General features: G+C 38.1%; 2 protein-coding genes across 2 annotated transcripts; one reads left to right on the top strand and one right to left on the bottom strand.

Annotated features, from left to right (window-relative positions):
- The first annotated feature begins 22,417 nt into the window (after positions 1-22,417).
- Positions 22,418-47,525, top strand: LOC114650833 (sodium/potassium-transporting ATPase subunit alpha-1). Its single transcript, XM_028800721.2, has 23 exons — positions 22,418-22,614; positions 31,264-31,368; positions 31,455-31,514; positions 33,229-33,432; positions 33,521-33,634; positions 34,868-35,002; positions 35,427-35,544; positions 36,949-37,217; positions 37,459-37,657; positions 37,743-37,852; positions 39,234-39,368; positions 40,478-40,670; positions 41,283-41,458; positions 41,536-41,672; positions 41,990-42,140; positions 42,277-42,445; positions 42,527-42,681; positions 42,823-42,946; positions 45,229-45,374; positions 45,470-45,600; positions 45,707-45,808; positions 46,366-46,457; positions 47,261-47,525. The coding sequence occupies exons 1-23, from the start codon at positions 22,603-22,605 to the stop codon at positions 47,287-47,289; spliced, it is 3,066 nt and encodes a 1,021-aa protein (XP_028656554.1). The 5' UTR covers positions 22,418-22,602; the 3' UTR covers positions 47,290-47,525.
- Positions 47,526-49,658: 2,133 nt separating this feature from the next.
- On the bottom strand, positions 49,659-50,356 carry LOC114651250 (claudin-4-like). The gene has a single exon (XM_028801194.2). The coding sequence runs from the start codon at positions 50,354-50,356 to the stop codon at positions 49,733-49,735; it is 624 nt and encodes a 207-aa protein (XP_028657027.1). The 3' UTR covers positions 49,659-49,732.
- Positions 50,357-72,089: the final 21,733 nt, after the last annotated feature.

A 72,089-nucleotide genomic window follows, 5' to 3' on the forward strand; every position in this document is an offset into this window, starting at 1 on the left:
AAAAAAAAAAGATATACTGGCGCATTATTCCGGGTACTTCCTGCTTGCCACTTTCAATCCTACTACAATCTTGAGATCAATTATGTGGTATCAAGAATAAACATTTAAGAATTTCCCATCTTGGGGGGGTTGTCATGGTGGTACAATGATTAGAGCTGTTGTCTCATAAATTCACATACATAGGTTTGAATTCCACACCTACCTGCTGCTTGTGTGCTGTTTGTTTGTTCCCCCAATGCCTGTATGGCTCTTTTTCCCAGTACTTCCATTTTCATTCACATTCCAAAGATATGGCTGCTAATTTTATTGAGGACTGAAAATTGGTTCCATTTGGGTGTGTGCATGAATGGGCCATGCAGTGGACTGGTATATTGTCCACATTTGGTTGCTGTCTTTTTTCTGACACTGTAAGGAAAATCAGTGGCCCACTGCAATACAGAATTAGATTACATGGGTTTAAATATGTTATATTATGTACTGTTATGTATTTTCTAGCAATCCATGCAATCCGATGCTTGGTTATTTTTTTGTTCTTAGTTTGACATTGATTTGACATTGATTTTTTTATCACAGTACTAAAAAAGCATTGATGCAAACAGCTAACATTTAATTACATCTCCTTTAAATTAGTGGAGGCACTATCAAACCCTAGGAGGATGCCAAGCCAGGTACTTATGTGTCACAGTACTGAATATTCCCAGGTTGTGTATATTTTAACTTCAAGTTAGAAAATATAATGTAATTAAGTAATTAAAGCATTTTTTATTTGAAAAAAAGCTTAACATAAACTGTTCCTAATTTACAATTTAAAATTTTTTAATCAAGTGTGTAGATAGGAATGCAGAAGTAAAAACAAACATCTCTGACATATGTGCAACATCAGCATAAATCAGGTTAAATGTTCAGTCACGTTTCTGAGCAGGCTGTTTTGAAACTGTCCTCATTAGAACAAGAGCATTATGGGAAACATCTAAGTTCTAATTACTTTCAGAGTTGAAAGAACTGCTGCTTTTAAATGAGAACACTAAAGTCCATATGAAATACATGATAATCATTATTTGTTATGAATGATTTGCATTTCTGGTTCTTTTTATGAATTACTATTTTAATCAGAATCATCTATTCAGTAGAAAAACAAATAAAACTTTAGCCTAATTTCAACATCTGGTATGCATTATGAACATTCAGATGGAGTAAATAAATAAAATCAAATACCATCATTTGAACAATAGCTTGCTCTTTTGTCTTCTGCTTGTAAATCAAGTCTAAATTACAAAAATATTATTCAATTATCTTTATTTACTGAACCAGACACTTCTTAGTTTTGTTCAGAATGACAGAAATTGCAGCAAAGATTTCTGAAAGGGGTCAAAATTCTTTGATTTGATTTTATTAGCATCATTGTGCTTTCACTTATGTGACTTAAAAATTTTGAACTCAATTCTAATTCCTAATGCTCTTTGACAAGACCAGTTTAGGCTAACAACTTAAGCCCTCCTGCATACCCTTTCAAAAAAACTTAGTTCTAAGTTTAAAGTAAAAGAAATTCTCCATACATCTACAGTACTTGAACTCCTAACAAGATGTGATTGATATTTTTTTTTCTATTTTTTCATTTGTGTGAAAATTTCATAGTTACCTGTTTTACTTTTGTGTTTCTTCACCACACATTGTGACATATCTTGAATTTCCACAGCTTGAACTCTAAATGTAAATATTATTTCCATCTAGTTGATTCTGATTATACATACAAAATAGCCATGTGGTGCTGCACTGAGAGGCACTCTGATCAATGTTATATATTTGGTGAAAATACACACAATATTTGCATTAATGTATCCTTCAAATGAAAACACTGCAAGGAAGAAGTAAAAGAACTAGAAGGCTGGAATACGGATTAGGATGAGACACCATGCATGTGTGATGCAGATTGGCAACAGCCTTACATGAGCCTTATAGCCTTACAGCATGCATGAAAGTTCTGCGCATGGCTGCTACAGCTGTGAAAACTCACATTGGCCTCTCAAAAAATCATGATGGGCTGCTGGGAAAAAAAAATGTTAATCTAAGCTGGCTGCATAGCGAATTTCTAGGACAATATTCAGCAAACAAGGTCACCAGTGAACATAAAATATGTGTTGTAGAAAACACTTTGTCAAATTTCACCAATTGACACTATTGATATCTATTGGTCTGGAAAGGGCTACAGAGCTCTTTCCAAGGCTCTGGGCTTCCACTAGACTAAAGTGTGGGACATAGTCTCCAAATGGATAGTACTTGGAAGAGTGGTTAGTCTGCAAGATTACTCTAAGACCATGGCAAAAATGATCCAGAAGGTCCCAAAGGATCCCAAATAATATTCAAGAAACTACAGAATTCCCTGTCCCCAGTAAAGGCTGCTCATGACTCCATAATCAGAAAGACACTGGGCAAAGAAGGGTTTCACTGGTGAGTAGCATGTAGAAACCACTGCTAACCAAGAAAAACATAAATGCTTATCTCTCATTTTCCAGGAAGGACCTGAGTGATCGCCAAATCTTTTAGGGAAATGAGACAAAATTGAATCTTTCTGGATAATAAGTGTACCGTTATGTCTGATGTAAATCAAACACAGCATTCGAGAGTACATAGTGATGGTAGTTTAATGGTGTAGGAATGCTTTGCTGCCTCGGGACCCAGGAGACTTGCCATAATTGAAGGAGCCCTGAACACTACTCTGAATTAGAAAACTCTTTAAGAAGAACAACTGGTCATCCGCATGTGAGTTGAAGATGAAGCATAATCGAGTCATGCAACAAGAAGCAAATGCACATCAGAAAGGTTAAAAATAAAAAAAAAAAGGTTAAAGTTTTGGACTGGCTTAACCAAAACCCAATAGAGATGCTGTTGCGGGACCTGAAACAAACAGTTCTCATTGTCACACATGTGCACTTGGGAGTCAACCGCAGGGACAAGAAAACGCCAATCCCACACCAGGCTCTGGAGCGGTGGGTTGCACTAAACCTCTCTATTTTCTCTCAGCAGACCAAATACGAGAAATCCTTCCTGTCCCAGCCCCAAGGACATCACTTCCTGTCCCAGCCCCGAGGACGCCACTTCCTGGGAACAGACTATAAAAACCCATCATCCTTCAGATCTAATCAGTTCTACTTTGGACTCGAACCTGTACACACTGTACCCAACTAAAAGCCTTTTGCAGCTAGGGAAACTATACGGGTGGCTGCCCCAAACCTTTGTTGTGTGTCCAGTCGTTTATTTTACATCATAAACCCAACATTGTTTCTGAAATAAAGAAGCTCTGAAAGGAAGAGCAAGCTAAAATTCCTTTACATTAATGTAGGAGACTGATAATGAATTATAGGAAGCATTGGTTGTAATAATTGTATCTAAAGTTAGCACAACCAGTTATTAAGCGAAAGGAGCAATTACTTCTTCACACAGTTGCAGCTGGTGTTGGATAGTTTTGCTCATTCAATAAATGGCATGCTGTAGTTTGTCATTATCTATCTATGCATTTCCTCCACGGGTCCATGTCTAATCACAAATTGAGTTAGGCTGGTTCTAGTGCCTTATAGCTTGAGTGAAAAGCTATAACAAACTGCAACTTATTGATCAGGTCTAAAGTGAACAGAACATGAACAGAGTTTTCAGCATCTTTAAAACTAAACAATTCATGGTAAAATTTCAAGCTGTGAAACCTTTGCTTGATGCCTTCATTTAAATGCATTTATAGGACATGACATACTAGAAAATTGAACTTACCGATATCACAGTTAATTTTTAATGTTAGCAGTAGAGAAACCATAATGCTATTGGTCATTACACTTGCATAAATATCTAAGACATGTATAGATTTAGCACAGTTCATGAATGAATTAACATCAATAATTTAAGCTTATTATATTTATTCCATCCATCCATCCATTTTCCAACCCGTTGAATCCGAACACAGGGTCACGGGGGTCTGCTGGAGCCAATCCCAGCCAACACAGGGCACAAGGCAGGAACCAATCCCGGGCAGGGTGCCAACCCACCGCAGTATTATATTTATTATTTTTTTATATTAAATTTTTTTATTTCAAACCAGCACACTACATGAATTTACCAGCAATTTTCAGTCATAGATTTAGTTTATTTACATAATGTTGGACATGTTTTTTAATTAATCTTTAGCCATTACAGTCTGCAACTTATCCCGACAAAATCAAACAAGTTTGATTTTTTCTTAACTTGTATGAGTGGGTTTGTGTACATGCAAGAGATTACAACCAATGAGTGCTCTCCTGGAAGTATAATGCAAAACAAAAACTTGGTGTTTTGGACTACACAAACAGAAGAGAAGCTTGTCTGTCCAATGTCTTTTGTTTGTCATACAATGACAGAATGAAAAAAGAAAATGAAAGGGCTGATACACTTGCCATACGTGAAAAGCATTTGTGTAGGCCATGGCACTGTTAGACAGCAGGTTAACTGGGTATCAGAATGTGGTGAGCTCACAATATATTGGGAGAATTAAACTGTGCTGAAATGTTGTGAGGTAGTTGTGTAATTCACTGTCCCTTGTGATTCCTAGTTTTGTAATCTAATATCCTCAAGGTGATAAAATCCACTTACTTCAGTCGTTAAGTCTGACATACTTTCTGACTAAAAGACATGTGGTGTGCCACTAGCTTAATTGAAACAACTCAGTCAGCTTGATAGTTTTAGGAAAGCAATATAACTTTTCATGGAAATATGGAGATTAGGATAACTGAAGATTTCAAATATTCCCCCTGGGCAACTTTATTCAGTGAACACTACTGCACTTTATTCTAGCTTTGGGAGCTATGGGTACCCCTTTTAGTCAAATATACAAAGCAGAATTTGTGTTTGTGTGTTTGTCCAGCATGCAAATCCACAACACAAAAAATTCAGATTTCCCATTTGGGAAAACCATAGGTTATGTTTCGTTCTGAAATTTTTCCCCTTAGGAAACTTTATTTAGTGACTGCACCTATGCTTTATTAAGGAGGTTGCTTCTTACAGGGGCTTAAGTCAGTAAAATTTTAATTTGGGTCCAACATTTCTACACCTTGGGGAATTTATTTTGTGACTGCACCTGAACTTTATTCCACACTGGAAAGCAGCAGGTACCCCAGCTTGTTAGCATAAAAATCTGAAGCTAAATGTTGATTTTCAATTTTAAAAAGCTTTACTACTGTATTTCGCTACATTTTTGTATCTGTAACAGATTAAACATAACATTGTATTCTCAAACCTGTTTAATCTAAATCAGGATCACAGGGAGCCAAAGCCTTTCTCAGCAGCATCAGGTGCAAACTATGAACTAACCTCCAATAGATCACAAGTGCATCTCAGGGAACATTCAATCACACATCAACACTGACTCATAAGGGAGCAATCTAGAATCATCAATAAACCCAGAGCACCTGGAAGCAAACCCACACAAATGTAAGGAGAACTTGCAAATTACCACACTTAGAGAAACCCAGCACGTAATTTAAATAAAGGACACTGGATTCATGAGGCAGCAGCACTAACTGCCATTGCACAACCATTCTACTTAAGCTTTGATTCTTGTATTTATCTTAAAATAGTATTGTTTTAATTTAAAAAATTGCTTTTTACAGAAAGCATGCAATGTGCACATCAGGAAGGAAGTATGGTTTGTTTCGAAAAAATCTTACTGCTTTCTCTTAGAGTTTGATTCTCAGGCTTCTCAGGCATTGACAGAACATTTATGGATCTGCATGGCATTCAACCCACAAGCCATAAACATTTTGCCACAAGGTGGTATTTACTTATCATGGTGTGAATGCATTTATTCATTCATTTCATCTTGAGCTGACAACTCTTCCACACAATAAACACATCTCAATCATATTTTTTCTTCAGCATTGTTTACATTCTTTACCTTTAAGTTTGAAAATCAATGTAAAAAAATTGACTCAGGTAAAATAATAATAATAATAATTCATTACATTTATATAGCGCTTTTCTCAGTACTCAAAGTGCTATCCACACAGGGAGGAACCGGGAAGTGAACCCACAATCTTCCACAGTCTCCTTACTGCAAAGCAACAGCACTACCACTGCGCCACCTGTGAGGTAGTTGCCTGGAGATGATCTGATATTTTATAGGACAACTTCTGTTTCGTTGAGCCACACTGTCAAACTGTAAATGTTGTCTTTAACTGAAAGCCTTATAATATTGGTTTGGCCCAGTGGTTAAAACTGCTGTCTTACACCTTCCAGGACTTGGGTTTGATATCTGGGTTTGACAATGCCTGTGTGGAGTTTGCATGTTGTCTTTATTCATGCATGAATCCTTTCTAGGGACAACATGGACAGATATATTTATCTTACTTTCAGATCTGTGTACTAGACTTTTAAAGATTAGATAATTTTAGTAACTTTTGTTGTATCAGGTGCCAATGTGGTACAGTGGTTTAATACCACTGCCTTGCATGTCCTGCATACTGTAATTTCATATTGTGAATGGTTGCCTTTTCTGTGTACTTTGCACATTCACCACATGACTGAGTCGATTTTCCTTCCACACTTCGAAGTCATTCAGTACAAGTTAGTTTGACTGGCAATTCTAAAATGAACTATTGTGAGTGGTCCATGCGATGGATTGTCAGTTTGTTAAGAGTTTGTTCTAGCCCAATGCCAGACTCTGTTAGGAGTGGCTCTACCATTTAAAATTATGCAGGTTGGCAGAATGCTATGCATTGTTATTTTCACTATTGGCACACCAGTTTCAGTTAATTCAACTAATATTGCTGGGAAAAGCTATGACCACCCTAAATAAGATGATACAGGTACAGAAGATGGATAGTGTGACAAAAAGGCGCTATATCAACACCTGACCTGACACAGACAGACACGGGAGGCACATGTGTAAAAGAAATAAACTTTTATTTTCTTCACCTGTGGGGCACGTCTCCCCCGTGTCCCACAGGCACAACACAGTCCCACAAAGACCAAAAAGCACAAGCACAAACATCTCCTCTTCACCACCACTCCTCACCGGCAAGCGATGTCTCCCTACTCCCGACTCTGGCTCTTCGATGGTGGCTACTGGCTCCTTTCATAGCCCACCCAGAAGTGGTCCAGGTGTTTGATGACCTATTTCCGACTGTACTTCTAGGTGTGGCAGAGGAACTGCCCACATGGGCTCAGGAACCACTGCAGCACCCCCTGGCGGTACCCCCAGATCCCAACAGGGTTGAAAAGGACTCCATCTCCCACGCAGCCCTGCAGGAATCTGAGGCACCACTGCCACCCGAGGGGCTGCCATCTAGTGTCCTGGGGGAGGTACTGTTCTGACTAGGCTTCCTACCCCAGTGCTTACAGTGAAGAGGTGTCTCGGCTGGACAAGGACCCCAGCTGTCTGTGACACTAGGTATTTGTTCCTGGAATCCTCTGCTTTCATTCGCACATGTAATAAACAAAAAAAGAATGAGATTAACTCTCATAGTTACATTGAATCAAATCAGACAAAGTTTTTTACTGGGTGGGAAACATACAGTTCATGCACATTTTTTAAATGACTAATGCCACACATGCCTATTTCTAAATATACTTTATACCAATAAAATAAAGTTTTTCTGCTCAGAAGAATGTAAAAAATATAATTATACTAGCAGGCAGAGTGGCTTAGTGATCAAGAGTGTGGACTTCAAACCTAGGGGATGTGGATTCCAATCCTGCTACTGACACTTTAGCAAGTCACTTAAACTGCTAGTGGTCCAATTGGAAAATCAAACGAAATATAATCAATTGTATCTCAGATGTTGTAATCTGCCTTAAAAAAAGGCATCAGCCAAATAAATTAATAATAATAATGGTACTTTCAATGGCAGGTGCTCATGCCACCTGTACTACACCTGTCAGTAAATATTAAATTTACAGAGTAGACATCATTCCCATTCCATAGTCAATCGGAAGCAAATGGTCATATTATCATTAAACATATCCATTAAGAAGGAAGCTATTTATATGAAAATATTCCAACACGGCACAGTAGTTGTCTTTGGGATTCCATTTCCTCATAGGACATTCACACACACACACACAAACACACGCACGCACGTGCACACACACATACACACACACCAACATAAAGCTGTTTAAGGGATACAACTTAAAAAACATATATTTGGGTCGTGAAAGTCAAGTCCAGTCAAGTTGGGGAGCATGCACTGGTACAGTGCGTTGCCGCACCCCCTACATGACGAAACAACTCAGGATCCTGGTTGGTAACCCCCCAGGCAGACACGCGGTCCAGTCCCACCCTCCGGAAATAACCCTCTATCTGCCACAGCCAGGTGTTATGTGGACGATCCCTTAGCCTGGTCCAGCCACTCGGGTCCCCAACAATGAGGATCTTACGAGATGGATCACCCTTGGGGAAACGTGCCACATGGCCGTAGTGCTGTAACTGACGCTCCCTCACAATGCAGGTAATGTGCCTCATTCGGGACTCCATGAGCAACCGCTCATTCAACACAAAGTCAAACCAACAGTACCTAAGGATTTTCTGGAGAGACACAGTACCAAAGGAGTCCAGTTGTCGTCTCAGATCACTGGATAGCGTCCATGTCTCACAATCATATAGCAAGACAGGAAGCACCAGGACTCTAAAGACTTGGACCTTCGTCCTTTAGCATAGATATCGGGAGTGCCACACACGTCTTTCCAGTGAGCTCGTGACCCCCCATGTTCTCCCAATCCGTCTACTGATTTCATAGGAAGAGTCACCAGAGACATGAATGTCACTGCCAAGGTAAGTAAACCTCTCGACAAGGTCAACACTCTCTCCGAAGACAGACACACTGCTGATGGCTGTGCCCAAGAGGTCATTAAAGGCCTGGATCTTGGTTTTTATCCAGGACACTCGCAAGCCCAGACACTCAGACTCCTCGCTCAGTCTCTCAAGAGCCCCGATCAAAGCCTCCATTGACTCCGCGAAGATCACAGCATCGTCAGCAAAGTCAAGATCCGTGAATCTTTCTTCATCGACAGATGCCCCACAGCTGCTGGACCCCACGACCTTGCCCAACACCCAGTCCATACAAGCATTGAACAGAGTAGGAGCAAGAACACACCCCTGACGAACCCCAGAATCAACTGGGAAAAACACAGAGGTTCTGACTCCACTCTGCACAGCACTCACAGTACCAGTATACACGCCAGCCATGATATCCAGCAACCTTGAGGGGATCCCGCGAACCCTCAGGATGTCCCACAGAGCAGCTCGATCAACTGAGTCAAACGCTTTACAAAAATCGACAAAGGTTGCAAAGTTACTCTGCCGATATTCGCGTTTGCGCTCCATGAGAACCCTCAGTGCCAGGATGCGGTCAATGGTAGACTTCTTAGGCATAAAACTAGACTGTTCTGGTCGCTGGTAGGTGAGCAAGTGATCACGGATCCTACTGAGGATGACCCTAGCAAGGACCTTACCAGGCACCGAGAGCAGTGTTATCCCCCTGTAGTTGTTGCAATCCAGGCGATCACCCTTCCCTTTCCAGATAGGGATGACAAGTCCTGTTTTCCAGTCAGTTGTGATCATGCCAGTTTCCCAAATGGAAGCAAATATTGTGTGCAATGCCAGGAGGACGGCCTTACCACCAGCCTGGAGAAGTTCACCCCAGATACCACAGATCCCTGCAGCCTTTCCTACCCTCAGCTGGTTCACCACCTGTGCAATCTCAGTGAGATTGGGTGTTTCACAGCTAATTGGAGGATCAGCCTCAAGAACCGTGGACCCAGAAAACCGTGGACCAGCGGGTCGTGAAAGGAAACTAGAATACCCAGAAAAATTCCCTGTGACCCCTTTAGAGAATATGGAAAATTCACAAGAAAAAGTCCAATTGGGAGGTAAAAGCAATAAACACTGTACTACCATGTTACCCCAGAAATAACTTTTTTCCTCTCTTTACAGCTTATTATATTGTCTCTCTGTTTCATGTTTTCTTTCAATTGCATTCTGTTCAATGTTAGATTTAGTTTATATTCTTTTGCTTGGCAAAACACCTGGAACCACTAGCTGGTACAGTGTATTGTCATAACATGCTTGGGCAGGCATTACATATCCAGTTTAAATTAGTATGTAATACAAAAACGCTTTCTAGTGACTTTTTAGATTATAGAGCTTTTCAGACTAATGTCCTAAACAATACTGCATGAATATTTCAATACCAGTATGCTACATGACCTCTGGGGTAGTTTTGCAGCATAGGAAAGTTATTAAAGCTGAACCAGTTGTCAACAATGTAAAAGTACACTTGGCTGCATCAGAAATCAAAGGAAGTTTCCAGCTAGAAAACAGAGAACAGGGCATACTTACTCAGAGGGAGCTTTAACAGGATCTGTGCAGCTTGCAGGAAGAAAATGTGCAAGAAGAGTACATTCAGAATTCAGAAAAAGTTGCTTTTATAAGGTTTTTTATAAATCTTAAAGTCAACAGGTCAACAAGATTTCAGATGGCCTGCATGTGTCTACCTGCTGACCATGTGAAAAATAATCTAAGATTTAAGGTGCTACATACTTTTATATGATTTTTTTGCCTGAAGGGGATGCCACATTCAATCTGGAAGGACAACTAACTGCTTGACACAGGAGCATCTTTCTTTCTTTTTTTGTAAACAAAATTGTGAAGGGTAATGGTGTAACATTTTCACTATCTGTCTCTGTGTTGTTTCCTTTAGATTGGAGGAGGGCTTTTGAGACCAATTCTGAAGTCACTTCTGCCCAGCAGAGTGTGGCTGTGCCCCTTCTGACTTGGACCATGTATAACCAGGGAAGCCACCATGAGTTGCTGTTCATTCTGCATCCTGATTCTGTGGAGGACAGATTGTCTCAGTTAGAAGCATTATAACAGATCCCTGGTCAACTTTGTGCTGATGCAAACTTGCATATCCTCCTTTTCATTTGCTGCATTTCATTATTTAAAGAGTTTTGCTCTTTTGCCATCCCAACACCCTAATGTTCTCTCTACCTTTTCAATTACAGTTAATACACCAACTACCAAAGAACAAAATTACTGGTGAGGAAGGGCAGAATACTTTACTAGCACTTTTGGTTATTTGTCTATTTCATACAGAGATTTGTGAATTCTCATTTGCAAATGTAAGAGTGATCAGGTAATTTCCTGGTTTGAAAGTGCTCACATATTACAGTCCAGGTAAAGGGGATTGGGATCATCAAAGCTGTGTTTATGTTTGCGAATATGTGAACATCGATGTATAAAAGAAAATAAGTTGTTAATAAGTAGTGATAAGCAGTTGTTAAGTGTTAAGTTTGTTCTATTACTACAATTTCACAAATATAATTTTCATACAAAGTGTCAAAATTACAAAAACACATTAGTGAAATAAAAACTGAAATAAATAGCTGAGATGAAGCAAATAAAAACCATGTTCTGCCTGAATATATATTCTACTGTTTGCTTTTCTGATTTCCAAAAGTTGCATAAAGTCTGGTTTCCACTACATTAGTGTCATGCCGTCTGTTTCAATGCTATTTTCACAGATGAATTAACACACCACTACATGTAATTGTGGGAAATACTTCCATTTATAAACATGAAAGCAGTTGCGAAAACACCACACAGGCATGTCTAGTTTGGTTTAACACTTTCGTTTTTATCTCAGGTGTAGAGTAGCTGCCGCACTTTGCAATCCATCCACATTTCAGACAATTTCAAATTGGAAGAATTACAAAACAAACACACTTCTGTACTTGTTTATGGAAACTCTTGAGCTATTCATTAGTTTGTATTTAGCACTACCTGAAACGTTTATAATTAGTTCACTTGTGTTAATATTGGTAGATGTAAGGTAAGGGTTTCAAAACAGTATTGCATTTCTGGCCTTCCAATTTAAAGTTGTAGTTCAGATGTAGGTAGGATTAATAAATTTCATGGAATAATGTTTGCTTCATGACAAATTGCCAGAATTAATTTCCCAGGATTTTGACTTTCATTAGTAAAAGAGTGATTATGAGGATGGTTTAAATTCTTACTGAAAACATGTTGGCGGGACAGCTAAACCTTGATTACTGCATGGTTGGACCACTATGTAGTATTCTGGTAGTTTCCTAGAAATTAAATATTTATTACAGGCTACATTTTACATTTTTAAAATACTTTTTGTACTCTCCATACTCATTCCTCCCTGTTGTTTATTTACATTATTCACATAAGGATGTGATGAGATGAATAAAGGAATAACACAATGTATTTTATGATAGAATACCTCATTGAGTATTTAACCCCGCTCTGCTTAGTGGGTTGGCTCAGATACTCACCCATCTAAAACTACTACACAAGACGTCCTGTTTGTCTCAGTCTCTCTTTCATTAAGACCTGGACTGTCCTACTCCTACCATTCAAGCTGAGAATTTGCCACATCTCTTCTGCCTACTCCATTTTTAGTTGTAAGACAGTGTCCCTTAAACCTTACAGAGGAGTTTCTTCACACTCAATTCTCAGCACTGCATACTGCCTATCAAGAAGAGGTCCTTTTATCTATCACCTATTCACCTTCTTTCAGTATATTGTCCATCTTACCTAGACATATTTTTAGTTTTCTTCATAGGGAAAATTATTTCATGAACACTGTCTACAAGTAGAACATATCAACACCATGTTGAGTCCTGTTGTCTCAACTGGCATGATGTACTGGTTCTCCTGACCTCTGCTTATAACTGTCTCTGCCTTTTATGTCAATATCCTACTTATAATTCACCTGATGTGTCCAGTTTTTAATAGCCATTTTTTGGTTTCTTTCAGGGAAATGAGACACGGGCATTGTGAAAAATAGGGGACCAGTTTCTGTGATTATTAATTGCACTAAAAGTCTGACTAGGATTAGAATTTCTCCTACCTCAAGTAGGACATGAGAACAATTTATCAAGCATCCTAAACCAATTTCCAACTAGGAGTAGAAGTTCACATTTGAGAAAGATTGACTTCACAATTTCATGACACTCCGAGCTGCAAAAAGTTACTCATTAAAGTGTTTTCTAGGAAATCATGATGTCATTTCGTAGTTTTTTGGTGCTAATGCTATGACTTCACAACAAAGATAATAATAATGATGATAATAATAATAACATTAAAAAAATTTAATTTTAAATAGTATTTAAAGTAGTAGAAGAGGAACAAGAACAAGAAGTTAATTGTTGCCACTTCATAACAACATCAAGAGGCATACACACCAAATAAGAGTAAAGCTCAATATAAGGCTTGTTTATTTAGCAATGAAGAATCAACTTCCAACTGTTTTGGTCATGGGAAACACCTTATAAAGTAACAGTCCAGAATCACATCACATGTATCTCTTTCTTTGAGATCTCCTCTTATCTTCTGAGAGGCTCTATTTATCCATTGCTACATGCTCTCCCTATGTTAATATACTCTAAAACACCCATTTAGTTTGATTACCAAATCAAAATTGTGTTGTGACTGAGCATCCTGGGCTTAAAACTTGCACCCAGATGTTGTTCTTGTGGTGTTTTCACATTCGCTTTGTGTCTGTGTGGTTTGTCCTCATTTCAGTTATCCTCCCTCATCTCAAAAGATGTGCAGATTATGTTCATTAGTGATTGGATTCTTATTGTGGGTGTTCATAGGTGGGACTGGTGCCCTTTCCATGTCATATTTGCTGAACTGCATTCAGTGGTGCATGGGTTGGCACTGACCCTTTTAACACTCAATTGGATTTAGCAGGTTTGAGAATATTATTTTATATTTATAAAAACTTAAATTCATTTATGATAATTTATAATGGCATTAAGTTTTACGTGCATACATACATTCTAAACCCCATTTAATCTATTTTAATGTCTCTGTATATTAGAAATAATTTGCAGTTTAACAGTGTTCAACTGTTCTTCTAAATGTGTTTAGTGCAACTCAAGTTTACTATTTACATGGCATTCATCACAACAGACTAGCTCAGAGAACTGCACAGATTTTAAAGTTACAAAATAACAGGTAAATTTAATTAGAACATAACATTGACATCAAAGAGATGTGATAATTTGTGCCTAATGATCATTTGTATGCAAATAGGAAATTGATTAGGTGGATCAAGTCTAGCTCCTTCTTAATAGGGAACAATGTAATTGCTTCAATAATCTCAGCAGGGAAGCCAATTCCACACTTCCTCTCTTTAAAGAAGTGTATCCTTTTTTAGTTTAAAAAAGACTTTACAGTCTCCAAATATGTTCCCTAGTTTTAGTATAAAGACAGTAAAACATAAATAATGATTAAAAAATAATTAAAATAATTAAAAGCCAGGAGGCAACATAGCATTGGAAAACAGGAACCTCCATTCATATATCCAATTATTAATTTTTGTAACTTGATTACTTCTGCTCCATGTTGCAGTAGCTGAAGGTCAGCTTCAGAAGCATTAAGTAGATGGAAGGAAACAGTTCTATGTGAGATGACAGTCCAGTAAGAGGTACTAAAACTCAAGTCTGGATGTACATGTGGAGAGAAAAAAGTCAGTAGTTCTGTTAAAATAAATGAGGAAAGCAAAAATATATTAAATACATGTATAGAATAATGTTTACTGTAAAGACAAAGATGTGTTTAATACAGAAAATATACCAAAAAATCTATAAGCAGCAAGCTAGTACAGCAACGCAGTATTTTCTGAAACAGCTTGTCAAGATGGCCTTTGAATTTGGAGCAACTTTAAAAATATTTCTTAAACCCTCCAGTGCAGACCATATGTTATGTAAATCTCTTAATGAATTTACAAAATAGTATATGCATGATTTAACATGTTCTCTAGCACACTGAAATTGTTGGTCTGCTGTTTGCTGCAATTTGACCCATATGGAGCTATCTATTTAAATATATTTAGAGAAGATCAATGACTTTATTACATGTTATTACTGGGTTATGCTTATGTATCGAAAGAAAGAAAGAAAGAAAGAAAGAAAGAAAGAAAGAAAGAAAGAAAGAAAGAAAGAAAGAAAGAAAGAAAGAAAGAAAGAAAGAAAGAAAGAAAGAAAGGCACACTGTCAAACACACTTATACTAGACCATCTTATGGCTGCCAATTATAATAATATAGATCTTCAAAATGTGGACGGCAAACCAGAGAACTGGAAGGAAAGTCCACCAAAACACAGGGAGAACATGTAAAGACCACAGAAACAATACCTGTAGCCAACATTCAAACCCAACTTTATGAACTGCAGTGGAGCAGCACTACCAAATGCACCACCATGTTCCCAATACTTTCAATTAAAATTATTTCAGTATATGTATTTTGGCTTTATTTATGACTGCGCAGGTTGACATAGCAACATACTCATTCTAAGCCAGTTTGGAATCAGCAGATTGTCTGACATCCACATCTTTGTGAGGTGGGGGAAAGGTAGGTCACATGCAAAAAATCTATGTAGTCACAGGTAAATATGCACATACACATGACAATGTCTAATCAAGAATCTAACTTCAGAAGCTGCAAATAAACAGTGCTAACCATGACACCTTAATATTAACAGAGTTTTGTAATTATATGTCACTTGTTCTTAAGAGCATGATACATGAAAATCAAATGAATACATAAATTTACTCTCTTTTAATGAAGAAGAAAGAGCAACAAGATAACTACAGAATGTGCACCATTGTGTCACAGTGGTAAATGTGATTGCGTAATTACTCTATAATTGTGGGTTCATATCACAGCACACTCTCTGCATATGTGAGGTTTACTCATTCCCCCTTTGTTCATGGGGATTTTCTCCATGTCTTTGAGTTTTAATGCCTCATCCAAAAGATGTTCTAAATTGAGTTAGAGTACCCTGCAATGGATGGGCAACATGTCCGGTGCTGACTCATTTCTCTACCTCAGTGTTACAGGGATACAGTAAGTTAGGAATGTACAGTACATGTAAAAGTAGAAGCATTCTGTACCAGACAAAGCTTTTTTAAAGACCAGAACTAATTGGTTAACTTCATGCATCTCTAAACAGGGAAACTGTTACAATTAATGAAAATCGTTCATCTAGCTTCTGTGTCGTTCTATCTAGGAAAAGGTTGCAGACAATTACAGGCACAGTATAGTGAGAACAAAGGAGTTTATTGTGTTTTGTCAAAGGGAAAGCCCACACTTTTTCTTTCTTTTGGACAGATTATTTTGCTTATTACAATCTGAATTAGGAATATCCCATATAAAACAACACATGTTAATTAGCCTAAAATACCTAACCTATACTAACCTATTTACTGTAAGTTGAAAACCCATCTAAAATACCTTATCAACACACCACAAAATTTTCTGTGCCTGTAATAGTTTTGTAATTAATCTGTAATTAAGGTCTCTTTTCTAAATTATTTCAGCACATCAAAATTAAACCACTTACTCCATTGTTTATATTTTGAAATATATCAAGTAATGATATATCAGTGCTTGATATCCAATGTGTGTATATTACCTGGAAAAACACTTTCTCAGAATGCAGATAGGACATCTTGCCTGAAGAAGGGGCCTGAGTTGCCTCGAAAGCTTGCATATTGTAATCTTTTTAGTTAGCCAATAAAAGGTGTCATTTTGCTTGGCTTTTCTCTACATTCATAATGGCTAACACGGTACAACACCCTAGTCCTCACAGGTGGCGCAGTGGTAGTGCTGCTGCTTTGCAGTAAGGAGACCGTGGAAGATTGTGGGTTCGCTTCCCGGTTCCTCCCTGTGTGGATAGCGCTTTAAGTACTGAGAAAAGCGCTATATAAATGTAATTTATTATTATTATTAGTACTACAGAATGCAGATGAAGATCAGATATGGACCTGACCTGAAGTAGATCTATTTTTGCTTTGTATTAAACTATTGACTTTTGACAATAAAGGTAAAAAATTGTTGCAGTACCCAACCACACAAACTCATATTGGGCCAGATTAGACTTACAAACTGACTTCACATGCACATATATGAGATGTTAAAGGAATTACTTATTTAGGCACAGGAAGAAAATGAAAAATCTAAACAGCTCGTTGTGAGGCAGTAAACTTAACCACTGTGCCATCATACTGCATGTAGGATCTGTATCATGTTTCAAACATAAGAGTTACTGTAAGACTAAATACTATCCATCCTGTGCAAAGAATAACACTATATCTGTGAACATCTGGAATTGCTGCAAGGTGGCAAAGACATGATTTTTAGGTTACCTGAAAACTCCAAATTGGTGCAGTGTGATTGTATGTGTGTCCAAGATTGTTTCCCTCTTTTGTCCCATGGCTGTAGGCTTAGGCACCACCATCCCAAAACAAACATGTTACAAAACGGATGGATAGAAAGATGAACATAAAGTTACAAAAATTGGGGAAAACACAGTATACATCAAATTATAAAATAATATATGAAAACTTTTAAGCAGACAGATACACCATTTACCTTGATTTGGAGTGATTTTGATTAAGGATGAAATTTGCTAATTCTCTCTGCACCACAAGATGGCAGTAAATAGTTCAATAGATAAGGAAGTTTACTACAACTGATTTTTATATATAGTTTATTAGTTTCATTTGCACATTTATTGAAAAGAATGAAATTAAATAGAGCAAACAATTCCTACACATACAAGAGTGCATTGTGACTACTAACTGATAAATGTTAAAAACAATGCAGGCAAGTACAGTAGTATGGCCTTGTGGCTAAGTCATTTTTGTATACTTAGTACCCACTGAGTAAATTAACTAGCTTTGCCGGCCACTGATTTTGCCAACTATATTATGCACTTTCTAGCTGGAAGATGTTTTGTAATTACGCCAGTTAAATAATCACTAACATATTATGAAAAGCACTTGTCTAGTCAATCCAATAGCAATGTATTGACAAAAATTGAATTTTGAGCAGTGGAAAATATCTTAGGTTGGTGTTCATTATAGAAAAGGTTCTGTACAAATAATGATACTTTGTAAAAGTATACAAGGTATTGCATTTACATAAACCACTATAGAGAGGTTTCAGAGAACATAGACGATTAAGGAAAAACAAATCATGTTGCCTTTCTAGAACTATCTAAATGGGTTTTGAAGCTCTATATTGCTGGTGAGGTTGTTTTCTTGCTTATCTCTCTCTTGTTGTATGTCAGACATACACACAAATCTGACCTCTTTCCCTTGACTATAAGTGTTTACATCATATTCTCATCTTGACTCCAGATTCAGTATGCCTTCTGGCTTGAGAAGGCTACAACTTTCAGTCAAACCCTGGAATCGCATCTAACGTTTATTCCCCCTTGTGACTGTATGCCATCTATACCTCAGGAGACTTCAGGGTACCTACTCCTGACAGGCACCACCCGACTGTCTATATATAAAATTGTACTAATTACAAGAATTCATATATTACATAATTATGGAACTTGAAGGTTATGTCTCTCAGTCACCCTTATGTTACCGTCTGCTCTTGTTTACTTGAAAAGTATGGCAATGGAAATACTGATGGCAGTGTCACAGAATTGTTTTACTCTTAGAATCACACCTATTACGTTATATGCCAAGCAACATTTTAAAATGTTGTCACTGGAAGGTTCCTTGAAAAAAAAGTACTTGTAAACCTTACGGGTTCTTGTCAATAAAGCGGCATTCAGGTGTTCTGTGATAACATCCCCAGCCAAAATCATACCCCTGAGCACTAGACTATTTATTTATTAATTTCTTTTTATAGCCTCTGGGAGAAGTACTTTCCATTGCAGTACTGCACTCTTTTGCACGAAAGGCACAGAGTCCCTTGTATGTTTGATGGGAATACAGTGCTCCCATCAGAGCAGACATGAGGGATGTTTGTCCACAAATGTGGGAAAAAATCACAATGCATCTTAAAAAACAGCTGACACATTAATGAAAAACCTGATTCACAAGCTGCAGTTAGGTTGTCATAATAATATTTAATCATAACAATAACCTTTGGAGATTACATTTTGTAGCTTATCCTGCAATATTGTCTACAAGTGTCTATGAACTATTCAGATCTGGCTTCTTTTCTGAAATACAAATTATGAAGAAATCGATTAATTTAAGTAAAACTGTATAGTGTACCCAGAATATTAAAATGAATGCAGGTTTAAAGCTGTTGCCAGTCCCTTTAACAATTGACTTTGTTATGTTAATTAAGGTTATCTTGCCTCAGTACACATTTGAGTGCCATTGAGGTAAAAGAAAGGCCTAACATTTGCATACTTTATCTGAACAGAATCGTCTGGTCACTGCTAATGTACAAACTCAGATCATGAAGAATATCAATTAAAGGATTCCTTAAAAGAGTATTGTATTTAAATGACTTTCTTTGCAAGTTTCAGGTTGGCATTAAATAGGACATGACAATTTTTTTAGAGTCAATGAGATGAATTGTTTAAATACATTACAGATTCATCTTCCTTTAAGAACTATCCATCCATCCATCCATTTTCCAACCTGCTGAATCCAAACACAGGGTCACGGGGGTCTGCTGGAGCCAATCCCAGCCAACACAGGGTACAAGGCAGGAACCAATCCCGGGCAGGGTGCCAACCCACTGCAGCTTTAAGAACTAGAAATACACAAATGATACAAGAATATATTGATACATCCAAATAGTAAACTGATAACATAAGAAATAAAAGATTTAAGAAATGATTTGTTGAAAAATATACCTGCAACTGTTCTGATAAAAACACAACATACAGTACATAAAGTATTACAGGGGGCTGTATAAAGCCCAAACGGACAGAAGTATTGTGTTAATGTAGTTCTACTCACTAATCATGTTGTGGGAGAGTGAAGATGTGTTACATGTTGATTAGCATATGAATTAACTCTATATGTGACAATAATAACCCCACAAACCCTATATAGCCATATACCTATATATACCCCTATCCACATTTAAACATAAAAAGACATCTTGAAACAAAAAATAATAGTCTCTGGCCTAAGCCAAAATGTATTTTTAACATTTGTTTAATTTGTTGGTATGAGTTAAATTTCATCTTGTTTTTTCAATCTTTTACAAATGATCACTGATGCAACATTGCTCCATCTCAAGCACGTTATATTAATACGCAGGCAGTGGTTAAGGCTTTGGACAGCAAACCCTGAGATTGTAGGTTCAAATCCCACCACTGACACTGAGTGACCCTAAGCATGTCTCTTCTCCCGTCTGTGCTCCAATTGGAAAAAGAAAAGAAATATAACCAATTGCATCTCAAATGTTACAAGTCACTTTGGATAAAGGTGTTGGCCAAATAAATATATGTACACAGTGTTTGTGAGGTGTGCTTTAGCCTAAACAGTGCTGATTGTTTTATATTAAACAATTACAATAATAATTTTGAGACATAACAACTAAATGTTGAATCACAATTATATCTAGCTGATATTAAATAAAGTATACTGTGTGTTTCTGAATATATACATAGTTTTAAATAAATTATATTTTACTGATATACAACTAGTGGATTTGGAATCAAAGCTAACTGTCCCTCAGTATGTAGCTGATTTTATTGTATTCACATACCACACTGTATTATTGTGAGGAATTATAATTAAGTACAGTACTTTGCAGTAAAATTCTATATAATGGCTGCCTTTACAATATTAAAATGCATAACAGACCATTCATTTAGTTAAGGAAAAAAATGTGCTTTTGTCTGGGTGATGTTTGCACATTCTCCCTGTGGCTGGTGTTTTTTTTTTTCACCTATTCATCCATTCTTAATTACAGCTTTTTACCTGATGTACCTGGAGTTGGGTTTGATTTGATACTGCAGGAAAGATGCTTGGACATGAATAAAAATTATACAGTTACTGAGAATGTTTCAAAATTAGTGTTAAGTATAATGAAAAACCACTTGTATTTTTGTCCCAGCAGATGTATATATCAGAATGTTTTGTCAAGTAAATAATATTAATCACAGTTCACTGTAACAACTTACTATTTGTCTATCCATAACCATAATAGGTAGTGATTAGATATTGGTAAAAATGTAAGCTTAACTTGAGTTTAAAGATGGTATGTTTTATCGTGAAAAGAAAGTATGTCTATTAAGACACTTTTCAATACCACCTCTACCAAAAAGTCATTTGTATTACTGTCACGATTTACAATGGAGAATGTCGTGGTGTTCACTATAATTTTCCAAAGAGGACTTTGTCTGAGGCTCATTTTGCTGATTGCTGGTTGTAAAGTTAGACATTGTCCCATGCATGAGATTACTGGAGGGGCTCCAGGAATTCCTGGTTAAACAGCAATCTCATATACTGTACCATGGTGCTGAACTGCACGATACATTAACTTTCTCCATTATGTGCGGATGTGTCCACCAAACCAGCGAGATCTAGACCTTTGATCACCATCACGCTCGGCACATTGGCCCCTAATAACTCCCAAATTCTATTTCCTTAATGTACGTTTTCCCTGATCATGGAAATCCTGAAACTTGTAAAGTGGGAAAGTGTTACGTTAAGGACTTTGTATTAAAAGCATAAGGGACATATCTGCCTTTACCCTTTGCTGCCGCGATATGTCATGACCACAATCCCCGCTATCCTGAGCTGGATAAGACGGGTTTCAGAATGTTACATTATGTGTATAATGCATACTATTTTAATAATACGAAATGAATTCGTGAAATGACACTTAATATATTGTCGGAATTGTGTACAGGACTAATCGATCCGGTATAACGATGTGTGACTGCTATTCACTGAAATGGCGTGGCTTCCAGTCCAGGGTTTATTTTGTGCCTAACGATTGTTAATGCAGTTAACGCACTGACTACCTATAATCCTCCGCCCGCACGAAACGAGTTTTGAAAAAGGGTACCAAATTCACTTGTATGGTTAATTTCAGGTTAAAGCTGAGGCACTGCAGATAGGTCAAAGCAGATAATCAGTTAAGGATGCATCCAGTTAAAACGTTATTTCCGCAGCTTCGAAGACCCTTCACTTACAATGCAAAACGTAATTCAAAAGGTCGATACACTATAATATAAATCTATAGGTTTAAATCGATTTTAAACATTATAAGCTGTACTTCATTAAGATATCTAGTATTTGTCTCCCAGGCTGAAACTACGCCAAAAAACAGACGATAAAATGGATGGCTATACCCGTAAAATACAACTGGTATTTATTTTGTGAAGTAAACGTAATGGTAAATATAAGAAAGGAATATTTTACGAATTGGCTATTAATATGATTTAGCCCTGAGATCAGATATTAGAATACTAAACTTCTTCATGTGAATGACAAGAAATACAGTAGCCGCATATCTTGTGCTCTATTTCTTCCTCTCGTTGAAGCTGAGTCCATTAAGTCCAGGACCGCCTCTTTTTTCTGTAACCATGGTGAACGGGAAGACGTCACTGCAAGAGCGCGCTCCCTGTATATAATAACAACTTGCGCCGTCCTTGTACTAGCAGAGGGTCCTGGTGGAGAGTGACACGTGTAGCTCGGAATACGTCTGGGCACACTGAAGGGCTCCCTCTCCCCATTTTATTTATATATATATAATTATTTAATTTATTTAAACTTTCATCGGCCTCCGTTTAATTTAACTAATAAATTCAATCTGAAATTACAAACATGGGAAGAGGGGTGAGTAACGCGTGTATTTTCTCTTTTTAACGTGATGGGGGTGGGCGATTTAGAAACGAATGAGTAACAACTGGATTACTTATGGCAGGTGTTTTTATGTTGCGGTTTTTCATTTTTGGATAGACCGTCATCTTTTATTAATTTAAAAACGCGAACAAGCCTTCAGTGGTAATGCAACTTGTTACATTTACGTGTATTGGCCATATGCTTCACTAATGTAAAATGATCTTTGTGTATTTAGTATTTGTTAAGATGAAAGCAAGACTGGTAAGATATGTTCGTGATAATAATGGAACCTGACGGCGTGTTTGGGGGGGGGGGGGCACTATCGCGCGGAGCCGTAGGGTTTAGTGATGAGGTTCGAACGGAAGAAGAATGGCCTTTTTTCGGTCCCGACGAATTTGGCCCATGGCTGAATTTTCTTAAATCTGTGCGAGAAGCCGGCTAGCTAAGGGAGTTAAAGGTTTCGTTGATGACAACTCGTTGTGTGTAAAATCACACCATGGCGAAAATTCTACTTCAACCCCCCCCTCTTAGCCCCTTAGGTGCGCCTTTTGAGAGGTTAAGGGTGTTGAGGGAGGTGGGACGCAGAGTTTTCTTGACACTCGGAGCTTCTTCCATTTTCAGTGCTTCTGTTTGCAGGCGGTTCCTCGTGCACAATAAATGTCTTACTAGCTTGGTTCCGGGAATTTCCGCAAATGTAGTGGAAATGTGTACTCCTCCCATTGTATCATTTTTGTCTTGCACAGTTACAAAAGAAAAAAAGGAAGGAGGGGTTTTGAAAGTCGCTGACAGCGATGTTAAAAAGGGGGTAAAAGCCACGAAAAACTTGGTTGGCGATTGAGCAAAAAAAACGAATGATCGTCGCCAGAATTACATAGAAATCGATCCATTTGATTACATAAGTATTGTGGCGTTTATATACGCTACAATGTGGCGCCTTTTTTCTTAACTTACGTACCTTGTTGTATAGCGGAAGTGGGTTTTTTTACGTTTTGGCAGCTCGAAGTCACGGGAGACTGGCGTATGCCTTCACCATTTTTGGCAGGGGGCGCCAACTGTGAAAGGCGAACCACGACTGCCAAGTAAGGAAGCGATGTCGGTTCGACGCGTGTCCAGCAGCCTGCCCACCTCTTCCCTGTCCTTTTTTCCGGGGACGATGTGTGTGTAAACCACGATAACTTGCTGTTGTCAATCGTAGTCGCGTTTGGGCTTAACCTTTTAATGAAGAACTCGGAATGTCTTGTCAAAACCGAAGAACAGGCATGCAAACCAGTGTCAGCCCTTCTCTGCTACTGTTTTTTTTGTTTCCCGCCCACGGTTTCTTGTAGTGCCTAGTGAGTTTTATCCCCGATTCTTGAGGTAAATAACAGTTGCCTTACTTACCGTACTACAATAACATCACACCCGAAGGCGACAGTGCACGTGCTTGTAAGACAACAGGACAGGTAGACAAAAAGAAGGCGACAGCTGTGAACCACTGAAAGAGCGTATATACGATTTTCAGTGGGCTTGTCACTTATGTGAAAGGCCTTATGGGATTTGTAGTTCTTGCAAGTTTAAAGGCCGACTAGACTGAAAAGGCTCTTTCGACTGGTGCAAAATACCAGTCTTTAGTACGTTAAGAAGGTGTAGATCTACAGATTTAACTGTTAAGTGGGTGAATTGGTGCTCTATAGGATTGCTTTGAAGGGCTTGTTAAACTTTAACTTTTGGCAAAATTACGCCCCCCACACATACACAAACTCTCGCATTAAGTCCCTCGCTCTGCCCTTTGGCTCGTGTGCTTGAGCTAGCAGGTTGCTTTGAAGGCGTTTTTATCATTGCGAAGTTTGCCCTTTGGATCTGACTGTTAATAATGTTGCTAAGTATGTACCGCGATTGCCATTAAAAAGGTAGCCCCGTCGTTACTTTGCCTCTGTAGAAGGGCAGGGCTTTGGGGTCCTGTTGCTGTTGTTGCCTGGGTATAGATACGAGAATATTGAACACTTTGGCCATTGGTCACATTTTCAAAGTTTCATGCACTATATTTTGTGTTAATTTTTATTTAAATTTTGATTTGGTGCATTTTAACCTTCCCAGAAGATGAGGTCCCTGTCATTTGTTTTGTAAAAAGGTTTTAAGTATAGACCAATCACCCTGCCTATGTAGACATTTAACAATATAAAAGCAGTGAAGTTTTGGTGAATGATGTGCTGAACTTGAGCCATTCACAAGCATTGTATAAGCTTTGCACCAAATGCATGTGTTTTTTTTTTATATATTTGAGGGTAAAGATAGATATGGCAATGTTTGTCGGTTTTTATTGTAAAAACTTGTTTAAGCTATAATCTCCCTCAGCTGAACATTTTGTCATGTATTGGTTTGTGGTTTAACCCCCCCCCCCCCCCATTCCAAAATCTACAGATCTTTAGTATATTATCTTAAAAGTAAAGTGCTATTCAAGCTAGCATAGTACTGTGCTAGCATAGTACTGCATGAGGATGGTATTCATTTAGAGACAAGGGTATATGTTAGGCTCTGTAGTAGATGCCTTATGAACCCCCCCCCCTCACCCCCCAAAATATTTATCTAATTCTGGTTCTCCCTCTAGTTCTTTGCTTGTGTATATGTACTATAGAGTGTGTGGATTTGGTATACCCTTTAAATGGGAACAGACATTAATAGTGGATCAGATTGCACACAGGAATTTCCCCAGGGATGAATTGATGGGTGACACCATCCATAAGCCTCAGTTAAACTTTTGAAATCTTACAAAAAAACCAATACCATTGCCTCCATCAGACCGACCTGTTTACTTGAAAATCATTGTTTTCAACTAGATAATTGTCTGTTAACCATTTAAGTTATGCTCAATGGGTTTTTTTCAGTTTGGAATTGTTTTATACTGTATGCAAGTTGTGTAGAACACACTGCAATGTTTACGTTTTTTTTATCTATTCGATACATGCTAATTAGGCAACATCCACATTCAGTATGTTTGACGATTGCAGAAAATAGTTACTTGTTACTGTCTAATTTTGAAAACTAGGTCACCATTTTACTAATATGTCTGTCTCTGTCTTTCCTCCATTTTTGGTAATTTTACTCATTAACGGCACTAAACTAGACAAGGCTGCACTTTAGGTGAAAGAATAAATTAGAAGCCAACTTTAATCAGGCAGGGGAGTTTTTTCCGGATAGATAGATAGATACTTTAATAATCCCAAGGGGAAATTCACATACTCCAGCAGCCGCATACTGATAAAAAACAACATTAAAGAGTAATAAAAATGCAGGTAAAAACAGACAATAACTTTGAATAATGTTAACGTTTACCCCCCAAAATGAATATTAGGTGCTCAAAATGGTAGTTGTTCTGTAAAACAAAATTGAAAAGATTGAAGAGAAATGTAGAGTATGGATGGGTACATATTCGAGTAATCTAAATTGGTACACAGTCTTGTTAAGAAAAATTGATTCTTTTGTACACAGAGTTCATTTAAAGGTCAAGACTCTGATCTCTTGCACTGGATAATAATCATGTTCTGCCTGGTTTACCAGGCCTTGCCTCCTACTGTATGTTGCAAGACATTGGCTCATGGGCTTTTTTTTTTTTTTTTCCACCTTGTTTGGCTTTACTTTTAGCATTTAAGACCTCATTAACAATGTGCATCTATTTCACAACAGAGTAAAATGATACAGTATGTAAGAATGTTAACATTTAGTTTTTTTTTTTTTTTTTTTTTTATTAACCAGTGTGATTCATTAAGTAAGATTGGAATGATCAGCTGCTTTATTGGCACAAAATGTATTTTTCTTAAATAAAGCCTATATATTGGATGGTTAGAGGCTTTTTATTGGTTTTTGCTGCATTGTAATATAGAGTAAATGTTTGAAAAATGGATATGGTGTAGAATGTTGTATAAAAGGTTGACAGTGTTAAGCAAAGGACACATTTGTTTGAGTCTCACTTGCCCTAGATCAGAGTGTGTAATGCTGCTTTCCATTTACCTCAGAAGTTGGATGCTGGAGCTGGGAATGACATTACATCCAAGCTGAAACCTTCTGGGAAACCAATATGGACAACTTTCAGAATACACACAACTACTGAACAACACATTTTGGCAAATTGAGAAAATGATGTTTTCCCTATAATTAACGATCTCTAGATTTAATTTTTCCTGATCTTCATGTACAATATTGATTTTTTTTTTTTTTTTTTCACGAATCAACAACACCAGCCTTTTAAATCATGCAGTCACAGCATTTAAATCACATGATCGTAATCCGACATTTTCATTGGTAGATGGTCTTTCCTCATTGGTCAGTGGAGTTGCTAAGTTTTTATCTTGCAGTATGTAAAATACTGTGTATGTACTAGCTTCTTCCTCCATCGTTCTCTGACCAGAATTAAGACCTAATTGGCCATCACCACTATCGTATAACATCAGAAAAGACCTAGTAATTCCAAAAACTAAAAAAAGTCGGTTACTAGGTTTTTCCATTGCACGTGAAAAATAGAGGTTGGACACTATGTGACTTATTTAATGAGACGTAAATCGACAGAAGAGCTAATAAACGGTATAATGCTACAGCTTTAACTTTTTGTAACTGCATTTTACAGCCATCTTGGGATTTTGAGGTTGGGGCTGGGAAAGTCTCCCAACTTTCCGAGTAGGAAATTCAGCTTCAAAGTTGAAATGGAATGTGGTAATTTTGTTTATTTAAAAAAAAAAAAAAAAAAATTTTGTTTATTTTGTAAAACTTTCATTTTATCATAGGAAGAATAGATTTGTTGGCCTATAGAGTTGTTGCGTGTCAAAGTTGACAATAGGGTTTAAAGATGAAATGTGGTAGTGAAAAGTGTGGTCACTCCTGTTTTTCAAGCCTGTGTCCAGCACTGACATCCTTTCTCATGGGAGTGTTTTGGCTAACTGATACTGTGGACTACTGTGGACCAATGGTAATAGTATAAGCATCCCATAGTTTTGACACCTTAATGTACCATGCATTAGAAAAGCATGCCAGTCTGCCTTTAGATCTTAAAATTTCTCTAAATATACAAAATATGTCAATTAAAAGAAAATTCCATTTGTGTATTAAATGTTTAAATGGGTGTTGGTCACAGAGGTCAACAAGTAGACAGAAATCTTTATTATTACCTATGAGATCTTCTATCTGTGTGCTGTCCACAAATCACAACCACTAATCTAGTAAGTAGGTTTCACGGAGCTAAAACTTACTTGGTGAAATTTAGGAATTGGTATATGGAAATGAATAACTGTTGTTTAACAGTTAAATGAATAAGGTTTAACAAGGGCATAAACATGCACTTTGGCATACAGGCCTATATTTTCCATCCCAGTTTAGACTTGCTGCAGCAAGGTGAAGTCAAAAGTGCTGCTTATGCTTTTACCCTGTAATATAATATGCTGTTGTGATGCAGGTTTAATTTTTTTTTTATTGGAGAGTTTTAGTAAAAAAAAATTCTAAATCTTTTTTTTTTTTAATTCTTAATTTAAGTGCAGTACTTGGGAATGTGTGAAGGAGTAGTAAATAGCTAGATAGTACAGTGTATAATTAAGTGATGTTAACTTACTGGCCATATGAAAGCTATCAGAATCCAATGGGCTGTTGGGTCTCCCCCTGCCTCAGTAGAGCAGTAACTTTACTTCCAAACTCAGTGTATGGTATATATGTGCATTATTTTCCATGAATGAGCTGTGCTAGATTGAAGCACACGTGTGTGTTTTCAGAGATGTACACAAACATAAGTGCATTTTACATGTGCTCTTTTTTTTTTTTTTTTTTTGTTTGGTGCATTAAAGTAAAATTCTAAGATGCATGCATGTAGGTTTATGCCCCCCCCCCCCATTAATTATGAATGCATCTGCTTGTCATTTTATATTTAAATAAAGTTTGCTAGTGGTAATAAAATGATGTGCAGTGAATGTGTATGTAAATTTGGGTATTCATAGTCACATACATTAATGTAAAAATTTCACTTTATGAAGAATCGCTATCTTAATTGCTTTCATAAGAAGAGAGGGCTCCCTGTAGACTGCACAACATTATCCTTCCAAAATGATTAGCCTTACATGTGATCAGCTTCATCTACAGGAAGGGGTGGTTGATAGAAGTTTTAAACACAAAAATGTACTTGATTATGCTATGACAGAAGTGCTTAGATATAGAAAGGAGAGTATAATATAATTGCACCTCATTTCTCGCACATACCTTTGGGGATTAATTTTAGTAAGCAGGTGTGATTGATGTTCTATGTGACATAACCAAAAAAAGTAATATAAAAAGATACCAGGAAGAAAAATAGAACTAGGTATTTTTAACTTAACCAGAAGTCATTGCAGTTCTTGATTATAATCAATTTTTTTTAACAATTTGAGACTGTCAAGTAGTCTAAATCTGCAACATGACTTATTTCAGTCAAGAGAGTTATGAAAACTTTATATAATATAAACTATATTATAAATGGGAGAATTTTTACCTGCATACTACTTATATGCTGCCATAGTAAAACATCTATTTTAATCTTTCAGAATGTGTTAAAATGCTTCCTGAGTATTGTTTTTGTTCAGTGTGTTGTACTGATTTATTGTTTTCCCAATGTTAATATGCACAATTTTCTTCAGTGTAGTTATAATTTTTGTGCATATTTGTGGAGGGGGGGGGGGTTAATTACTCCCATGATTTTTGCTTCAGAGTATTGCCCTAGATTAAATAATTGGACTTCTACTCATCCAATTAAGAAATGTAGGCCACTTTTCTCCCTCCCACATCTCACAAGGGACTCCAGTGTTTCAGTAAAAGCCATTTTTTAACAACAAACTGCTGAAGAAAATACATAGTGATGGCCAAAAATGTTTTCTTTTTTTCTTTTGTTTTAAGCATTTGTTTTATGGATGGCTTTTTGTGTTCTAAATGTGAGATGTTATCAGTCACATATTGTACTATTTTTTTTTTTTTTTTTTGGTCACATCTGTGTTAATCAAAGTAACAGAAAACTATTCTTTGAAATGAGGCAAGCAACAGTAAGGCACTAAAGCAGCAGGTATTGGTAGTGCAAATGTTCCACCTAATTCCACCAACCCCCACCAAGTGGAAACTGAAGTACCTCTTTTGTCACCTGTTTCCCTTGTATCAAACTACACACAGAATATGCTCCACTTGATGGAGAGTGTAGTAAAGCTGCCCATTTATGGACAACTGCAGATTATTTGCTCTTGACAAGATCAGAAATATTCTTTTAACTATTACCTTTAATTGTGTTCTTTTCAGAGGTGCATATTCCTAGTTTAATTTGCATTTTCTGGTGTAATCATTTTTTTTTTTTTTTTTCTAGCACTAGATTTTGTAATGTCACATAGAGAAAAGCCCAGCAAAATTACACCTTTCATTGGCTAACTAAAAAGATTACAATATGCAAGCTTTCGAGGCAACTCAGGCCCCTTCTTCAGGATGATTACATCTTGCCTGAAGAAGGGGCCTGAGTTCCCTCGAAAGCTTGCATATTGTAATCTTTTTAGTTAGCCAATAAAAAGTGTAATTTTGCTTGGCTTTTCTCTACATTCATAATGGCTAACACGGTACAACACCCTAGTAATGTCACATGTAATAGGAATAGTTCTCATCCCTCCTTTTGAGTGTATATTGGCGGATATTGAATTCTAGATCCATCTTTGACTGAACTGTCACTAAATTTGTTTATTGCAGCATTTACCTTTTATGGTGTTGAGTGATATCTGTGGTGGTGAATTGTTGATGAGTAGAACTTCATTACGGAAGTAATCCTCACTTTCAAGATTGTATTCTTCACATTAGGCTTGCATTATTAAGTTACATTCTCATACCTGTTCCATTTCAGGGCCAGTGTGGACACCACACCTATGCCAGTATCATTGGGCACAAGGCAAGAAAAAATACAAAGCATGTTTCCCATTGTTGGGGCAACTTGAATGTGCATATACATACACACACACACACACACACACACACACGCGCACATACGGATCGGTTTAGAGTCATTATTTAATCAAACCTGCACAATATATGAAATGTATGAGAAAATCCCAATGGGGGAATGTGTGCAGTCCACTCCGAGAACATACAAACATGGGATTCAAACCCAAAAGAGCTGGATCCGTGAAGCAGTAGCTCTAAGTGTGCTACCTTGGCACCTGAGCTTTTGTGTTATGTGGATTAAATTAATACAGCTTGAACAAATGCTTTGTTTGGAAAAATTTATTTTCCTCGGCATATGTGGGTTTTGCTCTATCATGTCTTAGAGACTGCAAATCTCACATGATTTAAAAAAAAAATAAAAAACAAACCCTGCAACACCTTTCAAACAGATAACTAAGAATCACTTAGATTCTTTTTACTAAACAGTACTACGTAAATTAGGAGTGATTTAAGGACTTCTTAAAAATCATGCAGAAATTAACTTAAATGTGTTATATGTAGTTCAGGGAGTTTTACTCTTCGCCTAACCTTTGGCTTTTGTTGTTGTTATCAGCTTTAGTTTAGCTCAGTAAAGTGAGGGAATGGAATTCCTTGGATTGAAGATTTTATTTATTGAAAGTATTATTTTAGAACTGCTGTATCAAAGCATGTATTTTATTAAACCCTGGATTTTTTTTTCCCTCCCAGGATGGGCGTGAAAATTATGAATTGGCTTCCACATCAGAGCAAAGTGGAAAAAAGAAAGGAAAGAAAGAAAAAGATCTTGATGAATTGAAAAAAGAAGTTGCTTTGGTAAGTAACTTTCAGATTACTGTTAATTTGAATATTATGCATTTGGAACTTAAGTATTGTGAATTTGAAATATCTCTACTTTGCAGGATGACCACAAATTAACTTTGGATGAACTACACCGAAAATATGGTACCGACTTGAGTAGGGTGAGTCATTAACAAAGTCCATTGTATGCAATGTATTTTGAAATTTTTAGGTAGCTATTTTAGAATTTAAGCTAATGCAAGGTTGAAAACTTTTAATGGAGCCAGTAGAAGTAGGAGGGTTATCGGTGCTTAAACAATAGTGGAATTTCCCACAGTGCTGCCTTTTTCAAACGGGGAAAAAAAGTGTGTACTGAAGTTGACCTTGCCCTTGTTATGTTAAAAAATAGAATGATAAAAATATAATGCTTTTATTCATTGAATTGGACATCCTGTTATTTATAGCCTTAAAAGCTGGTGGTTAAATTGTAACCGCAGTCTGTCAATGTCTGACCACCACCCCTGCCAACCACAATTTTTTAGTCTCGATTAACTGACTTGTGTGACTATTTACTACTTTACTAACTGAGGCAAAGAAAAAATGTTCAGTTCTATAGATGTCTTGACTTAATAAGCCTCTCTATATTAAATAGAAACGATGAGTATTGAGTAAAATGGTACAATTTTATGATTTCACTGACTGTACAGGAGAGAACAATAGATTTTCATATTAAATTGTGTAGTACTGATAATAATGGTCTTGGAGAATGATAAAATTCGTCAACTCTGCCATTTTCTGTTTACTATAGTCCTCTGGAGAGATTTTCCACAAGATAAGACTACTTATCTTGGAAAGGATTCTGAGGCTGTGTCTGTCTATGCATGTGAGGTGGCCAGTAGACGTCCTAACTTGATGCGCACACCACTTTTAACTGCCGCCTCAGAGTCCAGAGCAGCAATTGCTGTAGTAGTGGACTATTGGATACTTCATCCAGTGAAGTTGGCGTGAGGATTCACTCCTGGAAGTTGAGGTTGCATCCTTAAAGTGACACACTGTCTACATGCGGAGAGAACAGCTATCCAAACTGAATGAGTCCAGTATGTCCAGCTCTTGGTCAGTGTTTAGGCAAGACCACAGAGTGTCAGGAAAATAACTTGATCTAGTGGCTGTAGAACTGCAGGCGTTTTACCAGACAATAGCAGAAAGGGGGAACCATCTGCTGTCATCTTAGTTTCCATGGACCATTCTGTCAAATGCACAAGTTCTTCAACTAACATGGCATGTAACGCTCTTCCTTTTAACTTGAAGGCTTCAGTAAACCATAGTAATTGTTGATGTGTCTGTGCCCATTATGGATCATCATTTGAGCCAATTCCCTTTTAGGTGGTGATCATTTTATAGTCTGTTGTCGCCTCTGCCTGATTGTCATTTTCATCCAATTTGAGTGTTTCACAAAGTTGGTCATTGAACTTTCAGCCAAAGTGCTTTGATGCCTGGTATATAAGTGAGCATTACTATATTTTTGAAGATGATTTTGTGATATTGCAGATTGTGTGATATTGCAAAGTAATAACTTGCAGTAAAATCCAAGACTAATCCAACATATTCTGGTTTAAAACAAACTGGTCATTAATCACTGTAGCCCCTTCATGTATTATACCAGTAGGGACGAGTTTTACTATAGAGCTGTGTCCTTTCTTTTCTTTAAATCTGTCAAATCCATTAGCATAAACTTTAACCACACAACTCTCAACAAGGTTTGCACATAAGTTGTCCTGCTAATTAATTCCATTTTGTTACTGAGCAAAACCCACAACAAAAATGTATTCTACTGTAAAATTCAAATTAAGTAGGCACCCAACCTGTAGTTAGCAGTGTTTTTTTTTTTTTTGGTAGGGATTAACATCAACCCGTGCAGCAGAGATCCTTGCTAGAGATGGACCCAATTGTTTGACGCCACCCCCAACTACACCAGAATGGGTCAAGTTCTGCAAGCAAATGTTTGGTGGCTTCTCTATACTGTTGTGGACTGGAGCTGTTCTCTGTTTCCTGGCATATGGAATTCAAGCTGCTATGGAGGATGAACCTATTAATGATAATGTAAGGCTAGACTGGAGTATGCATCAGACTTTTGGTATTGAAATGTATCCTAAAAGTAAGCAACCTTTTTCTTTTTTCATCCCCACAGTTGTATTTGGGTGTAGTACTTGCAGCTGTTGTTATTATCACTGGCTGCTTCTCTTACTATCAAGAAGCCAAAAGTTCAAAGATCATGGAATCTTTCAAAAACATGGTCCCACAGGTACTGTATACAGTCTGCTTTTGTGAAACCTGTTTAGCATAAGGTGTTTATCTAGAAGTTCAGCATTGTTCATTTTCATATTTGAGATTATATTCTGAAAGTCCCAGGCCCTTCTATTTAGGGGAATGTTAAGTTATTTCTTTCACGATTTAAATGAGATTTCCTAAAATGTAGTTTGTGGTGTGTGGTGTGGGGTTTTTTTTTTTTTTTTTTTTTTAATGTTCTCAGTAAAATGTATTAAGTGTATTGCTGTACAAAACATTATTTTCCATATATTCTAGGCAACTTGTCTTTTATGCCTTACTATGGTTACTAGTACCAATGCATTCCAAGAACAAAGTTTGTTCAATATGTATTTGCAATACAAATAGGTGAAAGATAACAGTTAAACAATACATAATAGGCCTTCAGAAATAGTCATATTTGACAAAGAATGTAGTCTTCCTGCTTTCCCCCAAGAACCAAATATCCTTAGCATTTTACCATCTTTCTAGTTAATTGAACATAAAATAGTTATTTTTTCATCATGATATTGTTTCAGTGCCATCAAATAGTTTGATTGAAATATCTAGGCTATAATCCCTTTGAGATCTGCATAATTTTCTCCATTGTATATGTTTTCTCCCAGCTTCTCAAATATTTATGCTAAAATACTTTTTTTGCATGTTTTGCCATGTGCAAACATCTGTTTTGAGGTGTCTTCACACTCGATTTATGTGTACACCAGGCAGACCTGTCTATATTACTTGACTGCACTGGTGCATTCTGGGCTGCCAAGATTGGAACATATCAATTCAAGAAATCTAGGTTTTGTCTGTAGTAAATGATGCAGTAGCCAAATGGTGTTGCCGCAGACAAACTTTTATGCAGAACAGTTAATAGTTTGACCAAAAACAAGTACTAATGTTTGTTTGCAGCTTTGTCTTTGGAGCATGGGACTGACGAGCAACTGTACAGGTTGCATTAACTCATAGCCTTTTTTACTGTATACAAAAGGCAGGTAATTTTTGTTACAAGTTTATTGACTGTTACAATCTGGTCTATACAGTTGAAAATCTGATCCCGTCTGTTCACAAGGGTTTCTTTGTCAGGCAGTCTTCATTGGCCGGCCTACTTTTTGTTGGCTTTTTAATTGCCACATCTGTTTTATATTTCAATGCCAAGGTGATTCGGCTAGACAGATGACTAGGCTTTATGCAGTTTAATTTGATCCACTTTGTTTCTTTAAATTAGCAAGCCCTGGTTCTCAGAGATGGTGAGAAGAAAAGTATCAATGCAGAGGATGTTGTAGTAGGAGACTTGGTTGAAGTGAAGGGGGGAGACCGAATACCTGCTGATTTGAGGATTATATCTGCTCATGGCTGCAAGGTGAGTTAACATCTGCATGTGTTTTTGTTTATTTAATAGATTACACCTATGAGGAAATTTGGATAAAATAAACCATTTTGTTCAATTTGGTTTTCATGTAATTCTCAAGGATTCATCAAATTTTTGTTTTTAGATGGTGGTTATTGTCACATGTATAGAGCTAGTGAAATTTTTACTTGCATGTGCTACTCAACTTGTAACACCAACACTCCAGTGCAATGATTAGTAAATATAACAAACTTACCTCAGAACTTCTGTCCAGACCCAAGTGTTGTGAACCATGTTCTGAGATTTAACAATGAAACTGAAATAATGCTGTTAAACATGGAGAGAGCAGAGTCTCTGGACACCTTTGCTATTTGAATAGCATAGTTTAACTATGGAGCCGTGTGCTGATCGACATATTAATTCATCCTTGCATTAGGTTGATAATTCTTCACTTACTGGTGAATCAGAGCCTCAAACCAGGACCCCGGACTTCTCAAATGAAAACCCTCTTGAAACTAGGAATATTGCCTTCTTTTCCACAAACTGTGTGGAAGGTGAGTGGTATTTGCTCGGTTCTTCAAAATTTTATTTATTGGTAATAATCTAGGCAAAACACTATCCTGTGATATGTGGCATTTTGCACCTTTATTCTACAGATTTTTTCCTATCTTGAAAAATTACAAGCCTCGTGCGTTTTTTTTTTTTTTTTTGTTTTGTTTTGTTTTTTTGTTTACAGTGCAGTCCTGTCTTTTTTTTTTTGTGTTTTTAACATTGCCTATTATTTTCTCCAGCAAGCTCTTAACAGGTGTTTTGTGAGATTCTGTGATGCTACAAATTAATCATTTCCCTTGTAAATACTCTAAACCAAAATTAAAAAGACTTCAACTCTAACTAGACTTCTAACTCTACAGAGAATAATATTAAAAGTATATGCTTTCAGTAATGCATAGCTTAACATTTAAAACATCTATATTTTCAATTTAACACCCCCTCCCTAACACAATATGTACAACCTAAAATCACTTAAAAATAGCTTATGAAGTTCCAATTACCTGTTCATTTTAAGATGTGAATGGATAAATGGCAAAAAGAGAAGGGTTGAAGAGGGCTTTGGAGTAAGCCACGTTGTAAGATTTGTGGTAAGTGCAGACTTTTAAAGGGGATCAGGGATGTGGCCTCCTCTAAATATTTTCATGTCACTATTAATACTTAATCTGTAAAAATCTAAAGTTTGATTTATCCAAAGTTACAGTTATGCTTACAAAAAGAGTCAAAATTTGTGCCCTGTCCTATTTCACTGATAGTTGGGGTCATTTGAAAACCCCATGTTTCAGATCCACAGTCTTATAATTATGTCATTAAAATCCATTTCTGGATTTTACTGTCTATTGTAATCCATTTAGATCAATAGTCAGAACTTGGCAATAACCAGGTTACTCATGTAACCTATTGTAATTGGTAGTGTGGTGGATTAGCAGCTTGATTGCAGGGAAACGTGGCAAAAGGTCCTGAGAGTTAGAGATAGTGGAAAGCATATCTGGTATTCCAGTCATACCAGTACAGAAAGTTAAGGCAGTGGTTAAAGCTGCATCAAACCTAAACACTCACCGAGTCTATAGTTGATAGGCAAACAAGAATATAGGAAAGCTTGACAAATGTGGAAATCAGTTTGAATCAGTTAAGCTTCACAGGCATTGGACAGGGGCTTAAATGGCAGAGGAAAGAGAGCCCAGAAGTGAGTGATGCAGATGCAAGAGAAATCAGATTACTTCATCATGCTTATGAGGTGACAAGCTAAATAATAAGGTAGGCTCAGGCTTTTAGCTTTAGTTTTATTTATGTTCTCCCCAAACAAGATACTTTGGCATCATATTTTGGGTATCTCCTCTTTAAGACTGTATTGTGTAGACAGTTTGTTTCTCTCATAATTAATTTTTTTTTTCTCCTTCCCATTTTAGGCACAGCCCGTGGCATTGTTATCAGTACTGGTGATCACACTGTTATGGGCCGTATCGCTACGCTGGCATCTGGATTAGAAGTTGGACAAACGCCCATTTCTAGAGAGATTGAACACTTCATTCATATTATCACTGGAGTGGCAGTTTTCCTTGGTGTATCATTTTTCATTCTTTCTTTGATCCTTGGATACTCTTGGCTTGAAGCTGTCATTTTCTTGATTGGAATTATTGTTGCTAATGTTCCAGAGGGTTTGCTGGCCACTGTAACGGTAAGACATTAACTTCACCAACACAAAACTTTATACTACTACTTGTTAACACTTGGATGTTCACAGTATACTAAGCCAGTTTCTTAACAATCCTATTTTGTTGTGGTTCTTGCTTTCTCAATTTGTTTCATATCCTATGTGTGATAGGAGTCTATTAAAGCATTAGCTGTTTCATCTGTCCATACGGTAAAATTTTTGGAAATCTGACTAGCTTTTTTTTTGTTTACTTACACAATTCTAGGTATGTCTTACACTGACGGCCAAGCGTATGGCACGTAAAAACTGCTTGGTAAAGAACCTGGAGGCGGTAGAAACATTGGGCTCAACCTCTACTATCTGCTCTGACAAAACAGGGACACTAACACAAAACCGAATGACAGTTGCACACATGTGGTTTGATAATCAGATTCATGAAGCAGATACCACTGAGAATCAGAGTGGTAAGACATTGAACATCAGTAAATGTAGATATTCCAACTTCTGTTCTTTTAGAAGTGTTTTATTTATTTTTTTATTTTTAAAAAGGTGCCAGTTTTGACAGAAGTTCCCCAACATGGGCTGCCCTTGCTCGTGTTGCAGGCCTTTGCAATCGTGCTGTGTTTCAGGCTGGACAAGATAATGTACCAATTCTTAAAGTATGTGATATTTTGTTTACTTTTATTAAGAGGAAAGAGAAAATGCATTGCAACTAAGGTGTTTTTGGTGGGATGTCTCGTAATTTTGACTCCTTGTATTGTAGTTTGCTTTGCAGACTATTTTGCATTTAGGTTGTCTGAAGTCTTTCTTGCAAAAATTCATGCAATTAACATCTAGAATGATGTCTATTAAACATGTAGTAATTATTGGTAGAATTATACAATTTTACATTTTAAGTAAATATCATTAAAGTTGCCAGCCTCTCTTCAAATACTTCATATAGGGTGTCATAAACATGGCAACAGAGCCACAAAAAGGTTTGGGGCAGCCACCCATATATTATTCCTGGCAGCAAAATTAGATATTCTCAATGTAGTTGTGTACAGAGTTGGGTCGACAACAGAACTAATTTGATAACACAAAGACGGCGGCTTTAAGGGAAAGCGGAGGAAATGATGTCCTCACTAGGGCCAGAACCAGAAATGACGACATCGGTGTACCCGGGACTGGAAGTGACCTCATTGGTGTCAGGCAGAATTTCCAATAATTGGCCTGCAGAAAAGTGAGAGAGTTAGTGCGCTCTGTCACCCCCTGGTCTGGCATGGAATTACTCTCATTCAGGCCCTTTAGCTACCTCCCATGTGCACGTTTGTGACAAGGGATATACTGAGTTGTAATGCATAGTAGTTTCATTGTAATTCTAAATAAAAGTTTTTTGTGGAGGATGAGTAGTCGTGCCACATTTTATACATTTTGTAATTTTAATTTCTCTGTTTCAGAAATTATGTATTTTTGTGCTTAGTGATTTATTTATTTATTTTTATTTTTTTGTCAGTGAGGGCTCTCCCGCATTCACAGACTTCTGAGGTGGAAGTATCTCTTTCCATCCAGTATCCAGCCCAGAAACTTTAATATATAAAATCTGCCCCGCAAAACAGTTTAGGACCCAGTGACCAGCTCCACTGTTATTAGGCATGAGGAAAGAAGCTCATTTTGAACTAATTGTGAATCTATTTTCTGGGTAATTTAACCAATATGCTCACCGTGACTTGCACAGGGGTAACGTTAAAATAAGCATGTTAACCTAACGCGTCATTTGGATATGTGAAGGTAAACCACCGTAAATAGAGGAAAAGTCCACATAAATATGGGGAGAATATTTAGAATCCACACTGTCATCAGCTGGATCTAAGACAAATCCAGCCTCTAGGAGCTGAGGCAGTTTCACTGTGATTGCCACATCTCCATTGATTTAAATGTTTTATATATGTCTTGTTAAAATAAAATGTTTTGTATTAATAGTTTGACGCAGTTTAATGGAGCTGTTTGTGTGGTGCTCTGTCCCCTTTATAACTCACTACATGCTACTTTAATTTACAGAGAGAAGTTGCTGGAGATGCTTCTGAATCTGCACTGCTTAAGTGTATCGAACTGTGTTGTGGGTCTGTTAAAGCAATAAGAGAAAAGAATCAAAAAGTTGCCGAGATTCCTTTCAATTCCACCAACAAATATCAGGTATCACATTTTGTCCTTTTTTCTTTTTGAAATGTCAAGCATTCTGCTTTTGAAAATATTCATCAAAAATAGCATGGTCAGATATATTGTAGGTCAATTTTATGATGGAATATTCTAGTTATGGATGATTCTTTCAAAACACCTCCTGTTCTATAGGAAACAAGCAATATGTAACAGTGCATTGCATTGTGGAGCAGGTACCATCTTTATAGGATTATATTGGTTATTACAGTGAGGAATGGTAATAGCAGTGTCATACAACAAGAAATCACAATGCTTTTATGAAAGCTTAAGTAAATGGATAAAGGAATGGAGAAGGAAAAGCAATCATACCAAAACAAATTGAATCAAGATACAAAGTATTGCTGCTTAACCAGGCTGAACGTAATAAAAAATGTGGATTTGTTGGACTCATGCATACATATTGAATGAGTTTATAAATCATTGGAAGAACACAATTTTATTAATGACTTGGTGCAAAAAGCTTTAAAAATGCAAGCTACTAGACTGCAAGAATCCATTTAGTTGGCCAATGTGTGAGTGGTATATCACGTACCGTCTTGGGCTGCTTTAAAATTTATTTTTCTGTTCTTCAGTATGAGGGGAAGTGTACCTTGCTTGATGTACTTGTATGCTGTAAATCATTTATTACTTGCAAAACTGTTAAATATAAAATAAGGAAAGAAAAAAAAAGTTATTTCCTGTTTTAGTATATCCTCTTTGAAAAAACTTAACTTCAAAAGAATGAGAAAATATTGTTTTGTTGAAGCTTTATAATTCTGTTACGTACATACATTTCATCAAAAATGAAATTGGTTTTATTTTTAGTCTTTTGCAATGGCATAAAACAAATGAACAAAAAATTGTCCCAAACCTAAGATTTCCTTTTCTGAATGGAGGACACCTGCATGGTAAAATCACATTTGTACATAAGTGACTTACATATTTTGGAGAAGTCTCTTATCCAAAGTGTGTTGCTACATCATGTTGTAGCTCCTGTGACCCTGTAATAGAATAGGTCTTTTGGGGGGAAAAATGGGTAGATAGCGACTAGCATGCAAATATTTCTAGGCTGTATTACTTTAAAAGCTACTTTTTTTTCTTTCCAGCTATCTATTCACCAAAATGCAGACCCTAATGAATCTAGATACCTTCTGGTAATGAAGGGTGCTCCAGAAAGGATTCTTGATCGCTGCTCCACAATCTTAATGCATGGTAAACAGCAACCCTTAGATGAGGAGATGAAAGATGCATTCCAGAATGCCTACCTAGAGCTGGGTGGATTAGGGGAGAGAGTCCTTGGTAAGTGCAAAGGAAGTGGTGGGGGATTGAGGGGAGCGGGGGGTTAACATGATTATTGAAGTAATGTATGGTCAGTTTATTTGACAATTGTCGACCAGCAGCTGAACAAGTGTGACAAAACTAGGGTTCCAGTAAGATTTCAGACCGGTCCAGTAACCCTGGTGAAAGGAAATTGTAGCACACAAAAGAAATATACAAGGAAAGTTGAATTGGAGGGAAATAATCTGAATTTATGGAAAAAAAATATAAGTTTATGCTCTTTACATGGAAGTACTTTTATTTTATACTCATTTCAGTCTCTTCCAAAATATACATTTGCTGGGAGACTCTTGGTGAAGTTGTCTCACTGAAGCCAAATTTTTCTGCTGCCCTCCAGTGGTCTGGGGATTTTTACTTTATTATATCCCAAGCTGAGGGCCATTTAAGTTGGCATTATATCCAGGACAAGACATTGCATCCAGAATGTGTCTTTTATACAATTAACAGTGCCATCTGCTTGCAAATTACACACGTAGTACTTCATGGTAGCTGTTTCTCTATTGGAACAGTATATGAAAAGGTATGAAAATTCAGTTGCATTTTAAAAGTAAATTTATTTTTTGTATTGTACAGGTTTCTGTCATTTGGCTCTTCCTGATGACCAGTTTCCATCTGGATTTCAGTTTGACACTGATGATGTGAACTTTCCAACTGAAAATCTCTGCTTTGTTGGTCTTATGTCCATGATCGATCCTCCTCGTGCTGCTGTCCCTGATGCTGTTGGTAAATGTAGAAGTGCTGGCATTAAAGTAAGTACTGTATTTTTATTTTTTTAACCTTGTTTAAAATGTTTTGGTGTGGATTAATATTTTAACTGTAACTACAGGTTATTATGGTTACTGGTGACCATCCAATTACAGCCAAAGCCATTGCCAAAGGTGTCGGGATTATCTCGGAAGGGAATGAAACTGTAGAAGACATTGCAGCTCGTCTAAACATTCCTGTTAGAGAAGTCAATCCCAGGTAGACTAAACATTTATATTGGCAAACAATTTTTCCTCAATATACTCGCATATGAGTGAGAGATCTGTATTCCAGAATTTGTTGAATTCAGTCCTTTTGTACGAAAAGTGGTGCTCTTCTCTAGGATACACAAAGATTCATTAGCAGGAATTAAAACAACAACAACCTTGTGATTTTAAATGTCTAGTGCTTTAGATTCTACAATGTAAAGCCTACCAGTTGTTTGTTTCAATCGGTTACGTTTTCGTACAGTTTTAATGTATGTAAATGTATTTGGTATTTCACCTTTCCCATCACATCCTCCTTTTCTCTTACAGAGATGCCAAAGCTTGTGTGATTCACGGTAGTGATTTGAAGGAACTAAGCTCTGAACAGCTGGATGATGTTTTAAAGTACCATACTGAGATTGTGTTTGCACGAACCTCCCCTCAGCAAAAACTCATTATTGTTGAAGGCTGTCAGAGACAGGTGTGTTTTTATTTATTTAAACTTTTGCCCCTGTTTCTGCCATCCTATTCTGCATAAAGTGTTTTTTAGAAAATAAGTAAAATGTTGAATAGGTGGAGGAGTGCTATTCTGATATGAAATTTGTTGTATTGCATAGGGTGCTATTGTGGCTGTGACTGGTGATGGTGTAAATGATTCACCAGCTTTGAAGAAAGCAGACATTGGTGTTGCTATGGGCATTGCTGGTTCAGATGTCTCAAAACAGGCTGCTGATATGATCCTTCTTGATGATAACTTTGCCTCCATTGTTACTGGGGTGGAAGAAGGTAATTTTAAAGATTTATTATTAAAAATGCTCAGTGTCATTTTGCTAAATTACATGTTCACTAATAAATGCTCTGTTTCAGGTCGTCTTATCTTTGATAACTTGAAAAAGTCAATTGCCTACACCTTGACTAGTAATATTCCTGAGATCACACCCTTCCTGCTCTTCATCATTGCCAATATCCCACTTCCTCTGGGAACGGTCACAATTCTCTGTATTGATTTGGGTACTGACATGGTAAGGAGACTAAAAATGTCTTTTTTTTTTTTTTTTTATAACTTGAATGAGTTTTCTCATTATTTTTGTTGAAGGTATTTTAGAGAAGGGGAATCTCTTTCGCTTTAAACTTTTTAAGATGTCCTTTTCTTAATAATTCAGGTCCCAGCCATTTCTCTTGCATATGAAGCTGCTGAGAGTGATATTATGAAAAGACAACCAAGAAATCCAAAAACTGATAAATTGGTAAATGAGAGGCTGATCAGTATGGCCTATGGGCAAATTGGTATGTACCTTTAGTAACTTTTTTAAATTTAGTGTTGCGCAGTAATATGGATGGAGTGGTGTTTTAATGCAGATCAGATAAAAACAGTTGTTTTAAATTATAAAAAATTTAAAGTAATGAGCAAGAAATTTCCTTTTTTGCCGTTTTTTTGTCAGGTTTTAAAAACCCACTAAATTTTATTACATTTATTCCTGCTTGCAGTACTGATTTTCTTAATAGTTCCAGCACTTGTGTATGTCTTTTTTCCTTTGACTTAGTGTCGTGTGAAAAGGTTTGGGAACCCCTGAGCTTTCAAAGTAGCAACTTACTTTAACTATATGACATGCCTTATGCAAACTGTAGTATTAACTACTATTAGTATAGGATTAACAGAAAATATGCAATATGCATCATAACAAAATTAGACTGGTGCATAAAGTTGGGCACCCCAACAGAGATATTACATCAATACTTTGTTAAGCCTCCTTTTGCAAATATAAAAAGCCTCTAGATGCCTCCTATAGCCTTTGAGTGTCTGGATTTTGGATGGAGGTATTTTTGACCATTCTTCCATACAAAATCTCTCCAGTTCAGTTAAATTTGATGTCTGCTGAGCATGGACCGCCTGCTTCAAATCATCCCATAGATTTTCGATGATATTCAAGTCCGGGTACTGTGACGGCCATTTCAGAACATTGTACTTCTCCCTCTGCATTCTCATTGTCTTGTTGGAATATCCAACCCCTGCATAACTTCAACTTTGTTACTGATGCTTGAACATTATCCTGAAGAATTTCTTTATTGGTTTGAATTCATCCGGCCCTCAGCTTTAACAAGGGCCCCAGTCCCTGAACTAGCCCCACAGCATGATGGAACCTCCACCAAATTTGACAGCAAATAGCAGGTGTTTTTCTTGGCATGCGGTGGTGGTCTTCTGCCATGCAAAGCGCTTTTTGTTCTGACCAAATAACACAATTTTTGTCTCATCAGTCCAAAGCACTTTATTCCAAAATGAATCTGGCTTGTCTAAATGAGCATTTGCATACGACAAGCGACTATTTGTGGCGCGAGTGCAGAAAGAGCTTCTTTCTCATCACCCTGCCATACAGATGTTCTTTGTGCAAATTGCGCTGAATTGTAGAGCGATGTACAGATACACCATCTGCAGTAAGATGTTCTTGCAGGTCTTTGGAGGTGATCTGTGGGTTGTCTGTAACCATTCTCACAATCCTGCACATCTGCTGCTCCTGTATTTTTCTTGGTCTGCCAGACCTGGGTTTAATAGCAACTGTGCCTGTGGCCTTCCATTTCCTGATTTACATTCCTTATAGTTGAAACTGACAGTTTAAACCTCAGAGAGCTTTAGCCTTCCCCTAAACCATGATACTGAACAATCTGTTTTCAGATCTTTTGAGAGTTGCTTTGAGGATTCCATGCTGTCTCAGAGGGTGAAAGGGAAGCACAACTTGCAATTGACCACCTTAAATACCTTTTCTCATGATTGGATACACCTGTCTATAAAGTTCAAGGCTTAACGAGCTAATCCAACCAATGTGGTGTTGCAAGTAATCAGTATTGAGCAGTTCCATGCATTCAAATCAGCAAAATTACAAGGGGACCCAAATTTTTACACAGCCAGCTTTTCACATTTGATTTAATTTCATACAACTAAATACTGCTTCACTAAAAATCTTTGTTCGGAAAAGACCCCAGTACTCCGATGTTCCTAGGAAATGAAAGACATACCTCTGGTATCTTTTTTTTTTTTGTTGAAAGTAGAATAAATTATGCAGGCTGAGAGGGGTTCCCAAACTTTTTCATATGACTATATATATACTGAGTAGAACAGCAGGATTTGCTGTAAAAGGTGGAGGTCTTTATATGATTTTTTTTTTTTTCAGCTGAAAGTTGCATTTGTAATTTACTGCAAATTGTTGCAGCTTTGGCAAAAGGGATTTGTTTTCTACAAAATTTAAACGCACACACCATGCACCATACTTGTGATATTGTTGTGATTTCCCCACCCCAGCCACTGTGAAATGCATATTTAGGAAACTGACATCTCCAGTTGGTTGTAGCGAAGCTATAGGCCATCCACTTTTGCTGCCTGTAGAAGTGCTCGAGCATCCATGAAAGCTAAATATAGATGTTTCATAAGCTGTATTAGATTTGTTCATCGGGCGTGACTAGCCTGCATTTATTCCTGTAAATTAACCACCTTCATGGATGCAGGATGTGCTCACCACACTAAATCCTTAAAAATGAAAGATGCATTTATGGTCATTATTTCTTTTACTGGTTAGGTATGATCCAGGCACTTGGAGGGTTCTTCACATACTTTGTAATTCTTGCTGAGAATGGTTTTCTTCCAATGCACCTTCTGGGAATTAGAGTAGACTGGGATGACAAATACACTAATGACCTTGAAGATAGTTATGGCCAGCAGTGGGTAAGTAAATGGACCTTCACTATTGGTTAAAAGATTTCTATACCTCATTTCTGTAGTGCAAATAAGAATTTTTCCTAAATTTCTTGACTCCTTAGACATATGAACAAAGAAAGATTGTGGAATTCACATGTCACACAGCCTTCTTTACTAGTATTGTAGTTGTACAGTGGGCAGATTTGATCATCTGCAAAACAAGAAGAAACTCTGTGTTCCAGCAGGGAATGAAGTAAGATGCTTTGTTTTTGTGTTGTGTGCGTTTTATTATATTTTTTTTGTCTTGAATTTCCTCAACTTTATCAGACGATTTACTTGCATTGATCTTTTCTTTTCAGAAATAAAATTCTTATATTTGGCTTGTTTGAAGAAACTGCATTGGCTGCCTTCCTTTCATACTGCCCTGGAATGGATGTTGCTTTAAGAATGTACCCCCTGAAGTAGGTGTTCTTAATTTACCTGGGATTCTTTTTACCCTGTGTTTATTTATATAATAGATCTATATATTACATCGCAGGTCCTCCCTGCATGGAGAGTACTTTGAGTAGTGAGAAAAGCACTACATAATTTAAAAGAATTATACAGTAAATACACATAAAGGAAAATTTATTTTACGTAGAGTTGTCTATGATCAGTTTTAATTTTCTATGATTTTTTTTTTTTTTGTGAGATGTGCCTTTCTTACTATGATGGTCTACCTTTTACTATATGTAAGATGTAGTGCTGCTTTATTTCATTTGTGCATTTCTAAGCATTTTAAACTTACATTTTAATGCTTCATTAAATTTCTTATAGTGAAACTTGTGATCATTTTAGAAATAAAACAAATGTAGCTATTTATTTATTTTTTAATTCTAAATTGTTTTTTATTGTGCACAGATAAGTTGCACTATATAGTGAAATTCTTAGTTTGCAATCCCTTTATGATAACAAAACAAAACTACTGGAAATAAAAGACATATTTACACACACAACTTAACCTTACATTCTCTTTCAGGCCCACATGGTGGTTCTGCGCATTCCCATATTCTCTGCTTATCTTCATATATGATGAAATCCGAAAGCTCATTATTAGACGCAGCCCAGGAGGTAAAAACTGCATATTTTGTTTCACTGTGTTGTGTATTGTGTGAAGTGTTGTTGTGTTTTTTTGTTTTTGCATCCCTGCCTTTTCTATGGCATTTGACTGTCTATTTCTGCACGTTTTAAATTTTGAAACCGTCTATCCTTGAGTAACTGGGGATATTGCAGTCAAACAATGGTTAGTTTTTCAGCCTCATGATTAGATTAATTTTCCTACCTTGTTACTTAATGTACAGAACTTGAGTATTCTCACTGTGTTAGCATGAGGTTTCCCAGAGCAGTCCAAATCCTGTGTCTCCAGAAATCTCCCATTTTAGATTAATTGACACGGTATGTAGTTGAGACCTCTTCACTTGAAGACATTTTAAAAACTTGTTACTTTCTCCAAACTTAATTTGAATTTTTTACAAGTTTATTTAAAGAAAAACTAATTAGGTCTACTTATAGCTGTCACATTGTATGCCATTAGTTCATTTTACACATGTACACAGGATGTTTTAGGACACCTGTAGTGTATGCATCTTGTTGTAGTGCCATTTGAACTCTTGATAGTTTTTTAATGGATTTTTAAAATAACATAGCTCTATACTTTAGTGTATGAGCATGAAGTGGTAAGACTTGCCCATTTTTGAGAACAATGCAGATGTAAAACTAATGCCCTAGTCTCATCCTCTGGTCTTTTGCATACCTCAAACTGTAAAAGTGTTTGACTACATAAAGTTTGCGATTAATTGTCCTTATTTTATGATTGTGATATTTTTATTATCCTTATGATGTATTTCTTTCTCTCTCTCTCTCTCTTTCTCTAGGTTGGGTGGAAAAAGAGACCTACTATTAATTCATTGCTATATAGCAACATTTTCCATGCATGGGAGCCTCACTGCTCAGCCTGTTCAACTCTGGATGTGTTTTTATACTGAAAACTTAAAAGAAGACTGATTTCAAAAACACGACCTATTTTGTATTTTTTTTTTTTTTTGTTTGTTTGTTTTTTTGTTTTGTTGTGCCTTTTGTTTTGTAGCAGGACCAATTTTATACATGGTTTTTAAATGATGTGTAATTTAAAAAAATAAACTTAACAGTGACCACAAATCCTCTATTTGGATTCCTCATGTGTCTGTATATTACATGCATCACGCTTTCTTCTCTAGTCTGAACTTCTCATTTTCTATCAATTAATGAGCCTGGTGCTGTTCAGTGAATAACATTTATTTCTTTTTGGTAAAGCCCGATTGTTGGTTTTCAGGCTGGGTGATGATACAGTAATAGTAATTGAATATTTTAAAAAGCTATAATAAGCTTTTATTTATTTTTTTATCCACAGCCAGTGAAACTGACTGACAAATAGTCAGAATTGTGATTTTACTTTTTTTTATTTTTATTTGTTTTTTCTCCTCTCTAGCTGCCTTTGTCTCTCTATTCCAGTTACAGTTTATAGTCTGTCTTCATTCTCATTGGCCGAAGTGTGTTAGTATAGTCTGCATAAAACAGCATGTTGTAGTTTTTAATTAAGAATATTGCACTGAGTGTGGTAGGGGGTGGTTTGAATTGTTTTTCTCCAGAATTGTATTCCTCCCTTCCTTAGTTCCAAGAAAAGGCAAGTTCCAATGCCCCTTTCAAATTACCCTGTTGCCGAAGAAGGACTCAAAATTTCTTCCATACTCCTTGCCGACAGGTGACATGTTGCTCCATCTTGCTGGAAGTAACCTTCCATTAACTCGCGATCATCCAATTGATTCTGACATCGCTTAAACGAATTGGTGACCTGATAGGTTCACACAATGAAGACGTGCTGCTCAATACTGTACACCACCATCCTGATGAGAAGTCGAGTGACTGAGTGAAGGGGTATGGGTGGTATACACCCAGGAGTTGCGACATTTAACCTTCATTTGCAACAGCTATCTGGTGCCTACCTCATTGCTCCGACACAGGGGCATCCTGGCTTGTTCAAAGCTCCATATAGTGAGGAGCACGTTTCGTTCAGATAGCTTCATCCTAGTGAGAGCTATTACAGAATATTCTGTGCCTCTTTCGAGTGAATCTCCCTGTATTTCAGTTTCATTAATTGGATGGGGGCTAAGCCAACAAAGTACGGTGCCAGCTCAAAGTGGCTATTATTGATTGAAGCTCTTTTTCATGGCTGTTTATTGGTTTGCTCTCCTGGCAAGGACTGCTTGCCCAGCTATCGGTACTAGACAACCGCAGTGCAGATGCTTGCTTTTATAGGGTTTTGGTGACATTTTCATAATGGTCACCCATAATTTTTCTGAAGGGACTGCTTTGCTTTTTTTTTTTTTTTTTTTTATTGCTGGCGCAGTTGCTGCTGCGGTCACTACAGTATGTTATCTTATTAGGAAACGCCTATATTTTAGGCCTTGTCATGCACATGAGTATCATGAGTGCTTTACATGGCCCTTGTTTCATGTACACCAAGGGTGTAGGTGAAGGAATTGCACTGTGTATAGCTGTAGTTCCTGTTTCAAAAGAGAGGTAGTCCTGCCCTATGATGTCCCTTCTGCCACTGCCTAACTCATCCCCTTCCTGTCCCGGAGATAAAAACTAAATACATCTAACTGTTCAAAGCATTTTACATAGACAATGGGGTCCAGCATCCACCTGGATGATTTGATGGCAGCCATTCCTGTCCTGTACGCTCAGCATACATTAGCTATTGAGTGTTGAAGGTGCAAGTGAGATAGTTAGCCAGTAAGGTACAGAGGATGATTAGTGGGCCAAAATGGACAAATCCAAGAGGGGTAATTTAGACAGTACATCATGAAACACCCTATTCTCTTCAAAAGATGTCCAGGGATCTTTTATGACCAGAGAGAGTCAGTATGTCAGTTTTACATCTCATCCAAAGGATGTCACCAATTTTTACTGCACTGGGGCATTGGGATCCACACACTGACAACAGGGTAAGTGCCCTTGAAGGCCTCACCAACACCACTTCCAGCAGCAACCCAATCTTTTCCTAGATAAGTGGGTGGATTATCTGGTCTGAAGTGCAGGTGGTATAAGAACATAAAAGATACACAAGAAGAGCATCTCAGGAAGTAGTCATCAGATGAGTGATAACAGAACAGAGGAAGAATACTGAGAAGATGGCCATATTCAGAAGGCAACACCTCAATTATTAAAAATCTTCTTTGCTCAATTTGGGATTGTATTTTTATACTGTTAATAAAATTGTTTTCTGATAAAAAAAAGTGTCCAGCAGAGCAGCGCCTTCGCGCCCTGCAGTTAAAACGACGCCTCTCAGTCCCACGTTTCAGACCTCAGACGTAGTTCTTGTTCGGGTATTCCGAACGGGGATGGGAAGCTGCTGCGGTGTACCGGGCGGAGTACTGCTCCCGTTTGGCAGGGCAGGAACAGCAGAGCAGACCCCCACCAAGTATTAGTAGAGCCGCAGCTGCCCAGCCGATGTACAGTGCCGCCCCCAGCTCGCGTTTCTGTGCTTCAGTCACCAGTGGGTTGTAAAAGTCACAAATAATGGTGTTGGCCGACCAGCAGACTGGAATGAGGAAGAGGATACCAGCAATGATGAAGATCAACCCCGACACCAGGCTGACGCGCGCCTTGACGGTTTCGTCCTCCACGCAGTTGGTGCACTTGCCCCCCACGATGCCTGCGAAGATGGCGAGGATGGCGACCAGGACAGAGATGACCGTGAGCGCCCGAGCTGCCTGCAGATCCTGACTCAGGGCCAGCATGGAGTCGTAGACCTTGCATTGCATTTGCCCGGTGCTCTGGACGATGCAGTTCATCCACAAGCCCTCCCAGATGGTCTGCGCTGTAACGATGTTACTGCCGATGAACGCGGTAACAGATTCTTGTTTAATGGAAGAACATTTAGGACCCAAACTCTTTTTATGCCCTTTTCTCCATTTATTTTGTTGCATATATTATAAAATTTGTATTTATGGGCAATGCCCCCTCTACAACACTATTCTTATCTTTCTTTAATGTTTGTTGTCTTGCTTGCATGGAAATACCTAAAAGAATCATATTCACCAATGTAGCAAAGTTCAATTTGACTACCTATCACATTGTAGAGATGACGACAAGCAATTCACAGTCAGAATTTGTGTTCACTCCTGAAGCTGCCCACCTTCATCTAATGTCACTGAGGCTCCCACTTTTTCTGTTCTCTAAGTGAGGTTGGCCAGAGTGATGAGGGGATCGGTGTCAAAGGAGTTACTGTTAATATGCAGCATACTGGCAGCAGATCTATAAAAGTGCCATGTAACTGAGAGAGCCTGAACATTATTTACTACCCCCTCATTAAGTGGGTGTGTTTCCTACAGCACTTCAACATACCTTCATTTGTGTGCTAGCGTGCAACCTACTCAGAAATCCAAAGGTTTGAATGTATGGACTAAATGTCAGTTGGCGAGTAAGAAGCCTACAAGCAGTGCCTCTGACATGTCTGAGCCGACTGCTGAGTTTTTGTTGAGTGAATGGAAGCCTGTGTCTTGTTACTCGTAAGGAGGAGTGTGTCGATTAACTGGTTTCTGTAACCTGCTTATGTCAAGTGTGTGATGCAACACATGCTGACTAAAAGCTTCTTTCAGTTGACTGTGGGAGAGTGGAGGAGATTCAGTTTCTGACATTTCTTGTCTCTTCTCCTTAGAGTTTGTACATTTTATTGTTAGTTATCTAACAGAAAGATGTACAAAACAGGAGGACCACAGGTGTTACCCCTAATTTTTGCACTCGGGGACATTGGGAAATAACATTTAATTAAGAGTCCTCTTAAAAAGTGAAGCTGCTTAAAATGAATATGTTTGGCCCCAGGGGAGCTCCAGACCTAAACTTCAGGACCACTGTAAAAGGATACGGTAATTCATTGTTTGTTAATAAAGCCAAAGCTTTGAAGAGAACTTTCTCAAAGTCTTTAATGGTGTCCAGTTACTTCACTGGTTCTGTATATTGAGTGCAGTAAACTGAAGTGGTGACACTGCAGATGAGAGCACAAGGTGAACTATCCCAGCTCTGCAGATGACATGCAGCTTTATTTATGTATAGCAACTAATGACCTTGATGCTCGGGGCTCTCTGACCCAATGTCTGTCTTGTATTTCTGAATGGATGAGTAGTAATTTCCTCAAGCTGAATGAGAAACAAAAAACAGAAATCTTAGTCTATACTGAAAATGGAAATAATGAGGGTATTAGTAGTAATACTTGATCCCTTAGAATTTAACGTCAAGGTGGGAGTAAAGAACTTAGTTGTAATCATAAACTCTACCTCCACTTTAAATCACACATTAACCAGATTATGAGGACTGCGTTTTTCCATTTTAGGAACACTGCAAAATTAATACCTCTAATAACATTCAAGATGCTGAGAAATTAATTCATGTATTTGTTTTTAGTTGGCTAGATTATTTTAAACATATTCCTAACAGGTCTGCCAAAGAAATACGTCAATCGATTGCAGTCTGTTCACAATGCTGCAGTAAGAATCCTAACCTAAAGAAGAAAATTTGAGCGCATCTCATCAGTTTTAGTGTCGTTACATTGGCGGCCCATGATTTTAGAACTGACTTTAAAATACTACAGGGTGGCCCACGAAAAAGTAGCCCACGTTACTATAGTATTACTGGCGGCCTTCCGTAAAGAAAGAAAGAACTTCTGTATTGCGCGCTTTGCTGGGACACCAGCGGTAGGAAACTTTGCAGCAAAAATGTCCCGCGTTTCCTTAATGGAACCCGTGAGAACGTACGCCTCCACTATCGCGATTCTTTGTGGAATGGGATACATGTCGCTACGCTCATACTCACGTTCGCACCTCTACTGTTCCTTCAACCCGGCAATATGATGCCTCCTTTGTCGCCGTTTCCCCAGACTAACAGGACCCGGGGGCGGGGAAGCGTGATGCAAGCCGCCAACGTGGCGTCCCCCAATAAACTCGGTGGAAGGGTTGGGTTGACAAGGTGCTACGGGGAAGGATTCACTCGGCGCGCCACTCTGGCAGGAAGGCGGGCTACTTTTTCGTGGGCCACCCTGTACTAATGGCAATGGTCTCCTTCCTGTATCTGGGAGTGCCTGTCCCCCAACACTTCAAGTCGTATCCTTAACTCTTTTAATGGTGGTCTGCTTATAATTCCAAGAGCCAAGCATAAAAGAAGTGGTGAGGTAGCCTTTCGCTGATATGCACCACAAATCTGGAATACTTTACTAATTGACATGCACCAGGCTAACACTGTGGAGCATTCAATAAAAAACTGTAAAATCCCACTGTTTTAATTTGGCTTTTTTATAACTGCAATATACTTGTAACCCTAATAAATTAGATATGAATAGCACTATCAAACGCTTCAATGAACCTGCAGTATTTATTATCCTTTACTTTTCTCTCTTTTCCTTTCCAGTTCTTCTGTGGTGGTGTTCTGTGCCACCGCCACCCGATCGAAGTCCTATGCAGTGACCTCTGATGTTTGAATACTTAAATGAAAGCGAATACCCCAACGTGCCACAAAACCCACTGCGTCGAATCCTCTAAGACCGTGTTTCGCAAACTCCGTCCTGGGGAATCCCTGTGGCTGCAGGTTTTTGTTGCAACTGGATTCCTAATCAGTGACAACACCTGATAGCACTGATCTCATTTAATTAGCTGATTTTTTTTCTTTTATTCAACATTCAGAAAAGCATTTCAGCATGATTTTTACATTTATAAGACATTTAGAAATATTTCTGCTTTTTCTATAGATTTAAATGCTTAACTCTCTTTTGTTGATTTCATTATACAGTGGTACCTCGGTATACTGTACATCCTTAATCCATTCCAGATCCTTTGACTTATACCAAACAGGACATATACCTAACAAATTTTTCCCATAAGAAATAAAGGGAAAATGATTAATCCGTTCCCATGAAAAAAATCCTATTTTTATTGGCATACAGTATTATACATTGATGGGGTTGTATAAAATAATTTAAACACTGCTTAATACTAAAATACATAAATACAAAAGCAATTAGATGAAATAAATTAAAATTTAACCTCACTTTACTTTTTAATAACGTCTTTGTTTTTCACAATACCGTCGTTCTCGGCATACGGTATGCAGCAGCCATGTCCCAGATACGCATGCCACCTTCATATTTTTCAACAATCAATTCAAATTTACGTGAAAAAACACAAAATCACATGAAAATTCACATAGAGTTGTTCACTGAATGCTAGCAACTGGCGTACTGATGCGGTGTGACGATGCAGATCCGCGCCACGCTCCCATACGTCCTTACGGGGAGTCCTGAACCCGACAGCGTCAGTAATGTCACCGAGATGAGCTGACAAATGAGGACAATTCTCAAATGAAGCCAGGGGATAGTGCAAGAATGCCAAGTGCTTTTATTTAAAACATAAATCAGTGTCCAAACAAAAAGTGCAGTGCATCTGGTTTCAATAAATAATTATTTAATAAATAGCCCTAAAAACAAGTGTTCTGTGGGGATAAAAACAACAATAAATAAATCTGATAAAATCCGAGGTTAAAAATGCAGTGTCACTCTTCCCGGTCACAGCCCACCTGTGCAGGTGTGACTCGCTCCAGCTACCTCATTAACTTCCCCGCGGTTGTGCAATTGCGCCCATGAAGAACGACACAGCTATACGGGTTAAAACCTGGCCCTTTTTTTGAAGCTGTGGACCCACTATACCACACGCGGTGTTCTAGCACGCGAGTCGTATTCCAAACAAAGGTCGTATACCAAGCAAAATTTTTCGCGTCCAAACAGGACGTACAGTATACCAAGCTGGACTTATTCCAAAGCAGACGTATACCGAGGTACCACTGTACTGTGCCGTTTCTCTGCGTAGTTTTTTCCCCCTTCGTTGTATCTTGATAATGACAAAATGAGCAGATCAGACACCTAGGCAAACAACACTGAATAATCAAAGGCTGCAACTACTTTAGAGTCAGACCCACTAATTAGTAAATAATGGATTAATTTAACAATTAGAAGACCTAGAAAAGTAGAATGAAAATCAAGATGAAAATACTGTTAGAAAGAAAAAAAATACATTATTCCTATATAACTGCTTGGTACATTTTAATATTTTATTTTAGCAAATTAAGTTTTTTCTAAATTTGTTCCCTAAACACAGAACTTGGGAAATATCAGTTCACTTAATTAGCCCAGGAGTTCAATTAAAAACAGAAGCTGGTTGGAACAAAAACCTGAGGCCACAGGGGTTCACCAGGACCGAGTTTGGGAAACACTGAGCTAAGACAACAAATAATCTAACAAATTAAGAACTACTGAAGAACATTTATGTGAGGTAGAATGCCCAGTGGGAGCTGGGTGGTCTTTTGGCCTTGAACCCCTGCAGATTTTGTTTATATTTTTTAATAGATTTTTTTTTTCTGCCCATCATTGGACCATCATTTAGAGACCAGGCCAAGGGGACACCCACTTAACACCTGGCTGCAATAGATAGATGGTCATTTCCAGAGGGGGGGGGGACTGGACCACATGTCTGCCTGGGGTCTTACCAACCAGAATTCCGAGCTGTGTTGTCGTTTGGTGGGTGCAGCCACTTGTTGTTCCAGTGCATGCTCCTCAACCTGACCTGACCTGCTGATCCAACATCTTGTAAAGCACATTAGCTACAACATTTGTAGGAAAAATGTGCTATAGAAATAAATGTTGTTGTTGTTGACTCTGCTACAAGTGTGGTGCCTGGATTGGGCCCACCCACATGTCTCATTGGCCCACCATGTTTTGTAACTTAGCTTTATTTATTTATTTATGTATTTTTAATTAAAAATAAACTTTACTCATACTTGTATTTTAATACACATCTCTCTGGATTAGAATATTAATTAATTATAAAGGTAAACAGCAAAATCACCAGTGTTATCTCTAATACTAGAAGAGTTAAAAATATTTGGAAGTGTATAGATAAGGACAGCAATTTTACGATAAACGTCTACATAACAAGGTTCAGAAAATAAAATAGACTTTAAATTTTACTAATTACAGACACTCGAAACACGTGATGTTAACAAGAAACCCTCAACTAGCAACTTCATTTACTAGTTGCACACTGAGTGAAATTGGTGGAGGTCAAGTTAATCTGTGTGTCCTTAGTTGGGCCAGTGGGGGTTGGCCTCCTTAAGTTGGAGCCCTGCCTCGCGTCTGCTTCTGTTGCCATGTAGGTTTGCATTGTTAGAGATGAATTTGAGCTCAAGGTGAATCATACGGGGCCATGAGACTTGTGTTTTGTTCTGTGTATTGTTTTGTATTGCCCCCCTTCTTTTTGACACCCACTGCACGCCCAATCTACCTGCAAAGGGGTCTCTCCTTGAACTGCCTTTCCCAAGGTTTCTTCCATTTTTTTCCCTACTATGTTTTTTTTAGGTGTTTTTCCTTGTCTTCTTAGAGTCAAGGCTGGGGGGCTGTCAAGAGGCAGGGACTGTTAAAGCCCATTGAGGCACTTCTTGTGTGATTTTGGGCTATACAAAAATAAATTGTATTGTATTGTATTGTTAAATGGCTAGGGTCTCCTCCCATAGGCCTGAAAAATCAACAAGGAGTTCTCCTTAGTATCCTTTTAGTTTCTCCTAGACAACAATAGGGAGAAATATAAATATATATATGGATGCATTTTCTTTTGCCTCCTGCTTCTCATATTTTTCTCCTGAGAAAAAAAAAAACCCCAGTAGTCTCACAAGTGTTTCCTCCTGAGTTTCAGTATACAGTGGGCTCAGATTTTCCAAGTAGTATATTGACGTTTTCTTTTTTTAGAATTTGAATGTATTTGCATTGCCTACTCATTAATATATGGTAAAATGTATGGACAGTTGTTTGAGACAATAAAACTACTATGATCACAAAACTGTAGTCCTTACTTCTGAATAAGACTATTTATTGATCTAATTAATATTGCTGTGCTCTAATTAGATCCTACTCATTCCAACTAAAAAGGCAGGCAGTGTTGCATAGTGGGTAAGAGTTTGAACTTCAGACCCTGAAGTTGTGGGTTCCCACTGCTGACACTCTGTGACAATGAGCAAGTAATTTTGTCTGCCTGTGCTCCAACTAGGAAAACAAAATAAAGTCATGTAACCTATCGTATCTCATTGTCACCTCGGATGAAGGCCTCCGTCCAATAATAAGTAAACAATATGAAGTCTTGAAAGAGACTAAAACAAGACTAGGAAGAGATCTCACAAAATATACCGTGCTTTTCAAACCAAATTCTCAATTTTGACTCTGTTTACCTCAGCTCTGTCTTATGTCTCATTCTTGTGTACTGCCATTTCTCCTAAAGAATCTTAGGAGAAACATCTGTGACAAAGATGATTCTTAAATGAAACATAAATTAGAATTTCTTTTAAGCCTCACGAGCCATCAAAGATCAACCTTTGGCCAGTAAAAGTTTCCTATGGGCTAGCAAGAAATGTAAATTCAGACTTTTTTTCATTTTGGTCCATTTCAAATTCATTGTATGTTTTTAGTACAAAGGAATTCTTACTTGCATGTCTCACAATACTAGTGACAGAAGTACAATATCAACACGTGACACCCAAAAAAAAGAGTGAACATCATACACTGAAATACATAGAAGAAACATACATACGTTTGTCAGTATTTATGCGGCTGTTGGCTATGCTCGTTAGAGGAAATCTCTCCCTGACTCCAACTGTGCAAGTGCTGATGGTCCTGCACTGTTTCCTGGAATGTGACTGGGCAAGATGGCTGACACCTTTAATGATACTGTTAGCCTCTCTATGTGTGAATTCATATGCATTACAATAAATAAGTTATAACCAACCAATCAGGTATACAAAGGTCACATTAACATACATAAAACATGGTACTATCAACAAACATTAAATAACAGAATAACACTACTGTAATACTCAATTTGTAGAGCAGTTTGGACAATAATATCTAAAGCAGAGATTAAAACACCAGAGTTACATGTTATAAAAGTAAGCTTCTCTGATAGCTTCTCTTTTCATGTTTTTCCTCATTGTTATTAAAATGTGATGTTATTATTATGATGTCAGCATGGCACCATATTTTATTAGTTATTTTTTGATGAGTGCCACCATTATGTTAGTACTCACATGTAATGTTATGATGCCTATGCTATTTAAAAATAGCACCAGGCCATATGCGGCATCCAAATTTTGTATAATGATAAATTAGACTGGACTGCCAATACTGTTGCGCTGTGCAAGAAAGGACAGAGCCGGTTATACTACCTTAGAAGGCTGGCGTCCTTCAACATCTGCAATAAGATGCTGCAGTTGTTCTATCAGACAGTTGTGGCGAGCGCCCTCTTCTACGCAGTGGTGTGCTGGGGAGGCAGCATTAAGAGGAAAGACGCCTCACGTCTGGACAAACTGGTGAGGAAGGCAAGTTCTATTGTTGGCATGGAGCTGGACAGTTTAACATCTGTGGCAGAGCGAAGGGCGCTCAGCAGGCTCCTATCAATTATGGAGAATCCACTGCATCCACTAAACAGTGTCATCTCCAGACAGAAGAGCAGCTTCAGCGACAGACTGCTGTCATTGTCCTGCTCCACTGACAGATTGAGGAGATCGTTCCTCCCCCAAACTATGCGACTCTTCAATTCCACCCCAGGGGGGGGGGGGGGGGGGGTAAATGTTAACATTTAACATTATACAAAGTTATTGTCTTTTTTGCACCTGCATTATTATCATTCTTTAATTTATATTATTTATTGTATCAGTATGCTGCTGCTGAAGAATGTGAATTTCCCATTGGGATTAATAAAGTATCTATCTATCTATCTATCTATCTATCTATCTATCTATCTATCTATCTATCTATCTATCTATCTATCTATCTATCTATCTATCTATCTATCTATCTATCTATCTATCTATCTATCTACTAACAAATGAAGAATTGTTCAGTTATTACAGTTGGGGAAAAGTAATGTAGCCAGCTTTATAAGAGCTCTTCTTCATATCTGCATTATGATTTTTGTTTTAGGTAGGCTGTTGGCAGTTTGATCTTTCCAGGTAAAGAATCCCTGCTCTGTATAATGACTGAATAACTGTTTAGATTATCCTTGAAGGCATTTCATCTTCTTGTTATTAACAAACTTCTGTTGTAGCTAATATTCCATCTGATTACAAGGGTAAAATAAATACAAAATAAATGCAGCAGGCCCACAAACTTATTTTATAATGCTAATAAATTCTTAATGTTTAAAAAAGCTTCATGGTACCACAAAAAGAACTTGTGATTTTTTTCCTAGTTTTAGACAATATAAAATGTTACTTTCTTACGCCTTATAGAGAATGTATTATGATTCTTCCACCTGAGCAAAGTAAGTACAAGGGGGTATCCAAAACGTCCAGGAATTGTTAACTTTTTTTTAAACTTTAAAAATGTAAATTTTATTCAACTTCAAAAAATGTCACCTTAAAATGCAATACACTTGTCCCAGCACTTCTACCTTTCCTGTTAACATTTTTTATTAACATGTCTAGAGCCTCCTACGTTTTTTCCTGTACTTCATCCTTTCAATCTCAATTTTCATTTCAGAAACAAACAGGAGTCACAGAGAGAGAGAGACAGAGAGATCTGACGAATACAAGGTCTGTAAAGCAACAACCACAACGTTTTTGATCAAAAGCTCTTTGACTGATTGGGCAGTGTATGCAGGTGTACTGTCATGGTGTAAAATGCAATTTTGCATGCACCAGTACTTCAAGATGCCTCAGCACTTCAGTTTAATGTCACTGATAAACATTCCACTCACAGGGAACAAACTCTTCATAATCAAGTCTATCAATGCTGAAAAATTCATTTGTCCTTGTCTATTGAAAATCTTCTCCAAGTGGCTTGGAGAAAAATAAATAAACCAACATCACCTGTGCCATTGTAGAATAAACACCAGAAATACACCAACAATGGCACTTGGTGGACTGATTACCCAGGCACACGATACCTAGCAGTACATTCAATAACTACATGCTTCACCTGTGCTTGACTGATTTAGGGTGTTTTTGGGTCACTCCTCATAGATGCAAGAGTACTGTAGCACAGGATGAGATCCCTGTGAGTTTATTGCTACATAACCAAGTCCCATCTGACGTTTGTCTAAGCAAAGCGGTTAGAGGTTTACAAATAACTGTAAGTCTGAATTCATCTGATAGATAAGTAAATCTACTTTTCTGCAAAACAGTCTTAATTTGGAAGACACAAAACATGTCATCTATGACCAGTTTCCCTTTCTAGGGGAGCAACTATTGTAAATGACCCCATAGAAGGCAGCTCTGTGTCAGGAATATTCAGGCTGCCTTCACCACAATCTTGAGCTGAGTGGACGCTCTACCAGGATGTGACATAGCCAGTAAAGATGGACTTCACTGTGCACCTATAAGAGCTTGTCAGAACAGATGGAGAAATCTGGGCATTCCTAAAAGCCTGAGGAATTAAAGACATTGCTGAGCATTCTTAACAATGGTCAAGATGTGCCATGCCAACTTTAGGTCATATGTGATGGTGACTCCCAAGAAATTTAAAGCTCTGGTCCTGTCTGGGATTAAAGGACGTATCTAGGAAAATGGGAGGTGGGCATTCTGATGGAGTGGCATGTCCAGCACATGCACAGACGGGTGACCAGAGGGGTCATCTTGGTCATGTCAGTCATCTTAGTGAGGACACTGGAATTTGTGCAGTTATTGTTCTAGCTGATAATGACTATGGGATATCATAAAATATACTTAAAATTTTGTTTAATTTTAATAGCCTCACAGATATGGACTGACAAAATTTGCTTTCCTTTCATCATTAGATGAGTTTAGATATACTGTATTAGTCCTCAAGGGAAATTTCAAATGCATACCATAGCAAAAATTTAGTATATACAGATATAAGACTATAGAATAAAAACATATAATTCAATAATAAATATTATACTAAAATAACTGTAGCAGACTGAGCCTGTACTACCTTCCTATAGCTTCTGACCCAAATGAAGAACTTGGGATGTCAGGAGGAAGTGTTGAACTGATAGAAGTGAGCAGAAAAAATCCCCAGAGGTGCTTCTCATTACACTGTGGGGTATGAGCATGTGACTAAAAGTACCCCAAGAAAATGCCCCCCTAGAGGGGATGGGCAGAATTGCTCATGATGGCATCCAATTTTGCCACCATCCTCTTTTCCATGAAACCTCCAGAGTGTCCAGGGTCAGTCCTGTGCTGGAGGTGGCTTTGCTGATTGCTTCCTCGGCCATTTCTAGTCTTGGGTTTTATTTATTTTACACTCCCAAATGTAAGTTGGGCAGCAGTGTGGGTGAGTAGTGTGCACTGCGTCCTCATAATTCCAGGCACACACATTCATGTGTATGGGGTAATCGGTATCTACGGGTACGCAGGACAGGTTTGAAGTGGTGACTGCAACAATTTACAAAATCAAAGACATACTGTAACTTATTTAGACATTCAAAAATACAATTCCAAACTGAGATTAAACTGGAAACTAGAAGCCACTGGCAAAATTTATGAAAACTAGGGAGCTCCGCCCCCTGCTCTCTTCGCTCACCCACCCCCGGGTTTGTTTTACCAAATATACAATTTAAAGAGATTGTTATTTTCTTGGGAATTGTTACATATGAATTATTTACACTTTTACTTTAAAACTATTGTAAAAACAATACTTGTCCTTTATTTCCAAGACAAATTGGGAGCAGTTTAATGAGCAAAATATTTAATGACTTTCAAACCAGGGCAGACATTTGGAAAATGTCTCTCTATTATAAAAAAATCTTGGGAGGGAGACTAGGGAGACGAGACCCTGTCTTCTCGGAAGACAATTTTATGTCCCGCGAGAGACACTTTAAAGCCACGTGAGACAAGGCAGTGAGACAACATTTAAAACAAGTTCACGGACATCTAACCTAGCAGTTGTTGGAATGCTTTTGGCAGACACACTTCATATGCTCCAAGCTCTTAAAACAATGACAAGGGACAAGCAGAACACGCAGCTCGCCAGCAGCAGCAAGCCAGCAGATGATGCAACTGCTTCTCCTTAGCGTGCGTTCAGCCGCCCCCACAAATAGCGGTATATGTCCTGCGAGAAAGAGATTTAACCATGCCCGGGCACCACTTCTCCTTAGCATGTGTTAAGCCCCCCACCCCCTTCAGAACGCGAGCGGCAGAGACGCGAAGTGGCAAAAGGACAGCTGCTGTACAGGCTTTTAAATGATCGACGTACAGCGCGACAAGCTGAACTTGCAGCATCCCAGCAGAAGCAACAAGACAGCAGATGATCCAGCCTCTTCTCCTTAGCATGCTTTTAGCCGCCCCCCCCTTCACAATGTGAGCAGCGTTTTATGTGTCCTGCGAGAAAGAGATTTAACCACGCCCGGGGCTGGAAATAAAGGACAAGTATTGTTTTTATAAAAGTTTTAAAGTAAAAGTGAAAATAATGCATGTGTAACAATTCCCATGAAAATAACAATCTCTTTAAATTGTATATCCAGTAAACCAAATCCGGGGATGAGCGAGCGAAGTGAGCAGGGGGCAGAGCCCCCTAGTAGTTTAAAAATTTCCAAAAGTACACATAAGAGACAAATGATCGACAGACAGGGATATTATTCATGGAGTTCCTCAGAGGTCTGAAATTGACATGCAACTTTTTTCTTACTTGCAATAATGACATAGATTCATATTTATTGAGGAAAGTTGTGAAATCAGCAGACAAGATAAAAACAAGATAGATAGTGAATGCTGAGAAGGACACTAAAATAAATAAATGAATCAAAAGATCGCAAGAATTTCTCAAAATGGGCAAACACTTGGAAAATGTAGCTTAATGTATATGAAAAAATATTTTATGGAAGCAAAAGTAAAGCATTCATTTTAACGACAAGTCGAGCAGTACTAAACTACAAGAATCCGTCTCTTAAAGGAGTTGGGGTTTACTTTGACACAACATTCTCATCCTTCAGGAGCAATTTAAAAGGGAAGTAAAGTGTTTATATTGTAAAAACTGTCGAACAGACTGTATAATGCACTAGTGAGACCACATCTGGAGTATTGTGTGCAGTTCTGGTCACCACACTACAACAAAGACACAGCAGCACTATAATATGAACAGAAAAGAGCATCCAAGTGTGACCCGGGACTAAAGAGTGTGTCCTACTCTGAGGGGGCCAAAGCTGAGGGGGTGAAACATTTTTAGTCTTGAGCAGGTAAGGTTAGGTGTCTACAAAATTTGTGAAACAAGAATGAAAAACAACTTACATTTGCAAAAAATGCAGTAATTATTGTGAAAAATGAAATACTTTTGCAAAATAATGCAATACTTTGATGAAATAACAATTTGGTTTTTTTTGAGGGGAGGGAATGAGCTTCGGTAGATGTAAGAGTGATGTAGTATAGGAGATCCCTGTGAGTTTATTAACAATGCAGTTAGAGAATTAGGATTAATTGTGAGTCTCTGAAGCTATATGATACATAAGCAGATATTTTCATTCAAAATTGCTTAATTTGGGCAGTCCCAAAATGTGTGATCAATGATCAGTTTGCCTTCCTAGAGCAGCCTTTTTAGAGCAGTTATTTATGTCCTGAACAGAAGGGAGCTGTGTGTCAGTAATATTCTGTGCTGACTTCACCACACTGCAGTGTTTTTCTGTCCTGAGGTAAAGTAGGTGCTGCACCAGGATGTAATGCAACTAGTCAAGATAGACTTCAGTGTGCACTTGTACAAGCTAGTGAACATAGATGGAGACTTCTGGGATTTCCTCAGAATTGGAGGAAGTAAAGGTGTTCTTGACCATAGCTATGTGCTATATCCACTTCAGGTCATCAGTGATGTTAACTCCCAAGAAATGTAATGCTTTTCTTACTCTATCCAGAGAAATGGGAGTTGGGAATTCTGGTTGGATCACAATCTTGATCATTAAAGTGATAGAAAGACAAAGCCTACCCTGGCCTCAGAAGGCCCAAGGAACTGATCCTGGACTGAGTGCAGGACATACTTATAGATACACTTACTACTGCAGCCCCATTTTTAGAGGTACAGTATGAATTAACTTAGCCTGTATGTTTTTGAAAGGAAAAACCACCTGACTAATTTCCATATAAACATGATGAAAATGCGCAAACTCCCCCAAGACACTGACTAGACATAAAACTGAACTTAAGTCTCTGGAGCTGCAAGGTAGCAGCCATGGCATTGATGCTTGCTGGTGACAATATCTTCTTTAAAAAGCTTTCTGTGTACAAGATATTTTTAAAATGAATCCTTTTCTGTACCTCTAATGAGAGTCAGGGTTAGTAACACAACTCACTTAATCCAATTCAGGGTAGCAGGTGTCCGAAAATAATCCTAAATTGGCTGTTAGTACAACCTGAGGGTCCACACAGACTTAGACAGGACCAATTTGCAACCTCCAAATAGCATATATGCACATCTGTAGGGATGTCATTGGAGTACCAAGAATAAAACCCACAAAAACATGAGGAGAACCTACACAGACACTGAATTCAATCCTAGCATGCTCGAGGAAGCAATGCTTTTCCCTGTGCCACCGTGACACCCTCTTTATTTCATTTTTTGTAAATTATATTTGCCCAGTGTTGAGCTGGTGCCCTATAATTAGGCAGCATTTTGCCTAATTCTGCCGGGATATGCAGCACCCTCCTTGACTCTCCAGTCAATTAAATGGTTTTGAAAATGTTATTTTTCTTACAATATTTTGAATATTGAAACAACACAATGACAGATCGATAGCTAACTAAACCAGTTATATTAATGTTGACATTTTCAATAGTTTTCCCAGTCTTTTGCTTTCTCTTACTTGTATTTCCAGCAACATGAATGATGTTTTTCTTTGAGAGTTCTGTACCTTCAAGACAAACACTGCTTTCATTGCCACCTGGACCCTTTCTGGAGCGGCATTTCATTATCTAAATCCATAGTGAATTATATGTTTGCGCAGCAGCACAGACGCACAAAGCTGAGACAAATAAGATGTTAAAAGAGAATCAGGTTAACACCTAACTTTCTGTTACGTCAGACTCCGCAGTACTGATTTTGCTGGAGACGCTGAAAGGTAATCAGTCGTTTACTTTCTTGTTCGTCACTGCAGTTGTTTGCTAAGACAGACATTGATTTCACTGTTACTGTCAGTTCTTGGAGTGCTTGTTCAGTCTTGTCTAAACATATCAACTCACTATATCAGTTTTGGCCAATTAAATTGTTGCATAATGTGTGTGGCTGTTTAACGTCACCATAACAAAGTAGCATTAGTGATCTGGGTGTGGCACTTGGATTTGTTCTCTACATTTTTGTTTGACTTCATCAGCTTAGTACAGTTTATATAAGAGGATCCTCTATTAGAGGAATGCCATAGCCCAAAATTCAGCAGCCCTAGGGGTTTGAATTCATTGTAGTTTTAAGTAGTCTGCTATTCTCTCAGTCTTTCAATAATTAATACTTGTGCCAAAAGTCATTGACTAATTTAAAACTGGTTACTAGTATGCACATTGGCAGTAGGTGAGTGGTGGGGTAGCTCTTTTACTATTTAATATTTTAATGTAATGAACAACACAGAAGGTGGGTGTACTGTAAATACTTGTAGGTTTACTTGTTACAAAATTCACATGACATTCCAGTTTTTCATGTATAATATAGTTGTACAGCTCCACACTCACTGCAAAGTACTACCAAGGTCCATCCATTTCTAAATTGGCCAATGTAAGGATTGTATAATAATCGGCACACTCAATGCTCCACAAGAAATGCGATTTGTAGACTTGAAACAGTGAATACATAGAACAATTAATAAAACTCCAAACCAGGCCACTGGTTTATTTCAGAATTTTTGCTACGCACACCTAATGGTTTATATTTCAACTTTTCACAAGTCTCTTGTGGACAAGTGTGCCACTTTATAGATACTGTAGTTGTAAAGGGGCACTCATTAGTGACACCTGAACTCCAGAAGATAAGACCTTAGAGAGTGAATTGAAGTCTCTGTGAGTTGTGATTTGGAGTCACAAACATGGCATGGCAAACATGAACTTCCAAAAACAGACCTTCTTAGACCTGCCTAGAAATGGCCAGGCTGCCAGACATCAACTACTACTTGCAGGCTTCTGTCTGCCCAAGCCCAAAATGGGAAACTAGCTTTAAATCCAAAAAGGAACTTAACAGTTCAGGGAAATATACAAGAAATTATTTACAAGGGATAGGAAAACCCACCTCCAAATCCGAGACCATGGTCCTCAGCCGAAAAAGGGTGAAACGCCCTCTTAGGGTTGGGAGCGAGATCCTGCCCCAAGTGGAGGACTTCAAGTATCTCGGGATCTTGTTCATGAGTGAGGGAAAAATGGAGCGTGAGATCGACAGGCGGATCGGTGCGGTGTCCGCAGTGATGCAGGCTCTGCATTGGTCTGTCGTGGTAAAAAAGGAGCTGAGCCGCAAGGCAAAGCTTTCAATTTACCAGTCGATCTATGTTCCTACCCTCACCTATGGTCATGAGCTATGGGTAGTGACCGAAAGAACGAGATCACGAATACAAGTGGCTGAAATGAGTTTTCTCCGCAGGGTGTCTGGGCTCTCCCTTAAAGATAGGGTGCGAAGCTCAGTCATCCGGGAGGGGCTCAGAGTAGAGCCGCTGCTCCTCCGCATCAAGAGGAGTCAGATGAGGTGGCTCGGGCATCTGATCAGGATGCCTCCTGGACACCTCTCTGGTGAGGTGTTCCAGGCACTTCTAACCGGGAGGAGGCCCCGGCGAAGACCCAGGACATGCTGGAGGGACTATGTCTCTCGGCTGGCCTGGGAATGCCTCAGGATTCTCCCGGAAGAGCTAGAAGAAGTGGCCGGGGAGAGGGAAGTCTGGGCATCTCTGCTCAAGCTGCTGCCCCCACGACCCGACCTCGGATAAGCGGAAGAGGATGGATGGATGGATGATGGATAGGAAAACTGTAAACCTTTGGCTTGTAGGACATGTAAAAATAAAGTATATTATGTCATTTCATTTTCTAACCCACTTAATCTTGACCAAGGTTGCTACTGGAGCCTATCTCAGCTAGCATATGGCACAAGGCAAGAACAAACCCTGGACAGGTCACCAGTCCATTGCAGGGCAAACACACTCACGCATACCCACATACCAGACTCACAGTGGGGCCAATTTAGCATCACCAGTTCACCTAAAATGAATTATTTTAGACAATGGGATGAAACTGAAGCACCCAGAGGAAACCCATGCAGAAAGAAGGGGACATGGAAACTCCATGCAGGTCAACATGAACCCGTGTCTCTTTATTGTGAGGCAGCAGCATGACCACTGCAAAAATGTGCCGGGCAAGTATATTTATGAATTCAGAATTCAGAACCATTATCAATGATCCATTGCTGGCACCATCTCCTGACATCAGTATAAAGGTAGAGGGATGACAATGCAGCAGTGATATCAGGGTGGCCCCACCTCACAGAGTTCCACACACAAAACACAAGCAATGGTGACACATTTATAGACAAAGTAAACAAATAGTACATAATATGCAAAACTAACAGAAATGACATGAAGACATAACAAAAAATCACTATAAACAACAATTAAACAGAAACTATACCTAAAGCAGGAAATCAGCCTTGGCTGAAATATAACACTCTGTGTCTACCAGAACAGAATAAGGACCCTATCTTGCTCAAAACTCTGTGACAGCTGGTCTACTTTCCCACAGCACTGGTCATCCCAGAGTTATAGAAAATGTCAAGGTTATCACTTCGCACCAGGAAAGAGAGCCTGCTCTGCCCTTTCTTATGTAGTTCCTCTCTGTCCTGAAACTAGTCCAACCTGTCATTAATGTGGACCCCCAAGTACCGGTAGGAGTGGACCACCTCTACATCCACTCTCTAAATAGTGGACTTGACATAAAGGATCTTTGTTGTGGTGAAAGTCAATAAACAGCTTTTTGGTTTTGCTAATGTTAAGATGCAGATAGTTCTCTTTGCACCAATAAACAATCTTCTACACCTGACTCCTATACTCTGTGTCATCCCGTTTATCAATACACCCATTAAATGCAGAATCAACTGAAGGAATCCACTTCATCATCAAAAAACCTCAGAACTTTTAGAAAGTTTACAAAAGAGGTTATGGCACAATGGCTCTCCTCCTGGAAATCAATTATTCCAACTTCATATTAGATTAGATTAGATCAGATTAGATAAACGTTAATAGTCCCATGGAGAAATTTAGAGGCATACAACAGATAGAACATAAAAAAACAAGGATACAGACTCAAAGGACAGATAATACAACCAATCATGAATTAAATAAATAAATAAACTTAACGAGTATATTGGGTGGAAGCACTGAAATGCCTGATAGCAATGGGCAGAAAAGCCCCCCAGAGGTGCTTCTTAGCACACCATGGTGGAATGAGCCTGTGGCTAAAAGAGCTCCAAGAGAGCGCTGCCTGGATGGGATGGGAGGGATTTTTCATGATGGCATGTAATTTTGCCACCATCCTCTTTTCTACAACATTTTCTAGCGTGTCCAGGGTTCCCGCTGTGATAGAGCAGGCTCTCCTGAAAAGTTTGTTTGGGCATAGATTGCTTGTCAGGAAATTCAAAGGAATATTCTTTGAAAATTGACCATAAAGTGATGCTATTAGTTTGTCTCCTGCTCAGCCATTGTGAGCATTATTCATGCAGTTTGATGGATATTTGCTTTGAAGTATCTTTAGTATGTGAAATGCAACAAAGCAAAGCTCACTGACCAAATATTTCAAGAAATAAACCTAATTTGAAGAAGTGAGCCCTAACATTTGATATGAGCTCAAGCCATTGGATCAGACAGGAACTGCAGAGATGGAGGGTTAGGAAGAGTTAGGTCCACCAACAAGCTAACAAAATTTTTAACAAGAATATTGTGAAAATTCATGCTGTTTTTATTTGTATTCAGTGGGCCAGATGTAACTAGTTTCAAGACAGTACAGCAAGAAATGCTGCTGTCTGTAAAATGTGCACACAAAAATACACACTGAGCTGTGGGTCTCACTGGGTAGAGCAGATAGAACTGATAGAGTCAGTTTTTAACATCAAGTTTCTTCAGACTTGTTTGTTTGTGGTAACCCTTACTTTAATCTTTTTTTTCTTATTTTTGCTCTTTGCCACAAGATTGTTTGAAGGTGGGTTTATGTTTTTTTTGGTTGTACAGAACTTTCTTTTTCTCAGTTTTTTTTCTATTATTTTTGTCTTTTTTTTTCCAAAACTTTTTCTGTACTTGGGTTCATTTTCTGCCTTTCACCTGACACTGCCAGGTTAGGCTCTGGTAAATAATGCATATTTGATCATGAATGAAGAAATGGATTGATGAAAAACACTATTTGTTTAAAGTAAAATAAAGTGCTTTTAAAAAGTATTCACCCCCTTTGAAGTTTTCACTTTTTTTTATTATACAGCCATGAAGCACAAAGGATTTAATTAGGCTTTTCTGACACTAGTCAACAGAAAAAGGCTGTTTAATGTCAAAGTGAAAACAAATCTCTGCAAAGTGGTTTAAATTAATTACAAAGATAATAGGCAAAATAATTAATCCCATTAAGTACTCACTCATTTAATACAACACACTTAACTCATTAATGGTGCAGCCAGTTGGTTTTAGAGGTCACATAATTAGTTCAATGAAGATCAACTGTCTGAGGTTTCAATTGATTGGAGTTGAAATGCACTTCTGTATCTGGAAGGTCCAACTTGTGGTGAGTCAGTATGTTGGCCTAACACACACACTTTAGACTAAACAACACTCCATGTAACTCAATGAAAAGGTGACTGAAAAGCCCAAGTTAGGGGACGAAAACAAGAAAATATCCAAGTCACTTGGAGTACAGCTTAATCAATCGTTAAGAAATGGAAAGAGTATGGCACAGCTGTAAATCTGCCTAGAACAGGTCATTCACAAAAATGAAGTGAACGTGCAGGAAGAAGACTAGTCAGACATACATAACAACTCAAAAGAAGGAGTTACAAAAGCAGGGCCGTTTCTAGCTTTTTGGGGGCCCTATGCAAGATTCTGTTTGGGGGTCCCTATTTTGTAAAACTACCATTTTTTTTTCTTTATTTCGCCTTATACAATTTCTTGTATTAGGAATTTGTTAGTTTTCACATACCCCTTGGGGTCAGAGCGCAGGGTCAGCCATTGTACAGTGCCCCTGGAGCAATTACAGATTAAGGGTCTTGCTCAAGGGCCCAGCAGAGTAGGATCTCTTTTGGCAGTGACGGGGATTCGAATGGGCAACCTTTGGGATACCAGCGCAGATCCTTAGCCTCACAGCCACCACTCCGTCCTCACAGGTGGCGCAGTGGTAGTGCTGCTGCTTTGCAGTAAGGAGACTGTGGAAGATTGAGGGTTCGCTTCCCGGTTCCTCCCTGTGTGGATAGCGCTTTGAGTACTGAGAAAAGCGCTATATAAATGTAATGAATTATTATTATTATTATTACCATGGGGAGAGTTCAAGTCCTTTATGATGAGCTGTGGTGATGCATAAATCAGTTACACTTTAAGAAGAAAATAGTCGAGAGTTGGGCGGCACGGTGGCGCAGTGGGTAGATCTGCTGCCTCGCAGTTGGGAGATCTGGGGACCTGGGTTCGCTTCCCGGGTCCTCCCTGCATGGAGTTTGAATGTTGTCTGTGTGGGTTTCCTCCGGGCGCTCCGGTTTCCTCCCACAGTCCAAAGCCATGTAGGTTAGGTGGATTGGTGATTCTAAATTGGCCTTTGTGTGTGGGTGTGTTTGTGTGTGTCCTGCGGTGGGTTGGCACCCTGCCCGGGATTGGTTCCTGCCCTGTGTTGGCTGGGATTGGCTCCAGCAGACCCCTGTGACCCTGTGTTTGGATTCAGCGGGTTGGAAAATGGATGGATGGATAGTCTGGAGTTGTAAATGTAAAATTCAAATTAATGATCTGAAGTTGACCCAAGATATTTAAACCTACAGAAAATGACAATAAAAGGTAAACAAATTGGCTCCTCTATATAAATAAATTCAACGGATTCTGCATTTTACTCAAAATTGTAAATTTGAAATTTAGGAAACAAAGTTCTTCCACACGAAACATAATAACATAAAAAATTCTCCCCCCTCCCACCTAAAACAACAAAAAATAAACTAGGCCACTGTCCAGAAGAACAGAAAATAAGTGAAACAATTGCTTAGAATAAAAATTAAACCAGCATCCTGCAAAAGACAAGAGGAGGAGAAAACAAAATAGCATATTACCTAGTATAAAAATACAATAAACAAGCATCTATTTTAAAGTGCAAATAATAAAAGCAAAACCACAAGAACAGTAACACTTATGTTGTAGTTTGAAAGGAACCATGTGTAACTTTGATCAAAGTCTTTATCATCCTCAACACTTCGGCTTCCTGGCTTTTTTAGAAGCAAAATCATTAGTGACGTCATCATATGAGAACTGCTTGCCAATCTCATGATTAATGCTGATTATCGCTAGACCAGTGAGGTGATCCTGTCCCATGGATGACCTCAGGTAAGTCTTGATGAGTTTCAGATTTGAGAAGCACCTCTCTCCTGAGGCCACAGTCACAGGAAGAGTGCAGTCGATTCACAGGGCAATCCGCAGATTGGGATACAGTTCCTTCGGGTGTTTTCTGCAGATAAAAGAGAGAAGGTCAAGTGCAGTCATGTCATCAGGAGGCATACTTGGCAAACTGCTAATTTCCATCAATGCAATATTCATCTCTAGTACTTAATGTGCTGTAAAGCTTGTCACACTGGTTGCACACTTCCCCACCATCTAGTTTTTTGAAGTTGAGCAGCACTCCAAATCTGACACTCACTTCACTCAGTGTTTCAAACCTGTCATTTAAGGATTCAATGGTTGAGACAACAAAACATTAAAGAATGCAGCTTCTAGCCTGTTCATGGCATCTACCATAGGCTCGTCTGGGGCTTCATAGGCACAATGTTTTCTGGTGCTTTTCAGCCACTTTTAGCATAGCCTTCACATTCATTTCCTCACACATGTCTTTAGCAGAGGTCTGAGCTCCAACAAAACAATTGTCAGCAATGTTTTTGCATTCATGAGGAGGTCAACTGCCACATCAAGTAGCATTGTTGGAGACTGCAGGAGCTTGCTTACACGGTTCACGGTTCACTGTCCAAATGAGGAAGCAGTATGACCCAATCTCTTCTGCCAAGCTTTGTGCTTCAACCTTGGTCAGAGGAATTGTCACCTTGTTCCTGACCTTCAACAATGCCTCCCTTGTGTTAGAGGCCCGGTATCACGTAGATTCTATGGTGTTGACATGGCTCTCCCATCGTGTGTCACTCCAAGACTTCAGGGAAATTCCTTAAGGATTATCCATCTTTGTGCAGCTACTGAGAAAATGGTGTATAGTTTCTGTACATTACCAAAGCACCTGACGGCATCTGTCAATGCTTTTGCTGCATCAGCTACTACCAAGTTTAATGAATGAACACTTACCTGTAGGTGTTTTTTAAGATCGGAGGGTGAATTTTGAACACTATCACCTCATGTTTTTATGGCTGTAACAAAAGGCAACACATTCACCAAGACTCATTTTTGAACCAACCACTTCTATGGGGCATATTTTCTGACGTACTTGATTCTTCAATCTCATTAATCTCACTTG

This window comes from Erpetoichthys calabaricus, chromosome 4 (assembly GCF_900747795.2).
Source record: "Erpetoichthys calabaricus chromosome 4, fErpCal1.3, whole genome shotgun sequence".
Lineage (NCBI taxonomy): Eukaryota > Metazoa > Chordata > Cladistia > Polypteriformes > Polypteridae > Erpetoichthys > Erpetoichthys calabaricus.

Coding starts and splice junctions, on each gene's coding strand:
- LOC114650833 (XM_028800721.2), top strand. Junction 31,369..31,454: donor TGAAAAAAGAAGTTGCTTTG/GTAAGTAACTTT, acceptor TCTACTTTGCAG/GATGACCACAAATTAACTTT. Junction 45,809..46,365: donor TTAAGAATGTACCCCCTGAA/GTAGGTGTTCTT, acceptor ATTCTCTTTCAG/GCCCACATGGTGGTTCTGCG.
- LOC114651250 (XM_028801194.2), bottom strand. CDS start 50,356: ATGCAACAAAATAAATGGAGAAAAGGGCATAAAAAGAGTTTGGGTCCT.